The sequence below is a fragment of the Sminthopsis crassicaudata genome, chromosome 6 (genome assembly GCF_048593235.1).
Source record: "Sminthopsis crassicaudata isolate SCR6 chromosome 6, ASM4859323v1, whole genome shotgun sequence".
Taxonomy (NCBI): domain Eukaryota; kingdom Metazoa; phylum Chordata; class Mammalia; order Dasyuromorphia; family Dasyuridae; genus Sminthopsis; species Sminthopsis crassicaudata.
Window position 1 is genome coordinate 86,065,159 of NC_133622.1, and position 72,089 is coordinate 86,137,247.

The following is a 72,089-nucleotide window of genomic DNA, read 5'->3' on the forward strand; positions in this document are numbered from 1 at the left end:
TTCATGGTGGAAAATCAAGTTTTCTTTCACAATTTGACTTTTATACAAATGTTTTGTATAACTTCACACATAGTTTCTTAATTGTGCATGGGGATAATAAGGAAGAGAACCTAGAACTTAAAAATTTTAAAAACAAATGTAAAAATTGTTTTTTTTTAAATGAACTGGGAAAATATTGAATAAATAAATCAACCAAAAACGAATCAACTAATTGTTAGTCTTTTGAGTAAGATATCTTTTGTCTGATGATCGGTGAGTAATTAGAAATAGTACTGGAGGAAATAAATTATAGCAATTGCCAATCTTAAGAATAATGAAATAAGATAATAGAAGAAAGAGGCTCTTATAAGGAAGGATGACTCACATCTTCTACCAGGAAAGGCAAATAAGAAAGCTCATTATTTATTTATTTATTTATTTACCAGGCATCCAAAGAAAATAAGAAATATAATTCCACAGGGCATTTGGTCATTTCATATGGCAGAGCTCAAATTGAATGTTTTCAAGAAGATCACCAGGTAAACAAATTATTTATAAAATTATTTAATTTCAAAGGATAGATTTGTGGAAGAATTCCACAAGGAACTAAGACCATGCAAATTAAATTAATATATACTTTGATACTCAAGTGTCTTCAGTGCTGGTGAGTGACATTCAATCATCAATTCAGGCATGGAGGAGATATATAATGGAAGATATAAAGAAAAAAGATAACTTGACATAGTAGATAGAGTACTGGATTTGGAGCTAGGAAATTCTGAATTCAAACTCCATTTCTGACACCATATTAGGCTATTACCAGGTCTATGCATTTTATAAGGCAGCATATTATGTGAGTCTAAGGAGGCAGTCAGGATTTTAAGGGGTAAGTTCCCAGTGTCTGAGAAAATAGAATTTGACAAGGGAAATTCCTAGCATATAGCATGAATAGGATTACAAACTTCCACTAGTAATTGGAGAATGCTGATACTATTCTCCCTCCCTCCACACAAAGCTAGGGGATAAAGATTTTCTTATTTCAAGAATGACTTAAGGCTTTGCAAAGGTGATGTGATATTTAGAGTTCTTTTTTTCCTTAAATAAAATGACCCAGCTCAGGGGGCCTTTTGAGTCTCCTCAGACTTAAAGATTTTCTCACACAACTTTGACCAGTATAAGTCAGTGGTCATCTCAGTGGGGTAAAGGGAAACAATGGAAAGTCTTGGCACTCAACATAATGAAAAGAAGAATCAGAACTATATAAACATATATATGCACATGTATCTTTGCTTTTTTATTCCATACTTTATGAACAAGTAAACTTACTCTTTAAAACCTCTGCCCTTGTGCCATTTTGAGCCATATGGGCCTCTGAGTCTAGGACAAATTCCTGACCTCCCTAGCACTGTTGTTGTTTATTCTTCATTTTTGAAAAAAGTCAATGACACTATGAATGAGTGAGGAAAAATTTCACAAATAATCAGACTCATCCTTTCAAAGTTATTGAAGTCCAATGGCAAAACCCAAAGTCAGTATGACTGGTGACAACCCAGAATGCAATGGATAACCTTGATATCTTTGATGTCTTTACCAAGCTTGGCAGAACTTGCTTTAGCTGCCTTCATGGCTGTTGGAACAAATTGTGCCCATCCAGGAGGGACTTTTTCACATGTTTTGGGTGGGAATACCTCTAGCTCATCATTGGGTTTAAAGCTGAGCTGATCTCCCTGCTAGTCCATCCTGGGCATCCCATATCTTCCAGCAAGATAATTAGTAACTATGTAATCCTGCACAGGTCTCAAGATCCCCAAGCCTCTGTTTCTTTACCCCCAAAATGAGGGATTTGGACTAGATGACCTCTGAAGACTCTTTCAGATATACAACTTCATGATTGTAAAAGTAGATTCATTGGGTAATCGGAAAAGCTGGTAGACTATTAGTTTTTGTGGAACTCTGCCTTTTAATCAATGCCTCCTGACCAAAGGATGTTATTACACTGTTATCCATCACTATTTGACATCCTTGCCAAGAGTATCTATCTAATGCTCTACACTAATTCCTGAAACTACAAAAGGATCTAAGGGTCTTTGCATTTTTCTTCTTTTTTGTGTGTGGAAGCTACTTTTGGTGCCCTTCCATTGATGAAGGGATAGGGTTCTTCCAGTTTAAGGAACATCTTTAATGACAGAATGTTCCTGAGGAAGTCAAATCTGCTTGAGATTCATTATCATCAACTTCAGGTAAGTTTCAAATCTAATAGTGTCATTAAATTTATTTTAGATTATTTTATATTAGATTATCTACATCTTAGATTTTTGTCATCTTCTACTTTGTCCTCTTCTTCTTTCTTTTCTGTCATATCACCTTTACTACTTTTTCTCCCCCCCCACCCCCATGTCATTACATAGTCCAGCAGTGATTTTCCATAGTCTCAGAGAAGACCTAAAGTCATTGTATAGTTCGTGTCACGTAGAGGGCTGGAACTCTGGAGAAGTATACTTGAAATAAGATGTTAACTCAGTGGAATTGGTGAGATAATAGTTCTCTAGTTCACATATATACTTAGTAGTCAGCATGGTGATGTAATGGTTCTCTAGTTCACACATAATCAGTATGCTGTAATGGCATAATTACACTAAGATATATAAGGGCTAAGAAGGACTAGAAGATAGACATTTGACCAGTCTCGTGGTGGCTCTCCTGCCTCCTGCACTATAGGGCAGACTGACAGACTGCTGGAGGAGACTGGGCCAGGCAGACTGACTGAGACTGTGGAGCAGACATGATCACACTGGGAGACTGAAGGAGACAATAAAGACTTTGGACTTTATTCCTGACTTTCTCATGGTGATTATTCGGCTGAGACCAAAGCTAGGCCCAAAGGCCCTCCAGAAAGCTAGACCAAACATTACAGTATCATAGCAGGATGGACCATTTGTGTTTCTGGGGACACCCCCCCTGAATTATGAACATATATAACATTACTTTTGCTGAATCTGCTACCATAATTCAAGGGGCAGCAAGAAGAGATACTGGCTTTTCTAGACCAACAAGAATTAATTTTGTAGATATGGATTCAGACCTTTGGAATAGATCAGATGTGTGTCCATCAACTGTATTATGAGAAAAAATATATTTACAGATCCAAAGTATTATTTCTAATTTGCTTCCCAAGTTTGCTTAAAAAGTGATCTTTTGGGGTGCATCTAGGTAGATAGAGCATCAGCCCTGAACTCAAGAAGACCTGAATTCAAATCTGTTCTCAGACACTTAACACTTCCTAGCTTTATGACCCTGGGTAAGTCACTTAACCCCAGCCTCAGGAGGAAAAAGTCATCTTTTTGCCAAATTAAGCATTCATATTGAAGGTTACCTTTGTATAAATTGCAAAATATTGATTAATACTTAATTTTGCTCAAATTACCCTCTAGTTATCCCAGAAGCTTTTGTTAAATAGTGAATCTTCCCCCTACTACTACTAGGATCTTTGAGTTATCAAACATTATGCTTCTAGATTCGTTTGCTTCTGTATGTGGTTGTGTACTTCATTTTTTCCCCCTAGTGGTTAGATCTCTCAAATTTTTAACCAGCAACAGATCTTTTTAATGATTCATTGTTTGAGAACTAGTATTTATATATCCTGCTTCCTTCCCAATTTTAAATTATTACTTGACCTTCTGTTTCTTCATATGAATTATAACATTTTTAGCTTTATAAAATAATTATTTTGTAGTTTGATTAATATGATACTGAATAGGTAAATTAATTTAGATAGTATTGTCATTTTTATTATGTTGGCTTTGCCTACCCATGAATAATTAATAGTTCTCCAATTATTTTGGCCTGTTTTTATTTCTGCAAAGAATGGTTTATAGATAATTATATAGTTCTTGTGTCTCTTAATAGATAAACTCCCAAATATTTTATACTTTCTGTAGTCTGAGTGCAATTTCTCTTTGGATCTTACTGATGGATTTTATTTGTAATATAAGGGGATACTGATGATTTATGTGGATTTGTCTCTTATATTACAACTCTGATGAATTTATTGCTTCAGTTATTTTTTTCTTTGACTCTTTAAGTTTTCTAAATAACATATCATCTGAACAATGTGATTTCTTCCTCACCTCTGCTTTTTCCCAGTTCTGGTCTTCTAACACCAATGCCATCTTAGTTCAGATTTGATCTTGGATTAGACACTCATGCATCACTGAAAAAGGGAGGTTTATTTTTTCAAAGCAATTATATACAACAAGGACACAGTGACACTTAGTCTCTCTCAATCTCCATCTGGAAATTGGTTTGGTCAATATGACATCAGGGAATGGTGACTCTCATAGATTTAGACAACCTAAGTCTGAGAAACTCCAATTACATGAAACTGGACCTTTTAAACCCTCAGGCCAATAGACCATATCAAAGAAGCTAGGGCCAATCAGGTTGTTTGGGGGGAGGTAACTGGGGAGAGAGGGGAGGAAGTCAAACAAGTCAGGGAATTAAGGGATAGTGAATCAAGAAAATACTGGTCTTATCACATCCCAACATTTCTCTTGCCTTATTGCTATAGTCAGTCATACTATACTCAATGCTATTTCTGTGACTATATTATATAGTAAAAGTGACAATAAGTGTCCTTTATTTTTGACTTTATCAGAAAGATCACAAGCTACAATTTCCCCAACTTTAACCCTCTATGAAATCACTTCTCTGTTTCGATTTGTAGACTGCTGAATGAATGAAAGTCATGGAAGCACTTTATATTTATGTTGTCTGATTTTAAATTTGACCCTTTCTTGTTCTTTAATTATTCATTCATTTGACAAACATTTATTAAGCTCCAACTATGGGAAAGACACTGTCTTTTGTGCTGGAGATAAAAAGGCAAAAATAATCTCAAGGAGCTTACGTTCTATAATAATGTTTTAATATATTTATTATGGTAGTGATAATTTGTACCTTCTACTCTTCCCTTCAGCCTTTGACATTACCTCCTTATTCCTCCATCTCAGCAGAAGACCTTATCTACTCTTTCACTAAAAAAGAGGCCGTTTTCATAACTTTTCTTTTTCTCTCATTTCCATCTCTCTCCTCCCATATTCATCACACTCCATTCTTACCTAATTTACCTCAAACTCTAAGGAAGATGCAGCCTTAGAACATTTTCTTACTTGGGCAATGGTAGTTTCACAGGGCCTAGACATTGACAACTGGGAAGATAGCTGGAGAAGTCATATGTTTATGTGTCCTTTCTACTGGTTTCCTTGTATCTTAAAAAAGTTTTATCAATGACTTTTATTTTTGCATTTTATTTCTGTTATTTCAGGAAAGACTCCAACTCTACATGAAACTTAAGTGAACATCTAAATGAAATCTTCCTTGTGACAAAGAAAAATAACTAAGAAAAATTAACCAACACTGAAACCCAATCCGATAGGATATGCAGCATTCTAAAGCAATAGTTATCTTTTTCTCCAAGAAAAAGAAGGAAGTGGATTTTTACTTCCTTTTTTTTTTTTTTTTTTTTTTTTTGGACCAAGATTGGACATTCCAACCACACTGTCTTAGGAAACTTGTTTTATGAATATTAACCAAGATTGGACATTCCAACCATACTGTCTTAGGAAACTTGTTTTATGAATATTAACTAAGATTGGACATTCCAACCATACTGTCTTAGGAAACTTGTTTTATGAATATTATTTTTGTGTCTGTTGATTGGGGTCAGTCTTCTGGTGTTTGGATAGCTCAAGATAAGACCTTTCTGAGACAGCCTAGGGTGGCAACTATGGTATAGCTATTGACTGAGACTCATTCCATAAGGGATTATTGGAGAACCCTAGACATAACAGTCCAAAAGTAACAGCACCTACTGAATATAAATTTTTTTTAAAAAACAATGTTTCTTTTCTGTGAATTTGCATGTCAAAATTCCCAACTAATTCTCTCTTTAATCCCATTTTTATTAGTTCATAGTTAACTTAATTAGAAATAATCAGTAACTTTAGATAAACTTTGAAGGTATTTCTAAGTACTAGCTCGTTTTAAGAGATAGATTATTGATGGATTAACAAATATCAAAGATACAAAGAGGGAAATACCAAATAATTGATTTGATCATATTGAGAGAATGAACATTTTTCTTATTTGTTTATATAGTCTTTATTTCACAAAGTACTTATTATCATTTGGAAAGAATACAAATGCTACTGCTATAAGGACAGGTCAGGTTTTGGGGAAGAAAAATGGGCTAACTGGCAAAAATTGGATCAAATGGCAAATTTTTCAAAGTGGAAAAAGACAACTTTTTATTTAACTGCTTTTCCTCTGCCATGAGTGTTATATTTATTCACTACCTGTCACTCATTACTTTTCTACCCAATCAGTCAGGTAAAGTGAATTTGAAGAGATGCATTTAAAGTTGTCTTTGTACAAGGATCTTAAAGTAGAATAAATATTACAAAAAAATCAAGAGAGCAGAAGAAAAAAATGAATTTCACTTGCTAAAAAGAATGATAAAGAGAGTCTGATTGTGGTCCATCATGGAAAAAATGCTGCTAAAAATACTAGATCTGATTTATTCTGGATAAGGTTTATGGAAATTATGTCAAGTATTACATTTACATATTATTGATAAGTACAAGTGAAGTGCTTTTTGATGTTTGAATTTTATTAGCAGATATGGGATCTGTGGGTAGATCCTGAGAATAATAAACAAAAATGTTTTCAATTAGTTATGTGGTTATAACCCATTCTTGGTATTACCCATGTAGACATGAGAGAGGAAGAGTGGAACTTGTGGGAAAGAAAACAATTTAGCATCAGAGGGCCTAGGTTCAAATTCTAGTACTTGCCTTGGATCTGTGGAATCTATATAACAGTAAGTTATATAACCTTGCTGTTTCTCAGCTTCTTATTTGTCAAATGAGAGGGCTGATCACTCAACTTGAAAATCCCTCTCAATATGAAAATCTATGATTCCATGTATCTAAGATGATAATACTGCAGCTGCTTTGGATTGTGTTTATTAGGCAACAGTTATAAGAATATATCATTTGAGTTTAGTTTTGGAAGAAGCTAGAGATTTTTTTTTTTTTTTTTTTTTTTTTTTTTTTTTTTAATTTTTATTTTATTTTATAATTATAACATTTTTTGAAAGTACATATGCATGGGTAATTTTTTACAACATTATCCCTTGCACTTACTTCTATTCAGATTTTTTCCCTTCCTCCCCCAAACCCCTCCCCCAGATGGCAAGCAGTCTTATATATGTTAAATATATTACAGTATAATTTAGATACAATATATGTGTGTAGAACCGAATTTTTTTGTTGCACAGGAAGAATTGGATTCAGAAGGTAAAAATAACAGTTTACATTCATTTCCCATTGTTCCTTTTCTGGATGTAGCTGGTTCTTTCCATCATTAATCAATTGGAATTGGATTAGCTCTTCTCTATGTTGAAGAAATCCACTTCCATCAGCATACATCCTCGTACAGTATCATTGTTGAAGTGTATAATGATCTTCTGGTTCTGCTCGTTTCACTCAGCATCAGTTGATGTAAGTCTCTCCAAGCCTCTCTATATTTCTCCTGTTGGTCATTTCTTATAGAACAATAATATTCCATAACATTCATATACCATAGTTTACCCAACCATTCTCCAATTGATGGACATCCATTCATCTTCCAGCTTCTAGCCACTATGAAAAGGGCTGCCACAAACATTTTGGCACATACAGGACCCTTTCCCTTCTCTAGTAGTTCCTTGGGGTATAAGCCCAGTAGTATTATGGCTGGGTCAAAGGGTATGCACATTTTGATAACTTTTTGGGCATAATTCCAGATTGCTCTCCAGAATGGTTGGATTCTTTCACAACTCCACCAACAATGCATCAGTGTCCCAGTTTTCCCACAGCCCCTCCAACATTCATCGTTATTTGTTCCTGTCATCTTAGCCAATCTGACAGGTGTGTAATGATACCTCAAAGTTGTCTTAATTTGCATTTCTCTGATCAATAGTGATTTGGAACACTCTTTCATATGAGTGGAAATAGTTTTAATTTCATCATCTGAAAATTGTCTGTTCATATCCTTTGACCATTTATCAATTGGAGAATGGCTTGATTTCTTATAGATTAAAGTCAATTCTCTGTATATTTTGGAGATGAGGCCTTTATCAGAACCTTTAACTGTAAAAATTTTTTCCCAATTTGTTACTTCCCTTCTAATCTTGTTTGCATTAGTTTTGTTTGTGCAGAAACTCTTTAATTTGGTGTAATCAAAATGTTCTATTTTGTGATCAATAATGGTCTCTAGTTCTCCCTTGGACACAAACTCCTTCCTCCTCCACAAGTCTGAGAGGTAAACCATCCCATGTTCCTCCAATTTATTTATGATTTCGTTCTTTATGCCTAAATCTTGGACCCATTTTGATCTAATCTTAGTATGTGGTGTTAAATGTGGGTCCATGCCTAGTTTCTGCCATACTAATTTCCAGTTTTCCCAGCAGTTTTTGTCAAATAATGAATTCTTATCCCAAAATTTGGGATCTTTGGGTTTGTCAAAGATTAGATTGCTATTTTTATTCACTATCTTGTCCTGTGAACCTAACCTATGCCACTGATCAACTAGTCTATTTCTTAGCCAATACCAAATGGTTTTGGTGACTGTTGCTTTATAATATAGCTTTAAATCAGGTACACTTAGACCACCTTCCTCTGACTTTTTTTTCATTAGTTCCCTTGCAATTCTCGACCTTTTATTCTTCCATATGAATTTTGTTGTTATTTTTTCTAGGTCATTAAAATAGTTTCTTGGGAGTCTGATTGGTATAGCACTAAATAAATAGATTAGTTTGGGGAGTATTGTCATCTTTATTATATTCGCTCGGCCTATCCAAGAACATTGAATGTCTTTCCAATTATTTAAATCTGACTTTATTTTTGTGGCAAGTGTTTTGTAATTTTGCTCATATAATTCCTGACTCTCCTTTGGTAGATATATTCCCAAATATTTGATACTATCGACTGTTATTTTGAATGGAATTTCTCTTTGTATCTCTTGCTGTTGGATTGTGTTGGTAATGTATAAAAATCCTGAGGATTTATGTGGATTTATTTTGTATCCTGCGACTTTGCTAAAATTCTGAATTATTTCTAATAGAGAAGCTAGAGATTTTAAGAGGAAAAACTAGGTGGCTCAAAAAGAATACTAGACTAGTGGTATAATCCTGGATAAATCTTTGTTTACCTAATCTATTTTAAAAAGAAAATAGCAAGCCACTCTCAGTATCTTTAGTAAAAAGAGTCCATGGTCCAGGGATCACAAAGAATCTGACATGATTTGCCAACAATAAGGAAGAATTTAAAAGGCAGAGATGATAAAGGGTGTGTTGAGGGCATGTAGGACAGTGAGTGTAATTAGAGTAAAGATTGGAGAATAAAGATTTCATATTTAGGAAACATAAAGTTAACCAAATGAGATAGAATAAAGGGAAATAAGATATAATTATCTTGAAAAAATTAACTAGGGACAGATTATGTAAACAAGTTTTGAATTAGAAGCAATAGGGAGCCCTGGGAATTTCTTGTTCAGAGGAGTGATATATGTTTAAGGAATATTGATTTAGTAGTTATGTGAAAGATGCCTTGGAGAATAGAGATCTTTAAGGCAAGAAAAATTTAGAAGGCTATAGTTATGCCTATTCTAATAGATTTGGCAATTATAAGAGATTAATCTTTTTAGAAAAAAAAACAATTTTAGACAAATAAAGAGGTTGGAAACTATGGAAGAGGGTTTAGAGACATTGAGAGATGAGGAGATAGAGACACCATGTACTGATAGCTTTTCAAAATCTTAAATCAGAAAAGGAGAAATTTAGAATAACTTTTGTGAATGAGAGAATTCAGTGACCTTTATTTATTAATGAGGAGATGGATGTGCTTGCTGATGATGGGAAAAGAATGAGTATATATGGAGAGATTGCCTATTAGAGACAAAAAGGAGTTGTGGGGGGTGTTTGTGTGTGTGTGAATAATCAATTAGAGAAGATGGTATATGACTGGGACAAGGGTAAATGTGGAGGGATTGCCCTTGACCAGCAAAATGGTCACCTTTTTTTATCAGAGACAAGAATGAATTAATAAATTGGAATTTGGGAAATGAGAATGTTTTAATCCATGCAAAACATTTTGTATACAATAATATATGTAGATCTGAATTAGAGAGAAAATGTTAGGGCTAGAGATAGTGATATAATAGTCATCAACTTAGAGGTGATGAGAGCTACAGTTTCTTGTGAGGAATAGGTACCCCATAACACAAACGACATTTTAGGTATCATCATGATCCTAACCTTAGTCTTTTCTTTCATTTTTTCTACCATCTCTTTATTATCCACCTTGTGTTGGAAGAAAAGATTATCTTTAATTTTTTTTCAGATCTTCTCCCACAGGGTTGAAAATTCCAGATGCATTACACATTCAGATCATATATTTTTTCAGATTGAATTCATGGATTTAAAAATAAACATATTTTAAGGCTGTTCACACTTTTGTTTATTTCTTGAAGAATAATAATTTCTTTTAGCTACTGATACTTTATGATTCAGATAGTAAATTTTCAATACACTCATTTTATTCTGTAATCGTAGAACTTTTAATTCTATACAGAAGTGATATACCCTAGTATTTGTCTGCAGAGGACCTTTGGTATTAATAATTTGATCAATGTTTTTAAGCAAGTGTCTTCACAATGCTGTCAAACCTTGAAAACCAAAATTTTATCATGACAAATTATTTTCAAAAGAAAGATTATATTTTAAATAAAATGCATATAATATTTGCTATTAAACCTATCATTTCATTTAATTGCTTCCATTCAAAATTTTCTCCTCTTGGAGAACATTTTTACACCTTTTTGTTCTAACTACTATTCATATTTTCTGATTCTATAGCAGGAAGTTAAAAATGTCTCCTGTGTCACTAAATTAGCTTTAATCATTTTAGGTATAATCAAGTTAAATTCACATGCCCACTCATCACACTCCAACTTTTTGCTTCTTTTGAAGGCTGAAAGATGCATCTGTGCAAAAACAAAATGACCCTCTGCCTCACTCACTGCATTTGAAAAAGACTGTTGCTATTTCTTTATCTTTTCATGCTTTTCATATCTTCTTCCCTGTTCCAAGTTACTATTGTAATTCAGTCTCTCATTACTACTTGAATAAGTTCTATAAACTGTGCAAACCCTTTGAACCAGCAGTGTTGCACTGGACTTAGATTCCAAAGAGATCTAAAGAAGGGGGACCTGTATGTGCAAAAATATTTGTGGCAGCCCTTTTTGTAGTGGCCAGAAACTGGAAAGTGAATGGATGCCCATCAGTTGGAGAATGACTGAATAAATTGTGGTATATGAAGGTTATGGAATATTATTGTTTTGTAAGAAATGACCAGCAGGATGATTTCAGAAAGGCCTGGAGAGACTTACATGAACTGATGCTGAGTGAAATGAGCAGGACCAGGAGATCATTATATACTTTAGCAACAATACTATGTGATGATCAGTTCTGATGGATGTGGCTCTCTTCAACAATGAGAGGATCCAAATCAGTTCCAATTGATCAGTAATGAACAGAACCAGCTACATCCAGCAAAAGAACACTGGGAAATGAGTGTGGGCCACACCATAGCATTTCCACTCTTTCTGTTGTTTGCTTGCATTTTTGTTTTTCTTCCCAAGTTATTTTTACCTTCTTTCTAAATCAGATTTTTCTTGTGTAGCAAAACAACTGTATAAATATGTATATATAAAAAGCATAAAGTTCTATATACTTTCCTCTCATATATTCATGCATCTAATCCCTTCTACCACATCTACACATTGCTATTACACTACTATTTCCAAAACATCTCCAATTATGTTTTGAAATCTAAAATGTTTCCATTTTGCCCAGAAAGTTTAAAATTATTTTCTGGGTACTTAAGGTCCTTCTTTGTTTCTCTCCAACATACAATCCTAGTTCTATTTATTTCCCTATACACATCCTGTGTTTCAGCCAAAATAGCTACTTGTTTTGTTTTACCCTGACTGTGCCTTACAATTTTGGAGTTCCATAACTTTGTTCATACTGTTCCCTCTGTTCCATAGCATCATGGAAAAGTTGATGAATTTGGAGTCAGAGGACCTGGGTTCAAATCCTAACTTATTTAGTTATTTATTTGTTTGTTTTTACTATGTCACCTTGGAGATTTCTTTGTTTGATCTCAGATGATCTATGAGATCTCTTCTGATTCTCATTTCTATGATATTCCTATTCAGGTCCTATTTTCCCTGCCCTGGCACAAATTCTAGCTCTACCTGTTCAATTAATATCCACACAGAATTACAAAATCTGAGGATTGAACTCAATTAAATAACCTCAGAGGCTATCTAATTCAACTCAGGAGGGTATCCCCACTATAACTTACTGTCAACTAGGCCAAAACAGACTTCTAACCTAGGAATGGCTGGAGTGAGCAGAACAGGCTAGAGATAGGAATCAGAACACAAACAGAAGTTTGATTTATATCAAGGTGTGGAAAGCGCTTGCAAGGAGAAGTCCATCCTTCTAAGATGGTGAGCTTTATTAATATGCTGGGGCAAGGCAGTGCTTTGTATACATAAATGGGCAGAACCAGGACACAATCATCCTTGCCTTTCCTCATATATGGACAATGCAAGCATTCTTGAGTCCTACGGGAACAGTCTCCAATTTTATTGTCTCACAGATAGAAACAAAATTCAGGAACAGGACTGCAGTAACGGGTTCAGTTCACATGGCAGTTAAAAGGAACAGGAATTGTGAGCATATCAAAAAAAATGTGACAGATTTTGACTCTCAGGTCCCTGGGAATAGGAGGAGCTAAAATCATAAATCCCTCAGGGAACACCTGGTACTTATTAAAGCAACTAACTCAGCCAGAGGGTGATATCATCTAGAACACAAAGGTTTGTTATCATGCTGAGTTCTAGCTTTCTCCAAAATACTTTGACAAAATACCTAAGAAGTGGTCATTCACCCTGGGTAAGTCATCCATGATCTCTGCTTGCTTCAGCTTCTTCATCTGCAAAATGAGCTAGAAAAGGAAATGGCAAAGTACTCCTAATGGGCTTGCCAAGAAAATTCCAAATGGAAGTGATGTGGGAAACTGGAATATTAATGAACTTTTGATGGATGGAGTTGTGAAATGATCCAATCATTCTGGAGAACAATTTGGAGCTATACCTAATGGGCTATAAAACTATGTATACCCTTCAATCCAGCAGTGTCGCTACGGGATCTGTATCCCAAAAACATCATAAAAGAAAAAGGATCCACACCTACAAATATATTTATAGCAGCCCTTTTTGTAGTGGAAAGGAACTGGAAATTGAGTAGATGTTCCTTATTTGGGGAATGGCTGATTAAGTTGTGGTATATGAATGTAATGTAATATTATTGTTCTATAAGAAATAATGAGCAGGCTTATTTTAGAAAAGCCTGGAAAGGCTTAACATGAACTGGTGCCGAGTGAAATGAGCAAAATCAAGAGAACATTGTACACGGTAACAAGAAGATTATGTGATGATCATCTGGATGGATTTAGGCTTTATTCAACATTGAAGTGAGTCAAAGCAATTCCATTAGACTTGGCATGGAAAGTGCCATCTTCATCCAGAGAGAGGACTGTGGAGACAGAATGGGGATCAAAGCATACTATTTTCACCTTTTTGTTGTTGTTTTTTGTTTACTTGTTTTATTTTTTTCCCAGGGCTTTTTCCTTTCGATCTTATTTTTCTTGTATAGCATGATGGAAATGTGTTTAGAAGTATTGCATATGTTTAGACTATATTGAATTGCTTACTGTCTTGGAGAAGGAGAAACATTTGGAACAAGATTTTGCAAAGGTGAACATTAAAATAGTTGAAAAATATCTGTGCATGTATTTGGAAAATTAAATTTAAAGATTAAAAAAAAGAAAATTCCATTTGGGGTCACTGTGAACCAGACATGACTGAACACTACCATCACTACCACCACCACCACCTGCAAATTGTTAGGAAGTTTTTCCTGCATACCTAAATTTGCCTCTTTGCAAATTCTATTTACTATTTTGAGGTCTTCCCTCGGGGGCCAAATGGAAGTCTAATTTCTCCTCCATATGATAACCTTTTAAAAACTTAATGATGCTTATTATATACCTCCTTGAGTCTTTTCTTTTGCAGGCTATACAGTTCCTCATATAAGATACCCTCAAGATCCTTCACATTCTGGTTACTATCTTTTGGACACTCTCCAGCCTATCAATCTCAACTGTGGCTCCCAGAACTGAACAAAGTATTCTAGATAAAGTCTAGGGCTAAATACAATGGGTCTATTACTGCCATATTCTTGGAATCCATGCCTTTCTTTACTTAGCTGAAGTCTGAATTAGCTTTTCTGGCTGCTCATGTTGAGCTTACTTTACAATCCTCTAAATTTCCCAGAGATTTTTTTTTGGTCAGAAAACTGACGTCTAACTATGTTTTCACTACCTTATGCTTATATTTATTATTTAAATACTGTGGCAAGACTTTTCATTTATTGCTGTTGAATTTCATATCATTTCATTCAGAACAATACTGTAGTCTATGGAGATAATTTTAGGTTCTGATTCTGTTATCCTATATATTTTCTATTCCTGATCATTTCAAGTTATTGTCAAATTTGTTGATCATCAATTCATTTTTTTGTTGCCCAAGACACCTTTATAAATGTTATACAGTACAGGGTTAATTAAGTATTCTGTCACTACCCCATTAGAAATTTTCTGTCAAGTTAATATTGACCCAATTGACCCTGAGTCCAGTCATCCACGAGGGTGATATATTTGCTAAATGCTTAGTACATAGCAGGCATTATATGACCCATAGCTATTTTTGTGATTGTTGTAATTAATTAAGTCTATCTAATTTTATTTTTGTCTATATCTCTCACTTTGCACGAAAAGTGTGAAATAGTTTATCAAAGCTTTAGCTAAAATCTCAGCAAACTATATTCTCTCACCTATAATTACCCTCTAATTTTTCAAACTCATAATCTGTAAGTAATTTGTCCCTTCTTTGAAACCCATAATACTTAAAAAAAACCAACCCACAAAATGAATGAGTCAATTAAAGAGACTTTATGTGCAACTCCTTTTATATTCTGTACATGTACATTTAAAAATATGAGTTTGTCAATGAATTCTTTGTATAAGAATATAGTTTTTAAAAATACTTGTTTTGAATTTATTCCTTATTTGTAATATTTGCAGTTACATATTCAGAAATTAACTTGTTAGATTATATATTCTTGATTTATCTTCATCTTTAAAGTCTCTGATCACTGGAATAACCTATATCTTTTTAAAAATTTTGAACTTTTAAAATCTTTTTTCTGGAAAAGAAACCTTGAGGTTAACTGGGTCATAGTGGTAATAAACTTCAAAGATGGGTTTTGAACATAATTTTTCTGACTCCAAAGCCACTGGTTTATGATTTTAAGGTTATCTTTACTGCCATATCATTTAGGCCATCAAAATATTGGGCCCAGTAGAGTAGTTTCCCTTTTTTTCTCTCCTGTGAATGATGAGATGTCTCTTCTCCTCTCTCTCTTTTCTCTTCTTCTCTTCTCTCTCTCTTCTCTTTTCTCTCTTCTCTTCTCTTCTCTTCTCTTCTCTTCTCTTCTCTTCTCTTCTCTTCTCTTCTCTTCTCTTCTCTTCTCTTCTCTTCTCTTCTCTTCTCTTCTCTTCTCTTCTCTTCTCTTCTCTCTTCTCCTCTCCTCTCTCTCTCTCCTCTCCTCTCCTCTCCTCTCCTCTCCTCTCCTCTCCTCTCCTCTCCTCTCCTCTCCTCTCCTCTCCTCTCCTCTCCTCTCCTCTCCTCTCCTCTCCTCTCCTCTCCTCTCCTCTCCTCTCCTCTCCTCTCCTCTCCTCTTCTCTTCTCTTCTCTTCTCTTCTCTTCTCTTCTCTTCTCTTCTCTTCTCTTCTCTTCTCTTCTCTTCTCTTCTCTTCTCTTCTCTTCTCTTCTCTTCTCTTCTCTTCTCTTCTCTTCTCTTCTCTTCTCTTCTCTTCTCTCTCTCTCTCCTCTCCTCTCCTCTCCTCTTCTCTTCTCTTCTCTTCTCTCTCTCTCTTTCTCTCTCTCTTTCTCTCTCTCTTTCTCTCTCTCTCTCTTTCTCTCTCTCTTTATCTCTTTTTCTCTCTCTCTTTCTCTCTCTCTTCTATATCACCTATATCTACATCTTTCTCTATATTATCTATCTCTGTTCCTACGATCTGTCATACTTACATCTAATACATCTAAGCCTATATTCATATCGTCTCTTTTCTCTCATTCTTTCTCTCATCTATCTACATCATTTAACTGTACACATATCTATGCCTATCCTAATACCTATGTCATCTATCTAGAACTCTACCTGTGTTATCTTTGTCTATATCATCTATGTTTCTTTAGCTTTATCTCTATTCTAGAACTCATTATAGTAGGAGCTCTCTTATGTTATTCTTTCTCTATCTTTTCATTAATAAGACTGAACTTTCTTTCTATGCTGCTTCCATATTCAGATCTGTAGCTTTCTCCATATTGTGGCAACTTTCTTTTTATAAAAATCCCATTCCCAATCTCAAGACCCTACTCCTAAACTAGATAGAGTTCTTCTGAAGAAGGAAGATAATAGCAGCTATCTATTGCAGCACAATGGATGGCAAAGCTAAAACCTAGTCTGGAAGACTCATCTTCCTAAGTTCAAATCTAGCCTCAGACACTTACTAGCTGTGTGATCCTGGAAAAGTTACCAAATGCTGTTTGCCTCAGTTTCTTCAACTGGAAGAAATGAGCTGAAGAAAGAATTGCAAACCACTCCAGTAATCCCTGCTCAGAAAACTCCAAAAGGGGATCCGAAGAGTTGGGCATGAGTGAAAAATGTCTAAACAATAACAAAGTTATCTACTAAGTTGGATGAAATCTTTTCAAGACATGTTAATAATTAAACACCAATATTAATAACAATAGCAAAAAAAGCCCATAATATTTTCTGCTGAAAAGCCTGAGATTCAAAATTCTAACATGTCCCTCAAAATTTTCAGACTTTAGGTTAGAAATGTTAACCATCAATTATCCTAAGGCTTGAAATCCTAGGAAAGTCATTAGAGAAAAGGGAAGACCAGAAGAAATAGTTTATTTCATGTTTTAAAGGAGAAAAAAAGACTAGTGGTAAAACGAACTCCCTGCAGAAACTTCTCTTAAGGAAGATAACAACTTTCTTTAGAAGGCAAGGGATTAAGCCTTTATAAAATACTCACTTTATGCTAAGCATTTTAGTATCTCATTTGTTCCTTACATTAATCTTGAAAGGTAGGTACTATTATTATTCTCATTTTACACTGGGAGAAACTGAGTCAGAAGGCAGGTGAAAGTCACCATAAAAATACAGCTAAGTGTCTGAAGCTGACTTTGAATTTAGATCTGACTCCAGGCTCAGAGCTCATTTACTGTGCCACCTAGTTGCCATAAATCTTTGACCCTAACTTTGACTTACAGACTCACCTAAAACTTTATATAAGATTACTTAGACAGCATGAGACAGAAGTGATATTTGTACCTAAATCAGCCTAGTTCTGAGGCAGGCTTTCTTTTCAGTACTACATGTTTATTTTCTCCTACATTATTTTCTGCTTTGCATAATGGGAGTTCCCATGTCCTGTTTCAGGTACCTGAGTCCTTATGTCATTATTATCAGAGTAGTATATCCATCTTCTGAAATATGTGTATACTGCCTCATTAGCTTATAAAATAGGGAGATCAGTATTACCTTGTCAGTTACCTTAGCTTACAGAGGTAGTGTGTTAGAGTGAGAAAAGCTCTTTTCTCCTCTCTTCCCTTCTTCTTTCTTCTCTTCCTTCCTTCTTTTCTTTCCTCCTTTTTCTTCCTTCCCTCCTTATCTTATTCCTTCCTTCTATCCTTTTTATTTTAATTTAATGATGTTAAGAATGTACTGAAATATTCAACAGCTTTTCTGGTGGTATCATACCCATTTTGGTCCTCAGTTTTCTGATTTATAAAAAAAAAAAATAGAGGCCATTGGATGAGATGGCCTCCAAGGTTACTTCTACCTATAAAGCTATGATTTTATCATTCTATGATAAAGGTTTTCGAATAAAACCTATAGCATGTCAATAACATGTGTTTATTGAAGAGATGACTTACACTGGGAAACTAGATTTTTTCAGTAAATACTGAAATAAAGTGATAGCTGAAAAGGGAATATTATTCACTATTTTACACAAATGGATGCATTTCTCTTGCTTTATGTCTTAATATGGGACAGAAGAAACATCTCATCTAAGTTAGGAAATAGGCGAATCAGAGACAATGACCAAAATTCTATTGATAGTTTCTGAGACAAAAGTTTAAATCTGATTCTTTTTTATTTCTTACCTAAAAAGACAAAGTGTGCTGGTCAATTTTTTTGAACTTGGTAAACTTTTATTAGTGGTTGTCTTACTGACGGTTTCATCTCTTGTTACACTTTGGAGTTAATTATCAGCATGACTGAGCAGGTCGCATTCTCTGATTTACTAAAATAAATCATTTCAGACTAACTAGGGTTTTTTTGATGGAGTAACTAAGTTAATAGATGAAAGGAAATAATTTATCTTGATTTTAGCAAAGGCATTTGATAGAATATCTCTCAGAGAGCTTGTGAGTAAGGTTAGAAATAGCTGTTATGTGTAGGAGAAATAAGTAGCTCATGAGTAGTAACAATTGTAAAATTATACTTTTGGCCAAAATATACCTGTAGAAATCCCCTAGGCTCCAAATCAGGAATTGTTCTATTTAAAGTCTATATTTCTTATTTTAAAATTATATGGAGATAATGTATCTTGAAAATCATGGCATTTCATTGTTTGGAGAATTCATTAGAACTTCTTTCTTATTTCTTGGTAAGTATTGACTAATCAGAGTTTCCAAAATATTTGTGTTGTCATATAATATAATTCTTCACATATTTATTTGTTATTTCATTGACACAGGCATATTTTACAATAGATGAAGTTTAGTGCCAACCTAGATTGAATCATAGTATGTGATCCTTATCTTTTATCTTCCCACAAATTCAGCATTGGATCGTGGACGGGAGGGAAACAAACCACTATGTTAGGGGAATTTCTTTGTTGCTCTCATGGTATTGAAGGTATTGGTTTGAGTTATTCTTATTTTTGTCTCCCACAGTTGGGAGAACTTTGATTCTTTTGTAATTTCTTGATCATATACTGTTACAGTGTTCTTATACTCATAATATGCTTTTATACTACCCTCTGAGAAAATTCATATTTGAGAAAACAAGCTCATTTTTAAGACATTTCCTTGCCAAAGTTTAGCACATGATAAAGATCCAGTGTAGAGTCCAAGTTGAAGAAAGATTGCTACTAATGGTGATAGCTCTCATTGATTGATGGTATTATGCTGGCTATTTAAGTCCAGGAATACTTTAGGACTAGTTGAGTGAGTTCTGTAACAATTCAAATGATTTTGTCAAAACCATCTACTTGGAAAAAACTCGAAAGAATAAAACTGACTATTATTAAGAAATATAAGAATACACACACATACATATATGTATTTAGAACTTTATATGGAGACAGATATGTATGTATGTTTTTATATTATCAATTTTATTCATAATGAGAAATGAAAAAAATTAAGTTTTCATATGTGGATTGTTTGCACTGAATATTACTAAACCTCTCAGTGAAGTATTAATGAAGTGAAGCCTACTGGATGTTGATACAAAGTGAGGCACGTGTATAAAATAGATTTTATTTTCATTGGCTTTAATAATCATATATAACTTTATTGAATACTTCAATTTGGGCTATAATGAATAATCAATTTTATAGGTATTTTTCAATAACTTGTCATTGAGGCTCCTGTCATAATTATTAATGAATAACCCTGTACTGATTAATCCTAGGGCAAATAGTGAGAGATCTAGGGGCAATTTCTTCCTTGGGCAAGCAAGGAGAAAAACAAGGGTGAATTCTGTTTGGGGACTGTAGATCAGGGATCTATCTGTAGCATAATAAAATGCTATATTCCCTTTTCATAGTCAAGAAAAATGCCCACTTTATATACATGTTGATTTATGTAAAAGATATTGTATGAGGATCCAAGGTAGAATCGTTCCCAAATTTGAAACAGTAAGCTACAAGCATCCCCTGGAAATTGGAGAGGTACCCTTTTTGTTGACTGATGCTTTACAGATTACCACTCCCCATTTTGTTATATCTCCTACTTCCACTTCCCAGTAGTGTTTCCTTGAGTGAATCTCTGGGAAACTAAAACAGTGAGGGCAGAGTCAAATCTCTTTTGCTTTCCTTTCTAGACCTGTGGGTTGTCATCAACATATTGGACATTACTCAAATCCCCAGACAGAATGAATTGGGGATCAACTGATTTGGGATCCAGAGTTATATCTCCTGTAGGAAAAAGAAGAAGTGTTGATCAAATGTGTGCATAGAGCCTGGAGGTTAATATAAAAGTTAACTGAGAGAATTATAGGACAGCAGTCTCATTTTTGAATGGTAATTAATGAGAACTCTCTAGAGGATTATCTTGCCTGTGAAACTTAATTTTCCTTTGGCAGCTTATTTCTGTTAAATGAAAAAGATGATGTTGAATGATCTCTAAGGTATCTTTCCATTTGAGATTTATAATTCTAATGTTTCAAGACATTCCCTTTGAACACTGTTTTCATTTATTCACTCCTTCATTGAATACATCCAATCCAATAAACATTCATTAAGTGCCTACTATGTGCCCTGCTTATGTGCTAAATGTTGGTGATACAAATAATAAAGAGTGCCAGCCTCAGGGAATTTACAGTCTAATGGTGAGGCACAAAAGGAGGTAGGAAGGCAAGAGGGGGGTAAAAAAGAGGGCACCTAGTGTGGGATCATCTTGTTCTAAGGAGCTGAAAACAGCCAGAGTAACAGAGTAAATGTGTGCAGAGTTAATTTAATTCTACTTAAGCAATATTTTGGATAAATAAAATGCTAGGTCTTCACCAATACAGAGAAATTATTACATATGTATTCTGATTCTACAAGAGATACTAATTTTGGCATAATACATTTGCAATATATACAAACACAGCTGGAAGTGCAAAAATTTAGTCTTTGGTGGAACCAGATTTTAGTAATATCAATTTTGCATGAAAGATTGTCCAGAAATGGATTTACTCTTTTCTCTTTGTCAAGAGATTTCTGTCCTCATGGAGCTTTTAATCCATCAGAGGGGACTTTAGACATACATAGTTTCATAAGAAAAAGTCAAAATACAGTACATCAAATATAGAAAAATAATTACACATATAGATGGGAGACAAACAGAAGCAAATACATTTCCAAGAGTGGGAGAGGAAAAAAATGATAAAAGGAAGTAACAAAGGAAAAGAGGAAAAAGAAAAGAAAGAAGATGAGGGATAGAAGAAAGCAGATTAAGAAGAATAGGGTTGAAAGCCATGAATATTATACTTTTGAAATATAACATTTAACAAATAGTCAAGGATGGTAAAAGAAGAATTCAGTAGAGATAATGAATTGAGACATGAATTCACTAGCTATGACATAAACCAGTTGTTTAGGAAAACAATAGAACTAATAATTGACATAAGTAAAATACTCATAGTGCCTACTGAGATAAAAAAGGGGAAAAACAGGAAAGCACCTCAGTACTCATGGAAGTGGAAATGAACACTGTGGAGTAGCAGGAGCTGAAGGAAGCATTATTTGCGCATGCAGTAGCAGACAATGAAGCAATCAATCCATTGCAAATAATATGGAAACTTGTGGGCTTGCTAAAATGCCAGCTGGGGCCTATAGATACGACTTACTTTGGAAACTCATAAGCATTTCGCTCATGCAAAATCCAAGCTGTCCTGGATGGAAGCATACTCTGGCTCTTGAAGTAGCAGGACTTCAGTCTTATAAACAGAGCACATTCAGTTACATGTGTTCTATACAGCTTTAAATATTCCTCAGCTCTTAGCACATTTTAATAACATACACACATTAGCACCTAGTTAGCACCTTCATCCTCTCAGACTTATTCAGAAAGTCTATATTTCTTACTTAGTTTGCCACAGAATGGAAATTTCCTTTCCAAGGTGTATTTCCTAACCTAAAGGGAAAATAAAAAAGAGTTTTAACATTTTCATCTTTAATCAATTCCCATGATATTGTCTTTTTCAGAGAGCACCGACATCACTTTCCTTCCCTTTTGGACAACTCTAATTGTCTAGACACATGGTTCAAATGGTAAGTGCATGTTTGCCTAAAAGACTATTTAATGGAGAACTCATGCAAAGCAGTCACTCACATGCAAGGTCACTCAAGGTTTTTCTGAAGAAATCTGAACTAGTTGGAAGAGGCATGAGAGACGCTGGCAAAAGACACCCAGCATGGCATTCCTGCATCAAATAACATACTGTGTTTTATGAACAAGGAAGAATCGCAATAGCTCAAAGAAAATGTGAGATGTGCACATTAGAAACATTCCCCACTCCAAATGTTTTTATGGATTATCTGTGGCCAACTTATAGTAGAGTCATCCAAGCTTATATTGGTCTGATCAGTCACACTGTACTATGACTTCAATATGGAAGTGTCATTTTGTTCCTCTTCAAGAATGAAGAACAATGATCACCTTCTATTCCTTTTTTTAGAACAGTCATATTTCTGTTTTAAGTACATGCCTGGAGCATTTCCAAAGGTCTCTTGGTCATATTCTTCTCTACTTCTAATGCCATTTGTGGCAGATTTTGGATTTGTTGTGACAGTTTGACTTTGTTCTTGAATTTGTCCAAGTTGTCTCATTTCCAGGTCCAGTTTTTTTCATATGTAGTTTTTCTCCCTCCCATGAGAAATAGTGCATTTTCTCATATTCAGTGATAGCTGACTGTTTCAAAACCTGCATGTTTTCCTGTCACAAGAGAAATTAGGATAAAGAAAGTCAGTGTAAAGTCTTTGGGTGTTGAGCTCAGTGTTAGTTTGGCTTCCTGTTAAATACTATTGGCCAATTCTAAATATCCAAAACCCATGATGCCAGACATAGCTTTTTCATCTGCCTTCCTCAGTTTTTTTTTTTCTGCTTTCAAACTCTTTAAAGGGGGATTTTAAAGCAGACCCTTTAAGGCCTTTTAATAAGAGATAATGAGGACAGAAAGTTGTTTTCTGCAAAGGAAAATGCCTTTAATCTTTATCACAATTCCTTTTCTTTCCCTAACTTTCCAAACATTACCAGAAAGCTCTACCTTCATTCACATATTTTAAGTTTTACACTGAAAAATATTCTTCTACTGTTATTGGATATTGATATATATACATCCATAACATTGACAATATCTGATTTACTTTGAATATTAATAGAAATCTGTTTTTTCCCAAGTAGACTTTTCTATGCATCTTATCACTAACTATTCCTTATGACAAAGATCTTCAAGAGAGTGTACCCTACACCTTTATTCATAAGAAAACTAACACTAACATTGCACTGTGCTTCCATCTCTTTCTCATAATTCAATTTACCTAGAAATTCCTTCTTTTTATTCAATAAAATTTTCCACATCTGTTGAAGCTTGTCCTGTAAGAAAAGCAAAGTGTTGTCAAAATCATTTTTAGAACAAAAAGATATTCATAGTTGAGAATTGCTAGCTAATAACAACTTGCAATTATAAAGCACTTTAAGTCTATCAAAGGTTTATATATGGATATTATCCATTGGATCCTGAAAATGACATTGATGGGTCAGCACTATTACTGTTGTAAAAATGCTGATGCATTTTTACAGAAAATGAAATAGAAGATTTGAAAGGCAAAAACAAGAATAAGGAGAGTGAATTTGGTTTTGAAACCATGGATAGTTATGAAGCTTTTAGATTTTTCTTGGACTCTGTAGTTGAGCTGTTTGTCCAGTATAGCAGTGGCCATAAAGAGAATTGAATGAATAGACACCATTTTTCCCTTGGGATTGATCAAGTGAGCAGACACTGTTACTTTGCCCTTGCCATTTCCAAGGGAAGGACATAGTGATTCTTGTGTTTTGAGGTAGGTGAACAAAACTAATAGAAGAGTTTCTGGTCTTCCTCATAGAAGAGCTTCTCTTTTTCCCCACCTTGATCACAGAGGGTCAGGTCCACATGTTCTGCAGTAAATGAGGTCTCAGCATTTTGTCAATAATAGAAAGATTCTGCAGGTTTTTGTTGGAAAACAAATGTTGTTTTGGATGACCTGTATGCACTCTGGGTGGGTTAACGTGACATCAGTTCCCTTCCTGCACTGGAGAAGACATTCTGTGCAAAAGCTATGGCCATTGGTAGTCACTGGGTCAGTGAAGTAATTCAGGCAGATGGAGCAAGTGAGCTCTGCCTTGAGGTTTTCAATTAAGCTTTTGCCATCCATGTTCGTAGGCTGGGAAGAAACAGAGAAAATTTTCTCTTCCTTTTGCCCTCCATTTCATGGTAACCATTTTCTGAAGAAATTTATTTTTACTTCCTCTTAAATACTACTGAAATTCTCTGATTTGGCCAACCTTATTTCTTTATTGAGTAGTTTAGGAACAATTGATCTCATTTCAAAGGCTGAGGACAATCACATTTCTGAATATTTAATACAATAACAAGACAAGGAAAATCCCAACTCATTATCTCTGTGTCTCTTACTTCTCTCTATCCTTCAAAAAACAGACTTTAAATATAGGTTTGTTTTTTTCTCCTCAGACTCTCATTTTTGTCCCTTCTCTAACTTATGATTCATTTACTTGACTGAGATGACTTTTTTTAAGTATATGGAAGGAAAAACCTCCCAAGAGAAGCTTACCTCTGATTCTGTCCTCCAATTTTCCTCTCGAGGATAATAGCTAGTCTATATAAAATAGCTTTCCCTTGAACCAGAAAAAAGTTGTTAGGATGCAATCATTGAGATCTTTTTATATGTCTTCCTTTGGTTAGCCTCTCCCTTTACTCCATCCACAAAATCTGAGAATTCTTTGATGCTTCCCATCTCTGATATAGGATTGAGTTCTTATGTTTTTGCAAAAAAAATGATATTAACATCTAAACACTTTCCTACAGAGTGGTCTTGCTTTTTAATTCATCATGTCTCTGCTGACCTAATGATGTGAAAACAATTCAAGTTTCCTTGTATTCATTATTGACACTATCAATATTGTTTTAAAATATCTTTGATGTCATGGCTCCCTGGAAGGAGGGGAAAGTCTACATGAAGAAATTAATTTAGAAACAAGTTAATAATAAAAGTTTATTTTCCCTCAGTCTCCTAATTTTCCTCATTCATCCATTTCATTTTCTTTGCTTGCACATGTAATATTTAATATGACCTATTTATTAATATGTTGTATAGGTAACATCTTCCCTGATTTAGTGGAATATTTTTGTAGCTCTTACGGTTTGCATAAGGCCTAGCAGTGGCCCTGGATAATCAATTATCCCTCTTTGCCTCAGTTCCTAATCTGTAAAATGAACTGATCAGGAAATTGGAAAGCATTCCATGATCTCTGCCAAACAAACTCCAAATAGGATCAGGGAATGTCATACACAACAGAAATGACTGAACAACCCTGCCACCCAGATAATCTGGTAATTTTTTGGGGGGGGGGTGGGGCAAGGATAGAACGAAAGCTCATGAAACTAGTAGAGTAACAGACAGCTCTTAGTTCTTGGTCAAAGATACAGAAAACACTGGAGTGTGAGGTGGAAATAGAAACAGCTTAGGGTACAAAAACCTAGAGGCAGAATGTTTTAATATCAATTTTTCTATGACTGTGGACTTGGTTCAGATAATCTGGAGCTGAAACTAAAGGTAGTAGCCATTATCTTCTCTTATAATTTTTTTTATTTAATCTCCCAGTGTTCTTTATTTTTTTTTTTTATCTACCTATCATTTATAACTAGGTGCCACAGTGGATAGAATGATGGGCCTGAAGTCAGGAAGACTCCTCTTCCTGAGTTCAAATCTATCTTTAGACTTGAACTAACTAGGTGACCTTCAGCAAGCCACTTAACACTGTTTTCCCCGGTGTTCCTCATTTATAAAATGAGAATAAGAAAGCCATATAGCAAATCAGTCCAGTTTTTGTCCTAGAAAACCTTAAATGGTATCATAAAGAATCATACATATGCATACACACACATATATAAATATATATATATAAATATATATATATATATATATATATATATATATATATATATATATATATAAATATATATGTTCACAGACATTTCTATCTATATACAGATGCATGGATTTACATATGCATTTACACATATGTAAATGTGCATATAAAATAATATTAATATGGCTGACATATAATGGAGATTTCTCTCTTGATTGAATCTTTGACTTTGTCTGAGATCAATGATTTTTAGCTCTAATTTTATTTCTCTTAAATTCTATTCCTAATCCTTGTTGTAGTGTTTGATTTTAGATAACATCAAGACCTTTGAAGAAAAGTACATTGGTTCTGAAGAAGAGCTAACTGATATTAAACAAACTTATGTGGATTTCGAGAGGAATGTGGATCAAATCATGGAGTCTCTATTTTGTGCAGAATACACTGCCAAATCCAGAATCCAGACCATCATGCTACAGACCATTGATTGATTCTGCCCTTTAAAGATTTCCTCACTGAGTCAAAGCAAAAGATGAATGCAAGAAAAAGTTGAATTCAAGAGGAAGTCAAAGAAGCAGAAAAGACCAAAAAGGACCTGAGCCTTGGGGTGGGACCAGGTGATTTAAAAGCACTTATCCAAGGCAGACAAAACAATTCGGAAAAAAAAATGGACAGTTTTCTGGCCCAGCAGGAAGCCAAATATTAGAACTCTTCCAAAAGAAAAAAAAAAGCCAAGAAAGGAAAAATAAATCAAGAAGTTGATGGTTTTGTTTCTTCTTTGGGCGTTTGGTTTAACTGGAACTTATCCACCTTCCTGGATAAAAATTAGTAAAACTTTTATTATTGATGAATATGGTCTCCTCTCCCCAAGATTATCCAGATCAGTGACTGTCTCATGAGTAATTTATTCAACAATTGTCCCAATCCATTTTCACTTGTTGTACATATACTCTTAAAGTGTTTACTGCCAATTCTCTATTGTTTTTATGAAATTTCCCTCCTAGAAGAATTGTTTTCAGGGAACATATGTGTATTTCCACAAGCATGACACAAAAGGAACCCTAAACAAATACTATCATGAAAGGATATAGAGACTTCTCATAGAGCTCACTGGACAGGTAACAATGGTATTAACTACTAAACAACTCACTAGTGAAGATGTTAAATTCTTAAATCAACTAGGGAACAGCTTTGTTCTAAAAACTTCCTTTCCAGGTTTGTTTTCATTTATTTATACTGAACAAGATTTGTTTTATATTTTTCACTATTTGATGCTGGCAAATACTTCAAGAATTTTTTTTTAACCTTCCCTTCGACATCTTGCATACAATAAACAAATATTTCAAAAGAAAAAAAATATTTTACTGGGAGTGGAGGGAAGGATTCTGGTAAGATGCAGAAAATTTCAGACTCTAGCTTTTACCTATGGACACAACAAAATTGCATCTCAGGGAGAACATAGACTGGTGAAAAACAAATAATTTGAGTATACCAGGGATCCTCCTAGGACATCCCCAAAAGCCCCCTGAAAAAAGACCCCAGTACTAGGATTAATTGATGTGAAGTGTAAACACCTCTAAGATAGCTCCCCTGTAATAGTAAGTAGGGAACCTCAGCCCAAACCACAGGAACTTTCATCTCCTAGACAGATTAGGGAGATAACCATCTGATTCCAGGACTATTAAGGATTGCTAGATCCAGCTGTTCTGCTGAGATGCTGCCCTGGGTAAGAAGGAACCAGCACCTGGTGAGTGCAGAAGCACTGGGAGTGGGATGATGCTGGCTATCAGCAGTTGGAAATAAAGTAGACAGCAAAAACCACCACCCCAGCCCAGGATTCAATAGTCTAATATGTCTGAGTCATTAATAAGTTCTTATTTTAGAAAAAAATGAGCAAGCAAAGGAGAAGGAACACAACCATAGAAAGTTACTATGGAAGTAGGAAGATAAAGCATCATCTTCAGAGGAGGACTGTGAAACAAAAACAGCATCTTTTACCACAAAAAGTAATGTTAAATGGCTACTTGCCCAGAAAAGAATTTATAGAAGAACTCAAAAAATATTTCAAATATCAAATGAAACAGATGGATGAAAGACTAAAAAACAAAAAACAAAAACAAAAACAAGAAAAACAAGATTATGAAAGAAAAAGTTAACCAACTAGATAAGGAAATTTAGAATCTTAAAGAAGAAAATAATTCCTTGAAAATTAGAATTGGGCAAGGAGGAAGAACTTTGACACAATAATCAAGAAATAATCAAATAAAATTGTCCTGGAGTGATAGAACATGATGGAAAAGTGAAAATGGAGAATATCTACCAATCAGCACCTTAAAGAGATCCCACATGGAAAACATATATGAATATTATTGCCAAATTTCAAAACCCCCAGGTCAAAGAGAAAATCTTACAAAAAACAAGCAAATAAAAAAAATTCAAATATGCTGGATCTACAATTAAAATTGTATAGAATTTATCAGCAACTACAATAAAAGTGCACATGTCCTAGAATTTTATATATATATAATATATATGTGTGTGTATGTGTGTGTGTGTATGTGTGTGTGTATGTATATATACACACACATTGACAATCAAAATAACAAATCTTGTAGCCAAAATATATATATATATATATACCAAAACTAAAAAAAAGGTCATACAATGAACTTATAGATTTTTTAGGACTTTATGTCAACCAAATCTGAACTCAATAGAAAATTTAACATATAAGAGCCAACATCAAAAATTAATTTCAAGTACTTCAACAAGGACAAATTATTGATTTTTTTCACATGGAAATGTATACCATATATTTAAGGATGTTATCAGTAATTGGATAGCTCAAAAGAAAGACCGGGGCAGAGCTGAATATGAATTGACTCTAAAAAAGAAAAACAGTTTAGGGAAAGGAAAAATGGCAATTGTTCTATATGACTGAGGTGCTGAGGAAAAATGAATACAGAAGCATTAGTAGGAGGAAGAAGTTTGATAGTTCTGAAAACCTACTCATATGGAAAATGGGTTAAATATGGAATAGTACACACACACTAGTATGTGTATATGTACATATGTGGGTATGTGTATATGTGTGTGTGTATGTATGTATGTATGATGATGGCTTTCAGCACTTGGAGGAGGGTGGCAGTCTTAATTTAGGATTCCAGGACAATGGAGAATACTAAAGAACATACACACACACACACACACACACACACACACACACACACACACATACACACACTCACATATACACACTATGAAGGGTATAGCATCCTCCAAGATCAATAAAGAAATAAGGGAGGAGAGAATACAATAAGATAGAATATAGAAAGGTATGTAGATTTATGGCAATGGGCAAAGTGCTTAGATTAAGGGAAAGGGAAAAAAGAAGGGAGGAAAGGGTGGTAAAAGATATGATAGAATGCAAAAGATTAATGGAAATGGAATAAGTTATGTAAATTAATGGGAATGGGATAAAGAGAGAAGAAATGGGTGGTGGAGAAGATAAGGGAGGAATCCAAGAATGGGGAGAGGTTAAGTAATAGCAAGGCAAGTTAAGGACTAGAATTAAATTAGAAGAGTTAACAAAAATAGGAAATAAGGTATCAACAAGGATCAGGAGCAGAATTAATTAGAAAAAAAGTAGGGCAAGTAATCATTGATCTCAAACAAAGTCAAACTGAAAGATTCAATCAAGAGATGAATCTACATTATATGTCAGCCATATTAATATTATTATGCATGTTTACACTTTTGTAAATACATATGCATATGTGTATATTGATATGTATGTGAAGGGCATGAAAGGGGAAAAAAAGAACAAAATAAAAAATGGACAGCAAAGAACAAAAGAATAACCTACAAGGAAGCAAAGAAAAGATGAACATAATTTACTTTTACTATTATATGTACTTTCTTGAAATGGAAATTTATTGTTACATATTTTGAATCCTCCCTAATGTTCTCTTGGGCACAAGACAATGTTTTGTTTTCTTTTTTATTTTCCTTTCTTGTCTTTCTTTTTCTATTTTGTATTTAGTTTTAAATAAATATTGAAAAATAAAGGAAAAAAATAACCATTTTACCACAATCTCTTATCTCTCCTTCTGTTACACTTTCCTATTATCTTGCTTTGAATTTCAAATTTAGTATAATCTTTTCACCAAAACAGTTGTTTTTATAGACCTTTTATTTTCCTTTATTTAGTGGAATTTCTTTGAGGCCTGAAAATATTCATTTAACTTTGTATCTCATGCAGGATCTGGCTGCCTCCTGACTCTAATACATGCTTTTTGCATCCATACTTCATTAGATCCTTCCTTCTGGAGAGCCTGAATCAATTTATGATCCAGAAGGAATTTGTGCTCATATTTGCAAGCATTCTCTTCCAGTTCTGGGAAGAGAAAGAATACAGCCTGAGGCTCACTAAGGCATGGCTGAAGGCTTGTTTCTGGCCCTGAAAAATGGAGGCTGGGTCAAAAGCTATGGTATTCTATTTTTATCTTTAAGAGATAGGGTAGGGTATGGGATATTTGATTTTGCTTAATAACATCAGGGTAGAAACAGGAGTGGGGAGGGTGGGACAGAAGTTGGAAAGCAGGAGTGGAGGAAGCGTTAGAAAATGAAAAAAAGAATGTGGAAGAGGGAGTAAAAAGTGGGGTGGCAAGGGGAAAGATGGAAGGCACAGAAGATGGAGAAAAGGGAACCGAGGAGAGGCCTCTAAAAGAAGGTGGCGGGAGTTGGAAAAACAGGGATGAGGGAGAGGAGTTGTACAATTGAAAGATCACATTTTGAAGCTTCTTCAAGTATATATATAGAGAGAAGCAGTAATGGAAACAGAGACATATTAATCATGAAATGTCCCTTTTATTAATGTAGCTACTATTCAGTTGTATTCAGATGTGCTTCACAAATAAAAATGAAATAGTAAGAAGCACATCTTTCTTTATCATAGAAGGCACTGCCTTTTTACAAGCAATTTTCTGATAGGAGAAATCAATTCAAATTAGTAATGGAGAAGGAAAGAAGACAATAAACATACTAGGCACTAAACATTGTGCTACTAATTTACGAATATTATCTCATTTGAATGTTACAACATTCAAGGTAAGTGCTATTATCCCCATTTTATAGTTTAGGCAATTGAGGCAGTCAGAGATTAAGTAACTTGTTTAGGATTGCACAGCAAGTACTTGTTTTAGGCCAGATTTCAACTCAGATCTTCCTGAATCCAGCAATATCACTCTATGTACTGAATCATCATAATATATTTCTTTCTTAAAGACCCTAAATCAAAATCAATCTGATTTTAATTGGTCACCAATAGGTCCTAGAAAGCCCCCCTTTAGTCATTGTTTGAGTCCTGATTGATTCAGATTGAATGTAAATAACAATCATTTCTGCTTTGCCTAGAAACCCTCCCAGATTCATGCATTCACTCATTCATCTAGATCTTTTTTGGATTAGGTGAAAAAGGAGTTCTTTGCCTCAATGGCAAAGGCAAAATAGCCTTAATTAATGAATGTTGCGTCAGTCAAACTGAAACTTGTTGAAGACCTGAGCTTAAAAGGCCAGGGTCTCCCAGTTTCCAGGGTTATTTCATGAAATCTTGGCCTATAATTGGCCACTGGACCTAGATGGCTCTGGAGGGGAAGGTGAGGCAGGTGACCATGTGCAGCCCTCCATTTCCCTGTCTTTGCATCCCTTCTCTGAGGTCATGGTCCTTTTCCAGAATGAAGGACAAACAACAATCTCATCATAATAAGAAGAGGGAGACTCTGACCTTCTCAAAATAGGTTTGAAGGTAGTATCATGTCATGAGCGTTCATTAGGATTTCCTTTTTATTTCCTAAAGGGCACTGATAACTAATCAGAGCCCAAGTTGGTATTGTGATGAAATGTGATCACATTTGTTCTAATTTGTCTTAATTCCTGGAAGAGTTCAAAAAGGATTTTAAAAATCAAATGAGAGGTAGAGAAAAATTGGGGGAAAAAAACTGTAATTCAAGAAAATTATTAATCCACTTTTGTTTTATGGTTGAGTTTATCCATCCACATTCACAGGTATGATTACTGTGTGTTCCTCTCCATTCTATTCTTCCTCCCATTTATCTTTCCCTCTCTGTCTACTTTCACTTTGTCTCTCTTAACCAGTGTTTTGCTTCTGGCCATCACCTCCCCCAAGCTGCTATTCTTTCTGCCTTTGTGTCTCTCTTCTTATCCTCCTCTCCTCTTACTTCCCTATAGAGTAAAAGATTTCTATAATTAACTAAATATGTTATTCCCTTTTTGAGCCAATTGCAATTAGAATAAGTTTCAAGTGATGTTTATGCCCTTCCCCTCATTCTTTCCCTCCATGTAATAATTTTTTGTATCTCTGCATGTGAGACAATTCACCCTATCCTAATACTTCCTTCCCTCTCCTACTAGGGCAGTCTTCTGTCTGACTCCTTAATTTTGTTCTTTTAGATATTATTTCATCATAGTCAACTTGCAGCTAAAATTTATATTCAACTTATATTTTTTATCTATGTATACTCCTTCTAATTGCTATAGCAGTAACAAGTTATCATCTTTTGTAAGGATATATAACAGTTCAACCTTCTTGAGTCCCTTAGATTTTCTCTTTCCTATATCTTTTTATGTTTCTCTTGAGTCTTGTCTTTGAAAATCACATTTGTCTGCTCTGATCTTTTCATCAGTAATGCTTGTCAGTTCTCTATTTCACTGAATATCCATATCCCCTTCCCCCTGCTCCAAAAAGGATAATGCTCAGTTTTGCTGGGTAGATGATTCTTAGTTGTAATCAAGCCTCCTTTGCCTTCCAAAAGATCATATTTGATACTCTCTCTGATCCTTTAATGTAGGAGCTATTAAATTTTACCTAATTCTGATTTTACTTCCATGATATTTGCATTGTTTATTTCTGGCTGCTTGCAGTATTTTCTCTTAGAAGTGGGAGTTCTGAAATTTAGTTATAATATCCCTGGAAATTTTCATTTTGAGATTTCTTTTTTTTTTAATTTTATTTAGAATTTTTTTCCACAGTATATATGCATGAGTAATTTTTTTTTAATAATATTATCCCTTGTATTCATTTTTCCAAATTATCCCCTCCCTCCCTCCACTCCCTCCCCCCAATGACAGGCAATCCCATATATTTTACATGTGTTACAATATAACCTAGATACTATATATGTGTGTAAATACCATTTTCTTGTTGCACATTAAGTTTTAGATTCCGAAGGTATAAGTAACCTGGGTAGATAGACAGTAGTGCTAACAATTTACATTCACTTCCCAGTGTTCCTTCTCTGGGTGTAGTTATTTCTGTCCATCATTGATCAACTGGAAGTGAGTTGAATCTTCTTTATGTTGAAGATATCCACTTCCATCAGAATACATCTTCATATAGCATTGTTGTTGAAGTGTACAGCGATCTTCTGGTTCTGTTCATTTCACTCAGCATCAGTTGATGTAAGTCTCTCCAAGCCTCTCTGTATTCCTCCTGCTGGTCATTTCTTACAGAGCAATAGTATTCCATAACCTTCATATACCACAATTTACCCAACCATTCTCCAATTGATGGACATCATTCATCTTCCAGTTTCTAGCTACAACAAAAAGAGCTGCCACAAATATTTTGGCACATATATGTCTCTTTCCACTCCGCAGTATTTCTTTGGGATATAAGCCCAGTAGTAGTACTGCTGGATCAAAGGGTATGCACAGTTTGATAACTTTTTGGGCATAGTTCCAAATTGCTCTCCAGAATGGTTGGATTCTTTCACAACTCCACCAACAATGTATCAGTGTCCCAGTTTTCCCACATCCCCTCCAACATTCATCATTATTTGTTCCTGTCATCTTAGCCAATCTGACAGGTATGTAGTGGTATCTCAGAGTTGTCTTAATTTGCATTTCTCTGAGCAGTTGTGAGTGGATATAGTTTCAATTTAATCATCTGAGAATTGTCTGTTCATATCCTTTGATCATTTATCAATTGGAGAATGGTTTGATTTCTTATAAATTAGGGTCAATTCTCTATATATTTTGGAAATAAGACCTTTGTCAGAACTTTTAACTGTAAAAATATTTTCCCAATTTGTTACTTCCCTTCTAATCTTGTTTGCATTAGTATTGTTTGTACAGAAACTTTTTAGTTTGATGTAATCAAAATCTTCTATTTTGTGATCAATAATGATCTCTAGTTCTCCTCTGGTCATAAATTCCTTCCTCCTCCACAGGTCTGAGAGGTAGACTATTTTCTGTTTCTCTAATCTATTTATTATCTCATTCTTTATGCCTAAATCATGGACCCATTTTGATCTTATCTTGGTATATGGTGTTAAGTGTGGATCCATATCTAATTTCTGCCATACTAATTTCCAGTTTTCCCAACAGTTTTTTCCAAATAATGAATTTTTATCCCTAATGTTGGTATCTTTGGGTTTGTCAAAGACTAGATTGCTATAGATGTACCCTTTTTTGTCCTTTGTATCTAATCTGTTCCACTGATCGACCAGTCTATTTCTTAGCCAATACCAAATGGTTTTGGTGGCTGCTATATAATATAGCTTTAGATCAGGTACACCTAGACCACCTTCCTCTGACTTTTTTTTCAGTAGTTCCCTTGCAATTCTCGACCTTTTATTCTTCCATATGAATTTTGTTGTTATTTTTTCTAGGTCATTAAAATAGTTTCTTGGGAGTCTGAGTGGTATAGCACTAAATAAATAGATTAGTTTGGGGAGTATTGTCATCTTTATTATATTCGCTTGACCTATCCAAGAGCACTGAATGTCTTTCCAATTATTTAAATCTGACTATTTTTTTGGCAAGTGTTTTGTAATTTTTCTCATATAATTCCTGACTATTCTTTGGTAGATGGATTCCCAAATACTTTATACTCTCAACATTTGTTTGGAATGGAATTTCTCTTTGTATCTCTTGCTGTTGCATTTTGTTGGTGATATATAAAAATGCTGAGGATTTATGTGGATTTATTTTGTTTCCTGCCACTTTGCTAAAATTCTGAATTATTTCTAATAGCTTTTTACCAGAGCCTTTGGGGATCTCTAACTCTACCATCATGTCATCTGCAAAGAGTGATAGTTTAATTTCCTCATTTCCTACTCTAATTCCTTGAATCTCTTTCTCGGCTCTTATTGCCGAGGCTAGCGTTTCTAGTACTATATTGAATAGTAATGGTGATAGTGGGCAACCTTGTTTCACTCCTGATCTTACTGGGAAAGGTTGCAGTTTATTTCTATTGCATATCATGCTTACTGACGGTCTTAAATATATGCTCCTGATTATTCTAAGGAATAGTCCATTTATTCCTATACTCTCAAGCGTTTTTAGTAGGAATGGATGTTGGATTTTATCAAATGCTTTTTCTGCATCTATTGAGATGATCATATGGTTTTTATTAATTTGATTATTAATATGGTCAATTATACTAATAGTTTTCCTAATATTAAACCAGCCCTGCATTCCTGGTATAAATCCTACTTGATCATAGGGTATTATCCTGGGGATGATTTTCTGAAGTCTTTTTGCTAATATCTTATTTAAGATTTTAGCATCAATATTCATTAAGGAAATTGGTCTATAATTTTTTTTTCTCAGTTTTCGATCGACCTGGTTTAGGTATCAGTACCATGTCTGTGTCATAAAAGGAATTTGGTAGGACTCCTTTATCCCCTATTTTTTCAAATAGTTTATATAATATTGGGGCTAATTGTTCTTTAAATGTTTGGTAGAATTCACATGTAAATCCATCTGGTCCTGGGGATTTTTCTTGGGGAGTTGATTAATAGCTTGTTCTATTTCTTTTTCTGAAATGGGACTATTTAAGCAATTTGTCTCCTCCTCTGTTAATCTAGGAAGCCTATATTTTTGGAGGAAGTCATCCATTTCACTTAAGTTATCAAATTTATTGGCATAAAGTTGGGCAAAGTAACTCATTATTTCTCTAATTTCCTCTTCATTGGTGGAAAGATCCCCCTTTTCATTTGTAAGACTAACAATTTGATTTTCCTCTTTCCTTTTTCTGATCAGATTTACCAAAGGTTTATCTATTTTATTGGCTTTTTCATAAAAAATCAACTCTCGTTTTGAGATTTCTTTTGAGAAGTGATTGATAGATTCTTTTAATTTTGATTTTACCCTTTGATTCTAAGATGTCCAGTTAGGTTTGTTTTTTTTTTTTCTGATAATTTCTTGAAAGATGATTATCAGATTTTTTTTTTAATCACAGCTTTTGTATGGTCCGATATTTCTTAAATTATCTCTCCTAGATCTATTATCCAGGTCAATTGTTTCTCCAATGATATATTTCATATTTTTTCTTATTCATTCTTTTGATTTTGTTTGCTTTGATGTCTCATGGAGTCATTTGTTTCCATTAACCAATTTTAATTTTGAAGGAATTGTTTTCTTCAGTTAGTTTTTGTACCTTCCTTTCCACTTGAATAATCTTCTTCTGTGTGCTTCCTTTACCAAGATTGGTATGAACTTGATGTCGGTTAAGATTCCTTTCTGATTCCCATCCCCCATGAATTCCAATAGGAGATAGCGGGCTCTCCCAGCCCCCATCGGATCTGAGCCAACTTGGGCTGCCCTAGCCCCCATTCTAATGATCTGCTCAGGTTTCCCAACCCCCATCCCAAGCACAAACAGTTCCTTATCTCAAAACTCATTGAATTTTATTCAAATTCTAACCCTGGCTGAAGCCCAAGCCAGATGCCAACAGGGGATTTCACCCACGAGCCCTTTCAGATTACCAAAAGCCCCCTATTATAAAAGGGGGAAACTGGAATCCTCTCTTTGCAGAAGTCCCAAACATGGCATCCTTATGCTGGCCATGTCAAGGATTTCTTCCCACCCGTGCCAGCTCTGGCCCTGGTGTCTTTCTACTTTTCAACCTTACTTCCAAACCCCACAATAAACCTCTTTATCAATCTAGTTTTTCAGGTCTGTAAATTCCTTTACAGGGGACTCTGCACCGATGCTACACCTCATTTAACTCTGTATCCTTGTGTCCAATCCAAAGGGGTTGCAGGGGAGTTCTATTTGACTCTCTGTACCCCAAACCTGCCACTAGACCTCAATTAACCCTAATTTCATTTAGATAGATACTCCTTATCTAATTCTCATCAAGCTGAAGTAAAGTGAGCTGAGCCAAATCATCATCCACAATAAAAACAATATTGTGTGGTGATCAATTGTGAAGGATTTAGCTATTTTCAGCAAAATGAAGAAACAAAATAATTTTAAAGGACTTATGCTGAAAAGTACTATCTACCTCCAGATGGAACCAAAGGAGTCTGTAGATTTTTAAACTTCTTTTTTGGTTTCTGTTTACTTTTGCACCATGACTAAAATAGAAATATGCTTTGTATGACTGCAAATACATAAGCTATAGCAAAATAGTTACCTTTTCAAAAAATGAGAGAAAACTTGAAATTCAAAGGAAAAAAGGAGCAAAATTTAGCACTCAAAAATGATAGAAAATATATTTTAAAAATTCTTTTTACATGTAATTGAGAAAAATAAAAAAAATTCTCGAGAGTTACATGTAATTGAGAATTAATTGCATATAATTGAGAATTGATTACATGTAATTGAGAAAAAAAGAAAAGAAACAACACTGAAGGATTAACATAATATATATGCATATGTATATGTGTATATATGTGTATAGAGATTAATACAAATAGGAGCCTATTTTAGAAATGTATAGTGTTAGTATATGATATCCATTTCTATTTGATATGAGAAAATATTATGTTTCCCTTCATAGATTGGTTTTGTAGAGTATTCCTGGTGATATTTATTAGTTGTTTCAGTGAGGTGAGACACATAGGGTTTTGATACAAAATGAGATACATTAGAATTATCAAATATAAAAAGTTGGCCTTTATTATAATTGATTTTGATAATACAGAATTTTATTAACAATTGCAACACGAGTTTAAAAGAATAGAAAATCATTTTCAAAGTCATTTCCACTCACTTGTCATTGAGAGGTTCCCATAGTAATTAGCATCAGTGAGAGTCCTATACTAATTACTCTTGGGGCAGATAATGAGTGATCCAGGAATAGGGTCTTCAATATGACTGGAAAGACAGAAGTAAGGGCGAATCGGCCCTTCAAAAACTGTGGTTGGGGAACAATAGATAAATAAGATTTCTTTTGTGACATTATAAAATGTTACATGTCCTTCTTCATAGTCAAGAAAGATGCCCAACTTCTCTATTGGCTCACTCACAATATCATCGTCCTCTAAGCCCCACACGAGGGAATTCTTCCCAAATCTGAAGCCTTCTAGGGCAATTATATCATCAGTTGATATGGAGAGGTTTCCCCTTCTACTAAATGGATCTTGACAGATACCCACTTCCCATTTTATATTATGGTCTAACTCCACTTCCCAGTAATGTTTGCCTGAAGTAAAGGTTTGGGCTCCCAATGCACCAAAATCATTATCGTCAGGGATACCACACTTGAGATGTTTCAAATCTTCAGACAAAGTGAGATGAGGACCGACTGTTTCAGGATCCATTGTTATATCTCCTAGAGAAAGGGGGAAGAAGGGATAATTAGATTTGGTTTGCAGACCTTGGACATTAAAACAAAAACAAAAACATTTTCTTTTGAATCGTGGACAATCTCACGCTAAGGGATTCTAATCAAAATCTATATGGGATTATATAAGAACTCTCAAGGGGATTGATTTGCCTCTAACATATATATATATATATATATATATATGTATATGTGGTCAATCATCTTAGTTTTCCAGTGGTTCAGTTTCCTGATATGTAAACTGAAGGTAGGATTCAAGCAAAAGAAACTTTAGGACCCTTCCAGTTTTAAATCCAACATTCTGTGTTTGAAAACATTTATTCATTATTTAAGAATTTAATATTAAACACTATATTTAATAATTAAGACTGCAGTATTAAACACAATGGTCAAGCAGAACATTAGGCATTAGAAAATAGATGGTATATCTTTGAATGAGGTACTATATTGGCATGATAATTTATAGTGTATACTAATACAGGTAGGGAGTATAAGGCTGAATGCCTTTGGTGGAAATAACATTTTTGTTTTACAAAGACAAGGAAAAGGAAGTATTCATTTTCAATTCTTCCATAGATCCCTTTCCTCAGGAATCTTTCCTTAGGAAAGAAGCAACTTGAGACCTATATAGATACATAATAAAGATAGTGAGAAATGCAGCACACTAAGCACCTAAAAATAGTTACATATTTGGATGGGAGAAGAGATGAAGGGAAGAATATGCCCAAGAAAAGAGGTACATATGAAAAGATTAAGAAAAGAAGGAAGGAAAAGGGTAATAGAGGGAAGAAGATAAGATAGAGAAAGGGAGGAGAAGAGAAAAGGAGGTCTGGGATCAGGAAGCCCCATATATGTGAAGATCTGGATAACTATTTGAAAACTCTTGAAGCAGAATTAGAGACAAATGGTTTGAAAATGATGACAAGGAAAGAAGGCATGTTGGAAGGCAAAAGTTTGTTAAAGTGTTTAGAAGTATAAGAAATGATGAAAGGGGAAGAGACTTTAGAGAGTAGAATAATTTGATGGCATCTGAATAAAATTAAAGGTTTGTCAGTAATTCTAGGAATGATGAATTGGAACAGAGACAGATTAGAGCATCAAGAACTTCAAGGAATACATTATAGCAGTTCTATTGCTATGCCAATATATCATTGAGGAATGGGGTGTCACTGAAGGGTAATATTCCTCACTGAAATACTTGGGAGAAACATGCTACCTGACCATTCTAGAGTTGAAATGTCATTCTATTACTCCATTCCCAAATCCTTTGAAATAAATGTCTTCCTTAACCTGTCACCTCTTCCATCTCTCTCTTCTTTTAGAGAAGATGGAGTCTTCTTCCTGCTTGGAGTTTTATCTCCTACCATTTTCTTTATCAAACAATGTGTTTCCTATGACACTGGAAGGAAATCCTGCTTTTTTTTTTTTTTTAGGAATATTAAACTTTACTCTTCTAGTCCTATAAATCTCTTCTTTTGCTTAATCTTTAGGGAGAAAAAACCCTCATGAGTGAGCAATTTTGGTTAATCCCAAATTCCTTGTACAACCTCAGAAGTGGATATAGAACATCTGAGAGAACTCAGGAACCTCAAGTTGATTTCTTTTTAGAAATGTTCACAAGCTACCAAAAAAGGAAACTAAGGCAAGGGAAAAGGGACTGAGTACTGAAGAATTCTCAGTATAAAGAACCTCCTTTCCCACCAGACTGAAAGGCAAAATTTTTGAAGAAGAAATGGATCTGCAAAAGGAAATACCCAAGCTTCATCCTTCCTAGATAACAAATCATCACAAAGAGTAGTATGTATGACATTGAAAATCTTCGTAGAATTAGGAGAAATCTTAAAAGCCATTCTACAAAAGATGAAATGGTGACATAAGCTGATCAAACGAGAAAAAAATATAAGTCAACAATAATAGTTAAATGAATAGACAATCACTTTTAACTAGACAAATGAATCTTGAACCGCTGAAGGATAACCTTATATCTATCAATGGGCAAACATAATAAAAATCAGACTAATTTAAGGTTAGTGGTGAAGTAAGATATTAGGCCAATGAATTCACTGCTTGCAAAGGTGTGAAATGGTCTGGTTAATTAGGAAAATAGTTGTAATAATGAATGAAATGAGTAGGATCCTTCATGTTGTTGAGATGCCAAATTGGAAAACTGAAAAACCCTTAATAGTCATATAAAGATAGCTCAATGGAGCAGTGGATAGAGTAGCATATTAAAGCACCAGTTATGGAATCAGGATGACCTAGGTGAAAATTTGACTTCAAATCTTTACTAGCCATGTGACCCTGGGCAAGTCACTTAAACTAATCTGCCTTAGTTTCCTCCAGTTGATCTGGAGAAGAAAATGGCAAGTGCTCCATTCATTTTGCCAAAATACTAGGATCATAAAGTGAAAGATACAACTGAAATGACTGAAGAAGTCAAATGAAAATAACAATGATTTATATAGAACAGCAGAGACTGAGGGAAAGGTCATTTGTGCATGCTTGTACACAGTGAGAAAATCCTTTGCAAACAATATGGGAACTCCTAGGGATTTCTCAAATGTTAATTTGGACAGATATGGAAGACTTACTGAAGTAGCTCATGAGCATTTTTCTAAAGCCAGTGATGCGATACTTGGTCCAGATTTCGGGACCAGTCTCCGGATCTGGTTCTTGAAGTAACTCCTCAACCCTACAAATAAGAAACATTTGATTACATTTGTTCTACATAGAGCTCTATTATGTTTCAGCAAAGTAAACCCCAATTAACCATTTTAAAGAATCAGATTCCTTCCTATATTCTGTATTTTTTAACTTAGTTGACCATTGAACAGAAACTTACCCGGCCATTGAGCTTTTCATACCCTGAGGGGAGAAAATTTAAAAAAAGAGAGAGATTTAGTGTTCTGTTCTTTAGTCTATTGTTATAATGTCATCTTTCTCAGAGTCCCGACACACCTCCCCACAGATTTGTCATGTGCTTGGAACATTTCTCATGGACATTACCATATTTTAATGATTTAAATCTGTGCCACATTGAACTAGCCTTTGCTTGTTTTCTGGTTGCTCTCATGCTTCTGCCTTCCTCTTATAAATGGAGAAATGACTCCCTTTCAAGAGAAGTGCCACACTACCCTGCTCTTCTCTCTCTCTACTGCACTAAAAATGTTTCTGATAGACTCAAACTTTTACCTACCTTCAATGATAAAAGAGCAAATGAGTTAGTTGGAAAAGGTTTTGGGGTCTGGGAGACTGAGTGAGAAATGTAGGTTTTGAAATCAAAGGGGCATGGCTTCATCTTCACAAAAATGAAATTTTAATAGAGCCTAGAAGCTCAAATTGAGTGTTGTTTCCAGAAGATTTTTGGTAATGAAGTATTAACTGGCCAAACACTGATGTGTGAAAGCCCAAATCTAAGAAGTCATCAGCCTTCACCTAAACTAGAAAGGTAATGGGCTGGCTATTTATTGGGATAAAAATAAAATCCTAGAGTTAGCAAAGATCCTGGAGGTCATCTAAGTCAAGCCAAGTCTAATATATGAAGAGTGATTATAGAACATTATGAAAATTGTCAGTCAGCCTTCTTTGTGAGACTTTCCATGGCAGAGAAATCACCACATAATTTGACAACATTATTTTGGACAACACCTATGTAGAGTGATAATATAACTTCATAAAGACCTTGGACATCAAGAAATTAAAACACAAGCTTAGACATTGCTTTTGATGTTCTCTTCGTGTAATCCTAGACATGGCTCTTAAGTGCTCATTGTCTCTACATGAGAGAGATTATAAAATTTCTAACTTCATTCAAAGGATCACAGTGCCTCACAAATAAGATACGTCAGTCATGTTGGAAAACTCAAAAGCACAAAATTACTTAGAGCAATTATCTGATTATGATTGTTTTTTATACAAACCATTTGTTCTGGTTCTGCCCCCTAGTATTTAGAAGAACAAATCTAATGCTCCAGTGATAAAGTCAAATACTTGACCTGACATGTTGCCTCATTCCTAATACTTCAATTTATAAACTGATACTCTCTCCCATTCAGAACATTTTCTTCATGTCCCCAAATTTTGCACCATGAAGGGAAATCATGCCTCTGGATGAATAATTCTCAAAAAATTTAAGCCTCTTCTCTGGAAATCTCCCAAGCCTAGTGGAATCTCTTTTCAGCTTTGCCATCTAGAGTTTATAGTTCCTCAGTTCCTTGGAAATATAGCTTATGTTAGCTACTCTCTGTTTTGTTTTTTTTTTTTTCTTTTTTTTTTTCCACTCATTTCTCCTCCAACTGCTTTGCTTTTCTCCTTCAAATTAATATGTATGAAGTTTTCTTTTTCTTTTTAATCTACATTTCCAATAGGGTTAGCTTGGCTTAGATGACCTTTGAGATCTTTTTTAACTCTAGGATTCTATTTTTTTCCCAATAAATAACCATCCCACTACCCTTCCAGTGGGGGATAGGTGAGGGCTGATGACTTCTTAGCTTCTTTAGGTTTTGGCATGACAATGCTTGGCCAGTTAATGCTTTATTACCAAAAGACTCTGGAAGCAAAATTTGGTTTGAGCTTCTGAGATCTATTAAAATTTCACATTTGTGAAGATGAGGCCATACCCCCTTGATATCTTTTCAAATAAATTTTTTGTTGCTTGTCACTTTGGATTGTTTAATTCTCTTTATAGTTACAGAATCTAGTATAGTGCCATTCTATAAGCATTCTAGAAATGCTTCATTGTTGATCTAAAATTAAATTTGTTCATTGCCAAATGTCATGCTTTACTATAAGGAATTATAGAACTGCTAACCATTTTTTCTGAAAGAGGTTGTTAAGGACAATCTATTTGACCTCTTTTCATGAAGGAAATGTGTTACACTATAGAGATAAGGAGTTAAAAGCAAGTTCAACCAATAACAAATTTAACATGAGACAAATATGAGATAGATATTGGAAATTATAACAAACTTTGGCTTTAAAGTGTCTTATCCTTTAAGAATCCCTGTGCTATTCTGATTACTAAAAATTTATATCCAGCCAAACTCATAAGAAAAGAAAAATACATTTGGAGAATCAAGTGGAAAGCCTGAACTGACCCATTCTATGCCAATTGGTCCTGATATCTTTTTCTTAGTGTTCTGTATGTGACTAGACAGGTAACTTTTGTTCATCATTTCTAAAGAAATAGAATATATCTTTTTTACCCACCTACCTGGATCAATTCCACTGGGGCCTTGACCATATTCTCCTTGATGTTTAAAATCTTTCTTTGTATAAGCTTCATTTGTTGTAAAATTTTGGCCTTTTTCTGCTGATTTTTTGCCTCCTTATCTCTGGTTTCCTTCTTCAATAATTGTAGGTGTAATCTTTTTTCATTCTCTAAGAACTCGTGTACTTCCTTGTATTCATCTTTAATTGATTGTTCTAAAACACAAATATGCTCCTGTCCCAAGAAAAGATAGGATAAAGAAATAAAAAGTCCACGATAGAAGAGGTGAATGGCAAACATTTGTGCTGTCTTTTGAAAACTATTGGATATTTGAAGAAGATCCATAAACTCTGGTGCCAGGCTCTCCTTTTTTACTACTAGGCCCACATCTTCCATTTCAGGACTTTTAAGATACATTGTTTCTTGAAAGTCCTTTTCTTAGGGATTAGTTAACAATGGAAATGATAGAAAAAAATATTACATAAGGGAAAAGTTTTCCCCTCAAAATACCCATATACTTTCTAAACCTTGTTTCTTCATACCTATATTTTCTTAGATCACATGAAAACCAAAGGTATTCTACTGGCATTGGATATCAGATTATTCATTTGTGAATGAGGCAATACATTTTATTCTGAGATCATGAATATGAATCTGATCCTTTGCTAAAACATGATTCTCCTTTTCTTCAGAAAAAATTTGCTAAAGCATGATTTGCCTTTTCTTCAGAAAAACAGATAGAAACTGACCTCATAAGAGTTCATTATCCTTATCGTTTTCTCCAGTCTACTTTTAATTTCCTCTTGTTTCCTCCTTAATCTATTCTTATGCTCCTGGAGGATGGCCTGCAAGAAAAGCAGAGTTGTGTCAAAACTATTTTCTTTAGACTAAGGAGATCCCCACATTTGAAAATGGTCAGCATAATAACTCACTTATATAGCATTTTAACTCTATCAGATCTGCTGTGGATTATCCATTGAATCCTGAGAAAAACTGTGAGATCTTGGCATTATTAGGATTTTCAGAATTTTATACATGATAAAAATGAAACAGAAGGATGTAGACTAATTTAGAAATTTGACAATAGAATGTGAATTTGGTTTTGAAGCCACAGATAGATGTGGGGCCTTTAGATTTCCCTTGGGCCCTATAAATTGAGTTGTGTACCCAACATGGCTGTGTTAGCCACAAATGAGCCACCCTTCTTATGACCACAAAAAGAGTTGAATGAGGCCATATCATTTCTCCCTTGGGATAGCTCAATAGTGAGGGGACACTCTTACCTTGTACTTGTCAATTGCCCTGTCCACAAGAATCATTTGATGATCCTTGTGCTCTGAGGCTAATGAGCAAGACTCACAGATGACTTTCTGGTCTTCCTCACAGAAAAGTATCTCCTTTTCCCCATGTTGATCACAGGTGGTCAGGTTCTCCATGCTCTGCAGCAAACGATGTCTGCGCCTTTTGCGACTAGTGGACAGTTGCTGCAGGTCCCTGTCGGGTATCAAACTGCTGATTTGGATGAGTTGTCTGCATTCTGGGCAGGTTAACGTGGCATCAACTCCCTCCATGCACTGGAGAAGACACTCTATACAGAAGCTATGACCACATTTGGCAGTCACTGGGTCAGTGAAGTAGTCTAGGCAGATGGAACAAGAGGGCCCTGCCTTGAAGTTTTCAATTAAGTCTTTGGCAGCCATGTTCCTAGGTATAAGGAGAAAGAGTCAGTGAAAACTTTGACCGGGTCATTTCTCTGCTATCCGAGGCATCTGAAAATTTTTGTACAGATTGTGTGGCAGGGAGGAAGCAAGAGAGGGCTTGTAACAGAGGTGGATCCATATCTATCACATATCTTAAACAGGTCCATCCTGCCTGTCTTCAGCTAGAACTAGGGAATCTAAGAATCCTGGGAATCAGAGAATGGGCTAAGGCAGAAGCCACTAAACCTTTCTTACAGATGGGCCTCATCCCTAGTCACCCTGAAATAGCTAAAGAGCATAGGCCATTTTGTCTCTAAAGCAGCTGAGGCCCCCAAGGGCTAAACCTGAACTCTTTTCTCCAAGGAAACTAAATGCTAGGGATTCTCTTTACTATTTCTTCTTACTTTTTCTATATCCTATCCTATATTTCAATCTTACCGTCTTTTGAAGAAAATGTCATAACTTTCTCTTAAATATTACTGAAAATCTCTAGTTTGGTCAGACTTCTGAATTTTTTTGAGTAGTTTTGGAATAAGTGATTTTGTTTCAAAGGCTCAGGGCAATCATATTTCTGATAATTTAATATGACAAGAAGAGAAGAAAAATCCCAATCATTGTCTCCATCCAACTAACATCCCCCTCAGTGCAAACTTTAAACTCAAATACTTTTTTCTCCAGTCTCTCATTTTTCTCTCTTTACCTGAACTGAGATGGAATCTTAAAAAAAAAAAAAAAAAAGTATGGAGAAATAAAATGTTTTTCCAAGAGAAGCTTACCTCTGATTCTGTCCTTTAAGACTCCTCTCAGGATAATGTTCGCTGTTTCCCTGGTGCTTTGGCAGCAAAAACTGAAATAATGAATTTTAAAGGTTATTTTATACGTGTTCCTTTGATTAGCTCCTCCCACTCTTTCCTCTACCTACAAAAGGTGAGAACTCTCTTTTTTATAGTGTTTCTGCTTTTAAACTGAGTTCTCTCCTTTGTCCTTTAGGGTAGTAATGAGGCACAATTCAAGACTCTTTCTCTAGGAACATGGATACTAAAAGCTTAATTGAAAACTTCAAGGGAGAGCTCACTTGCTAGTGTCCACATTTAGGAGTGAGAGTTGTCTTGTTCCTCAAGTGTAAGCAAAATTTATCTGATTCCTTCCTTCTGAAACATTTCTCTCAGGACAGATAAAGCTAAAATCTTTCTCTCTAGCGTCTTTTATCAAAAATTTTTAGAATTACCTTTTAAATATCTTATTTTATCTATTCTTTCTTTTACTGTGTCCAGAAAAGGTGAGAACTTTTGTGTAAAGATGATATTCCCTATTTCTGGCACAGGGCTGAGTTCTTACCTTTTTTTCCCCCACATTGGCTACAACTGTTTAATAGCATTTAAATCTTGGCTCTTGAGGGGAGGGATATCTTGCCCCTCATTTTATCAAAGCAGTAGTCACTAAGATTATTGTTTATGAAAATTGTCTTAAAATTTTTTTTAATTTTTTTGTACTTAGTGGATTATTTTTTCTGATTACATGTCAAGATAGTTTTAAATATTTATTTTTTCTTTCTTTTAAGCTTTTTTTTAATGTGCATGTTCATACATGGACCAATAATTATAATATATGTGTACTCAGTCAACAATATGCTAGAAATTTTGTACATTTGTTTTTAGAATTTTGAGTTCCAGATTTTCTCCCTTCCTCCCCAGTCCCACCCCTCCTTAAGAAGGCATATGTGGAGTAATGCAAAACATTTTCATAAAAGACATATTGTGAAAGAAAACATAGATCCCTCCCCCAAAAAACAAACTAAAAAAAAGAGTATTCTTTAATTTGTATTTAGATATAATCAGCTTTTTTTTTTTTCTCTAGGTATGGATACTATTTTTCATTATAAATCCTTCAGAATAGTTAGGGATCATTGCATTGCTAAGAACAGCAAACTTATTCACAGTTGATCATCCCAAAACATTGCTATTACAATGCATGAAGTACATTTCACTTTGCTTGAGTATGTGGAGGACTTTCCAGGTTTTTGTGAGAACATTCTGCTCATCATTCTCTTTACTATTGCCCCTTATGTTCTCTTCTTCCTACTCTATACTTCAGGACCACCATCTTCTCTTAAATATTACTGAAAATTTCTGGTTTGGTCAAACATGACTTTTTTGAATAGTTTGGGAATAACTGATATAATTTCAAAGACTCAGGACAATCATATTTTCTGGTTAATATGGTAAGAAGGCAAGAAAAAAATCTGTGACTAGAACTATAATATCCCACCATAATCACATATCACAATTTATTCATCCATTCCTCAGTTGATAGACAGGTCCTCAATTTCTCATTCTTTGACCTGAGAAAAGAATTGCTATACATATTTTAGTACATATAGGTCATCTTCCTTTCTTTTTTTAAAATTTCTTTTGAGAGTCATGCCTAGTAGTAGTATTGTTACACCACAGGATATGTGTAAAGGGTGGAACTCTGGAGAAGTAAACTTGAAAGACGGTGTTAACTCAGTGGAATTGATGAGATGATGGTTCTCTAGTTCACATATATACTTAGTACTTAGTCTGGTGATGTAATGGTTCTGTAGTTCACGCATATTCAGTATACTGTAATGATATAATTACAACAGGGTATTTAAAATGGGGACAAAGTGGGAGGGATGGGAGAGAAAGGGAGGGAAGGAGAGGGAAGGGGAGGGGAACAAGAGACTGTCAGATGACTGTCAGACTGCTGGAGGAGATTGTGTTAAACTGAGTTTGGGTCAGACTACAACAGACACAGACTATGGAAGGAGACTATAAAGGAGACAATAAAGACTTTGGACTCTATTCCTGTGGTGACTATTCACTTGAAATCAAGATCTGTCCAGAGGACCTCCAGGCTAGCCCAAATATTACATACAGATATATATGATTTTATAGCTTTTGGGGCATTTTTTGTATGTTTTGATTATCAATTGGGGAAGGCTCTTATAATTTTTCTTTTAAAAATATTTATTTAAAAAAGAATAGAAGAAAAAGTAGATAAAACAAAACAACAGAACAGAGCATTGTCATGTGCCCAGCAGAACTTTCCAGTTTTCAAAAAAGATATAATAGAAGAAATTATATTCATGGGTGTCTGTCCATCTTTTCTTTGCTTCTTTTTAGGTTTTTGTTGTTGTTGTTGTTCTCTGTTTATTCTTTCCCTCCTTTCATCCCTTCTTACTTCCTTCAAGCAGGCTATATTTAATTGTACACAGACACACACACACACATATACACACAAGTACATACATACATCTATATACACACACAAATACATGCATTCACACTCATCTGCAGACTCCCCCCCCCATATATGTATATCTATTTTATATACACCCATGTATAGGTAACATATAATACCTATATATACTCACACATTTACTTATATGTAAATATGTATCTAAAACAATATTAGACTGACTGATATAAAAATGTAGATTTCTCACTTGATTGGATCTTTAATTTTGACTTTGAGATCAGCGATTACTAGAACTAATTTTATTTTTATTAAATTCTACTCCTGATCCTTTTTGCAGTGTTTGTGTATATCTCTTCTTTCCTATGACTGCTAACCTTTCTGCTTTTATTTATCTTGTCTTGCTATTACTTAACCTCTCCCCACCCACGGACCCCTTCCTTGTCTTCTTCCCTCACCCTTTGATTTCTCTTCCTCCTACCCTTCACCCTTTATTTCTTTATAGATTTTGGAAGGTGCTATACCTTTCATGGTATATACGTACTATTGCCTATTTAACCCATTTCCAATGTAAGTAGTTTATCAGAACTAGGAGCCCTCTTTTCCCCTCTAATGCCTCTGCATCTATTCTTCCTCTATAACTCATTTGTGTAAATCTTTCTTTTGAGTTACCCAATTACTGATGCCAATATTAAACATATGTCATACATTACCACATAAAAAACACAAAAAATATGTCCATGTCAAGTTACTTGAAATTAATCTTGGATTAATTTTTACATATTAAATTTTGTCTTGAGTTCAGGTTTTGTTGAAAGTCCAGAAATCTTCAAGTTTGTTGAATGTCCACTTTTTAAATATTATGGATATTTTATGTTTATGGATATTATTTTGATTATGGATAATTTTGTTTGATATTATGTTTTTGGCCACAGGTCTAATTCTTTTGATTGCTGATATATATATATATATATATATATATATATATATATATATGATTTCAGGACTTGCAGTCTTTTATAGTGGCTGCTGAGAAGTCTTGTATAATTCTAACTATAGCTCCAGAATATTTGAATTGTTTTTTTCTTATTTCTTGCAAAATTTTTTCTTTGATCTGGGGTTTTCCAAAATTTGGCAATAAAATTACTATGTGTTTTTGACAAAGGATCTCTTTGAGGTGGATTTTTTTCTTTCTACTTTCCCCTGTTCACTGTAGAATATTTTAAAAAAATTATTTCTTGCATTATTGTGTCAAGATTCTTTTTTTGGTTACAGCTTTCAGGTAGTCCCATTATTCTTATAGTTTCTCTTTTTGATCTGTTCTCTAGATCTGTTGTTTTTCTTATAAGATGTTTCCCATTCTGCTATATTTTTTTATTTTTTTATATTGCTTTGTTATTTCTTGATCCATTGTACTTCACTGGCTTCCCAATTCTAATTTTCAGAGTTATTTTCATCCTTAAGATTCTGTATCTCTTTGGTTAACTTTCCCCTTCCCTCCCACATAATTTTCTTGTTTTTCTTGTATAGCTTTTATTTATTTATAAAGTTTTTCTTAAATGTCTCTCATTTAATTTTAAAATTCTTTTTTTGAGTTCTTCTGGAAATTCTCTTAGGGTAGGGAGCCATTTAACATTATTCTTTGCAATAAAAGATGTTTTTTTCCCTTTTTTTTTTTTTTTTTTAAACTTCACTATCCTCCCCTGAAGAACTTCTCCATAGTAAGCTTCAATAGTTGGGTTCTTTCTTCTTTGCTAGTTCAGTTTTTTTTTTTTTTTTCATGAGAAGAATTAGTGTAAGCTTCTGTAATCATGAAGGGTGGGCAGGATGGTGCCTGAGCCTTCACTTCAGTTCTCCCCTCTGACTTGGAATGCCAAACTAAGAGCTTCCCCCCTCCTGCAAGTGCCTGCAAGACTTACCAGCATCCCTGCTCCTGTCTCTGTGCTCACTTGTTCCCTCTTCACCAAGGCCTTGCAGGACAGCTGAGCCTGTTATTCCTGATTAGCCAAGGTTCCTTCATTCTTCCCAGACTCAGAGCTCCAGATTCCACAAACACTAGGGAAGGTGAAAGTTTCTATGGTTCCCATGGATTAATCCCAGCCCAGGGTCTTTCTTTGGATCTTCTTGGGTTGTGCCTGCAGGATCCCTGTTCTATACAAAGTCTTCCTGATTTTTCACCGACCTATTTTTGCTTCAAGTCACAGATGTACTCTATTTGCCGAGGAACTCCAGAGAGCTTGAGATTTACCAACCTACTCCACCACCTTCCCAGAACTTCCCTGTTTTTTAATAAATTTGACTCAATTCCCTATATGTTTGAAAAATGAGTCCTTTACCAGAGAAACTTAAAATTTCTTTCCTATTGCTATTGTTAATTGTATTTCCTCCCTGTTTATTCTGCCCTCACTTTCATTTCTCCCTTCCCTTCTTTCATTCTATTATGAAATCTTTTCTTGAGTCTTTTATATGGGATAGTTTACCCCATTCTACATTTCTCTTTCCCTTTCTCCCAGTATATTTCTCTCTCATCCTTTAATTTTATTTTTTACATCTAATTCCTTCACATAAAACTCACACAGCCTGTGGCCCCCCTCTCTTCTCCTCCTCTTTCTCTCTCCTTCTCCCTTTTTCTCTCCCCCTCAACTGCCCTAATGATTAGAAAATTCTTATAGAGTTACAAGTATCATTTTCTCATGTAAGAATATAAAGCATTGGATCTTATTAAGTACCTTATTGTGGTGGTGGGATGAGGACGCTCTGGGTTCTTCCTTTTCCCCTTCTCCTTCACCCTCTCCTTTCCCTTCTTCTTCTTCTTCCTGTGTCCTTCCTCTTTTTCCTGATTTCTCCCTTATGCTTCTCTTGAATCTTGTATTTTAAAGAGAAGTGTTCTATTCAACTCTGGTCTTTTCATCGTGAATCCTTAAAAGTCCTCTTGAAAACCCACCTTTTTTCCCTTAAGGATTATACTCAGTTTTGCTGGGCAGGTGATTCTTGGTAGTAATCCTAGCTCTACTGCTCTCTGGATTATCATATTGCAAGCTCTCTGATCCTTTATTATAGAATTTGCTAAATCTTGTGTTATCTTGATTGTGACTCCATTACACTTGAATTGTTTCTTTCTGGATTATTTTCTCCTTTACTCTTTGACCTATTTGGCTATAATGTTCCTGAAAATTTTGATTTTGAGATCTTTTTCAGGAAATGACTGGTGAATTTTTTCAATTTGTAATTTACCTTCTGATCCTAGAACATCAGGACAGGTTTCATTGATAATTTCTTGAAAGATGATGTATCTTTCAAGATCACATTGATCTTGTTCCTTTTTAGATTCTGGTTTTAAGGTAGGCCTATTTTCCAGGTCAGTTTTTTTTTAAAGAAATATTTCATATATTTTAAAAAATTTATCATTCTTTTGGTTTTATTTTGTTTTATTTTATTTTTTTGGATTGTTCACAAAGTCAGTAGCTTCCATTTGCTCAGCTCTAATTTTCAGGAAATTATTTTCCTTAGTGAGCTTTTGTAACTTCTTTCCCATTTGACCAATTTTCCTTTTAAGATATTCTTCTCCTCATTAGCTTTTTGTATTTCCTTTTGCTTCATTCTCAATTCTATACCCAACTTTTCTTCTAGCTTTCTTACTTGATCTTCAAAATTACTTTTCAGTTCTTCCATGGCTGGACACTAATTCTTATTTTTCTTGGAGGCTTTGGATGTAGGAGCTTTAATTTTGTTATCTTTTTTTGAGTGTGTGTTCTAATCTTCCTTGTCACCATAGTAACTTTATGTGGTCAGAATCTTTTTAGTTGTTTAATTTTCTCAGCTTATTACTTAACTTTTAATTCTTTGTTAAAGTGAGGCTCTCTTTCCAAGGTGGAAGGTGTACTGTCCTAAGTTTCAGGGGTTTTGTGAGGCTGTTTTCAGAAATTCTTCTAGGATCTTCTGCCCTAGAACTGTGAGGAGTATCCCCTGACTTTGTAAATTGCCTCTGTCTTGAGAATTGTTCCACTTTGCGTTTTCTGTGTTCTGATGCTCTAAAATTTGTCAAAAATTATCCATATATATACTTTGAAAATAAAATCTTTAATTTAAAAAATAAAAAAAATAAATTTACCAAATTAAAAAAAAATCAAATCAAATCAAATCAGTGAGCTCATCATTTCTCTAAGCACAGTAGGATTCCATCCCAATCTCATGCCACAACTTGTTTAACTATTCCCCAACTGATGGGCTTCCCTGCAATTTTCAGTTTCTTTCTGCCACAAGAAGAGTTACTATGAGTATTTTAGAATATATAGGTTCTTTTCCTTTTCCCCTAAGCATCTGTAATTATCTTTGGAAGAAGAATTAGTAATGGTTTTTTATGTAAAAGGATATAAATAGTTCAATAACTTTATAGCCATGATTTTAGATTTTACTCCAAAATGTTTGGATCAATCCATACTTCTACCAATAATGATTTTTTCCACATCCTTTATAATATTTGTCATGTTTTTCTTTAATCACATTAGCCAATCTGATTGGTATAAAATGACAATTCAAATTTTAAAATTGTATTTGTTTATATTTATAATGAAAAATATTATGCACCTTGAGATAAAGAACAAATGAAATCTAAATGCAGATTTATGCATAGATTTTGTTTTTACTTTTGTACTTTCTGTTTCTCTATTAATGGTCATAAAATGGATAAGATGGAAACATGTTCTGCAGATGTATTATCAAAGTGGTTGTCTTCTCAAAAGGTAATTTCAAACTCAAAGGAGAAGGGAGAGAATTCAGAATGCAAACATTTTAGGAAATGGATGTTTAAAATTGTTTTAATATATTATTGAGAAAAATAAGGAAAAAACTATTCTTAAAAAAAAAGGAAATATCCTGGAGAATGATGAATGATAAGAATATAGACACCTATATGTTATTATATACAGAGAATTATGTTTTATATGTGTATTGAGACAAAATTCTGAAAGAGTTTTTAGGTAATTAGAAATCGATTTATTAATAAGGCTACCAGATAATCAATATAATAAAGTCTTTCTTGTAACCAAAGAATGACTTTCATCCCTCTTCACCCAGAGTCAGCAAAATATTTTAATACCTTTGGGAAAAAAATATGTCTATCTAACAGTTAATTAGAGAATGAATATTATAATGTGGACTTCTTTTTAATAGGTGAAGAAACCTGTCTTTGACCTGTCAGTTCTCTGATTATTTTCCTCTTAATAATCTATACAAAAGATTCTATTCTCCATCTATTTAACTAGAATAATAGTGGGGTTACAATAACAATTCCATCTAAATAAGATGATCTAGGCTTGATGACTTTTGGGGAGCAAGTTCAGCAATGTCCTTGAAGAAATAGCTTTGAATGAGAAGGCAAAAAGAGGCTCTTTTGCTTATTGGTTATTAACTGTCTAGAACTTATTGATTCTAAATTAATGGCTCTAAATTGGTTACTAATTAATAAAAAAATATATTTTTCTGATTCCTCTATTTGAATCTAATGAGATATAATCTCAAGGAATTATTAACTAATATGACAAATATTTCATCAAAAATGGGAAATAATATGAGGGGAACAATAAAAAGAATAATCAATACACTGACATAAGCCATTCATGGTAGTCCCCTTTGGTAAAGCAGACCTTATAAATAAAAGGAACATTGGGGAAAAGTGAATAGTAGAAATTTAAATTGCCCATTTCATCTGTCCATCATATCTTAAGACTCAGAACAGCTGTGTGGTTCTCTGATTCTCTAGAGATTTTCTCTTCTTAGGAATTGTGGTATGGGCAGGATTTCAGAGCAACTTCTAGCAGTTCAGGTCATTTGCAGAGATCCACTTTGTTCTTGTTAAAGTCTTCAAAAAATAAATCTAAATACAATTTTAAATTTGATCTGCTAATAACCAGGTCAAATAGTGAGAATTAGCTCAAATTTTGTAGTTCTGCTAATAAAAACATCAAAATGGGAAACTTTTAGACCAAATACCATATTTTTAGGTTAGCTAATTATCATGTTGATATATGAGTTGATATGCAACTCATATACAAACCAAAAAAAAATCAGAAAACTTCAAACCAAATTTTCTACTTGGCACTGTTCATTCTCCCATTAAAAAGATGGAATTCTGTTGAGGAGCTAAGAATAGAACACTTCCCTGGGTCCTCAACCCCCCACATCTCCCTCTACCACTAAGAATAAGTGTCTAGTTGTGTCCTCCATTTAAGAAGTTCATTTTATACATGCTGATTAAGTTACTATCTGGTAAAGTACCTGCAAAATATTTTTTAAAAAAAGTGTTAACTTTCACAAAGCTTATCCTCCCACAGCAATGCCTTGGTTTCCTTTATGAAACCATAAACCTTACAGAAACTTTTGGGTCATGTATGCCTGTGTGTGTGTGTGTGTGTGTATACATATTCATATATATATATATATATATATATATATATATATATATATATATATCCCTGAGATGCCCAGGGAATGAATTCTGGATTTCTCAGATGATACCCCAATAATTTTGGGAGCATAAATCATCTCAATTTGTCTCAGTAGCATGCTCAAGGAGACCCCCTGTTACTCAGAAAGCTGTGGTATCTAGCCAGGTAGAATTAACAATTTATTTTTTAACTTAAGTAAGACTGAGTGGAGAATAGATTCTTTTGTATAGCTTGCTAGGAGGCAGAATGATCTGGGAGTGCTGACATGATAAAAGTCAAGTCCCTAGCTTGGGGATTTGAAAAAATCTCAGAAAATCATATATTACAATATCAGAAAAAAATCTCATCTCATAAAGTTAATTATTTCATTAACTGTTAACCAAAAGGAATTAATTTTACCTAACATGGACACTCCTTTTGCCAAAGGTATTTAAACATTCATCAAATTCTGGAGTCTTTGGTTGTGAAAGAGGTCACTGACCTCAATTTATTATTTGCTAGCCTAATTGATAAATTTATTATTCATCATTCAGAAATTCTTTTTCTTGAATATTTCATCCCTACCCCTTCCTTTCTCTCTCTTTTCCCCTCTATTTGTATGTATATATATACACACGTGTGTATATATAATTATATGTGCGTGTGTGTGTATATTATTCTCTCTTAGATATAGTGTTTGTATGCAATTTCCAATTCCATTTGATATAGGAAAATATTAAGGTTCTGTATGGATTGGCTTTGTAGAGTTCTGTTAAAGCTCTGAAGTTTTAGTGAGATGAGGCATACTGGGTTTTGATATAAAATGAAACATACTGGTATTTTCATACCAATTATAAACAAGATGAACTTTATTTGCATTGGTTTTCTATTATCTCTGGACAGTTCTCTTTGATAATTTCCTGTAAAATAGAATCTAGGCTCTTTTTTTGGTCATAGTTTTCTGGAAGTCCAATAATCCGCAGATTATCTCTCCTAGATCTATTTTCCAGGTCTATAGATTTTCCCAGTAAGTATTTGACGTTGTTCTCCAGCTTCTCATTTTTTTTTGTTTTGTTTGACTGATTCTTGGGTTCTCTGTGAATCATTCATTTCTATTTGTTCCATCCTGACTTTTAAGGAGTTATTTTCTTCTTTCACAGTTTTTAGTTCTTTTTGTAAATGCTCAATTTCGTTTTTAAATGAATTATTTTGCTCTATTGAATTTTTTTCCATTTCCCTAATTTTTTTTTTTTGAGAATTATTTTCTTTTTCCAATTCAGAAATTCTATTTTCTTGAGACTTTTTTATCTTTTCCAATTCAGAAATCCTACTTTCCTGTGTTTTTTTAACCTTTTCTAATTCACTAATTTTGTTTCCCTGCATCTCCTGTGAATTCTTTATTTTTTCCAACTCCGATTTCAGGACGTTGTTATTCTCTATCATAGCTTCCCTTTCCTTTCCCCATTTTTCTTCGATCTCCCTCAATTTCTTAAGAGCTTCTTCTAGGAGAGAGTTATGTGATGGGGGGCAGGAATCGTTCCCCTTTAGGTTGTTATCTTCTGAATCTTTGCTGTTAACTTCCTCGGGGTTGGGTACCTGCTCTTTCTCTGTATAGAAGGAATCTATAGTTTTTCTAGCTTTTTTGCTCATACTTAAAAAATGTTTTGGGGTCTGTCCCTGGGGTAGGAAATTATTTACTTCTTTACCAGCTTCCTCCCAGACCGGATGGATGCAGTGGCCCCCGCGCCCGCGCTAAGAGAGAGCTCTGGGAGAGAGTTCCCCACCCCCTCCCTGGAAGCGCCTCAGAGGTGATTAGCACTGCTGTGCTTCGAGGGCGTAGAATAGTGAAGACAGCAAGAAGCCCAGCCTATGTGTCCGGGTGGGGAGTGGACGTCTGCAGCAGGTGACGTGAGAAGCCCCTGTGCTCAAACTGGAAGTGTCTGCCAGAAACCGCGGTCCCTAGTTCAAAGGTTCCGCTTCTCTGGGACTTCCTGGAGCTGAGTTCCACTCCCTCCAGCTAAGCTAGGCCGTGTGTGTTGCCTTGGGCCGTATCCACCCACTTGTCAATCTCTTAACTATTCTCAGGAGGTAGCTGAGGCCACACCCCCTGGTGCCGAGATCTGTGCCTGAGTCACCCCCAGGGTGGGGGGGGGGGGAAATCTAATCTGAGTTTTAAAATATTTTGGCTTTCTCTTCTGAACTGCTAAATAATTAGCAGAGAAGAGCTAACAGCCTGTGCCAGATTCCTTTACCTCAGTGGCTTCTCTGATCCCAGAGCCCCTCCCAGCGCAATGGGCGCAGTGTGCCCCTACCCCACCGTCTGTGCTGGCCTCTCTTCTTCCTCCCCTGTGAACTGACCTTTCCTGTTGAAACTCCAGATTCTCTTCAGCTGGTAAGTCGTGCTTCCCGTCCTTGTGGTATCTATCAGTCCTGAGCTAATTCTGAGACTTAATTTATCTAATTGGTTGTGAGGGAGTGAGGACGTTCACTGAGTCGTGTGTTTCTTCTCCGCCATCTTGGCTCCACCCCCTATTTGCATTGGTTTTGATAGCAATATATAAATATTGACCATTTCAACATGAGTTCAAATAAATAGAAAATAATTTTTAGTGCCATTTCCAATCACTTGTCACTGATATGTTCCCATAGTAATTGGTATCATTAATAGCCCTCTACTAAATATACTGCTGAAGCAGATAATGAGTGATGCAGGAGTTCCTTCTTCCTTGTGATTAGAAAGAGAGAAGTAAGGGCAAAGATGGCTTGGAAAGATTGCGTTTGGGGCATTATAAAAAGGTATTCTTCTGTGATATTATAAAATGCTCTATGTCTCTTTTCACAATCAAGAAAAATGCCCACCTTATTTACTGGTTTACTCACATAACAATCTTTTTGTGATTTACAGAAAAAGAAATCATTTCCAGATTTGAAGCCTTCTAGGGAATATATATCTTCAGGTAATATGGATAAGTTCCCCTTTCTGTTAAGTGAATCTTGACAGATGCTCACTTCCCAGTCTGTATTATCTCCCAATTCCACGTCCCAATAGTGTTGATCTGAGGTAAAGGTTTGGGCCCCCAGTACACTAAAAACATCAACAAATTCTTCTTCATTGTCAGAGAGATGCTGAGAGACGCTTCCAAACTTGACATGCTTCAAATCTTCAGACAGAATGAGAAAAGGATTGGCTGTTTCAGAATCCAGAGTTATATCCCCTAGAAAAAAGGGAGTGGGATGGGGAGATAATTAGCCTTGGGTTGTAGACCTTGGAAGTTAAAACAAAAACAAAATGATTTTCCTATTTTTGGATAACTTCACACCTTGAGATTCTAGTAATAATTTATTTGGGATTATATAAAAAATGGAGAAAATTGTCCTGCCTCTGAAACTGAGCAACTTAGTTTTCTAGTAGCACAATTTCCTTGTAAGTAAAATGAAGGTGGAATTCAAGCAGATAAACTTTAGGATCATTTGAGATTTTAATTCAATAGCCTATGTTTGAAAATATTCATTGAACACATAATAATGTATTATTACAGATTTACTACGGTCAAATAGAATACCAGACCTTGGAAGATGGTAAATGCCTGGAGGAGGTATTACAATGGAATAATAGTTTATAGTACACATTAACACAGGTAGAGAGTATAAATATTCAGTCTTTGATGGAAACAGCACTTTTGCACAAAGACTTTTTAAAAAGACTAGCCAAAGGAGGGATTCACTTTTTAATTCTTCCATAGATTCCTTTCTTCGCGCATTTTATAATTTATCTGAAGGGCTTTGAGACTTATCTAGATACATAAACAAGATGGTATAAAGTGCTGCAAACTAAAGATGTAAAACTATTTACAGATTTGGATGGCAAGAGAGAGGAAAGGAAGAACATGTTCAAGAAGGGAGGGAGAGACAAAGGAATGAAGAATGGAAGGAATAAAAATAGACACAATAGATGGTGAAAGAGGAAAGATGAGATAAAGAAAGGAAAGAGAGAAGAAAAAGAGAAGGCAGGTGGGTTAGTTGGGACATTTAGGAAGACATTAGAGCAGTTCCATCCCTATGTCAAGTTGAGGGACAGATTATTGTTGAAGGGTGATGGGGCATTTTGGACTAAACCAAGACTCACCCTGCTTGACCAGTATGGAAGCAATAGTATATTACTCATTGAAATGTTGGAAATATATTTCCAATTCATTATAGAGTTGAAATGTCATTCTTTTTCTCCATATCAGCATTCATTAAAAGTTCTTCTTTCCATCCCTTTAGTTTTAGAGGAAGGTGGGGTCTTCTTTCTTGATTTGGATTTCACCTCCTACTATTTTCTTTATTGGCTAATATGTTTCCCATGCCTCTGGAAATAAATCCTGCTTTTTCTCAGGAATATTCTGTTTCAATCATCTATGTCTACAGATTTCTTCTCCTGCCCCCTAAACTTGAGGGAATAAAAAAGACCCATAACCTCAGGCGTGACTGATTTTGGCTAATTCCAGCTTCCATGTACAGCCTCAGACTGGAAATAAAACATCAAAGAAAACTCAGCTTGAAATGGTCTATTTAGGAATGTACCTGAGTTTATGAATGAAATAAGTAGAATCATTAAGGCTTGTTGAGATAGCAAACTGGGAAAACACTTCAGTGGCAGAATTTAGAGTATCAGATCTGAAATCAAGAAGACCTGTCTGCAAATTTGGCCATAGATATTTATTAGCTGTGACTCTGAGAAAGTCATTTATGCCTGTTTGTCTCAATTTCTTCAGCTACAATAAGAGCTGGAAAAGAAGATGGCAAACCACTGCATTTGTTTTGCTAAGAAAATATAAAACAGGATCATAGCTATGGATACAGTTGAAACAACTGAACAAGTCATATGAAAGTAAAAATGATCTACCTACTCTAATCCCTTCAATTTCTTTTTCTTCTCTTATTGCCAAAGCTAACATTTCTAAAACAATATTGAATAGTAATGGTGATAGTGGGCAACCTCTGAATTTATTGGGAAGGCTTCCAGTTGTCTTCACTATATATGATGTTTGCTGATGGGTTTAGATAAATTCTACTTATCATTTTAAGGAAAACTCCATTTATTGCTATGCTCTTTAGTGTTCTTAATAGGAATGGGCATTGTATTTTGTCAAATACTTTTTCTGTATCTATTGATATACTCCTACGATTTCTGCTAGTTTGGTTATTGATATAGTTAATCAGTTTTCCTGATATTGAACCAGCCCTGAATTCATGATATAAATCCTATTTGATCATAGTGTATTATCCTGATGATGAGCTACTGTAAGTTCTTTGCTAATATTTTACTTAAGATATTCTCCCAAATATTAACTCTTAATGCAGTTGGATTTTTCCATGTGAATAGTTATACCCAAATAATACAGTGTTTATGAATTATATTAAATAAATGCTGCAATATTCCAGGTTTTTAAAATACTAGAACAATATCATTCACAAGATGAATCAGTACGGAGTATCATTATTTGAAGGGAACTTCCTTCGTTTGAGACTTCATTTTTTAAAATTTCATTTTTAATTCATGAAATAAATTTAAAAATTGTTTTATATAGTAAAATAAGAATTATTGTACATAAAACTGAAAATCATATCAAATTTACTTTCCCTTAAAATATATAATGAAGTTATAATATAAATTTCTTTTTTCTCTTTTTTTCTTTCCTCCCACCTTTGATCTAGTGATGACAGCCATTAGACATATATGTGTGCATGTATCTATATGGTCTTCTGTGTGTATATGTGTGTGTGTTTTTTGCAAGACAATTGGGGCTAAGGGACTTTCCCAGCATCATACAGATAGTAAATATTAAGTATCTGAGGCTAGATTTCAACCCAGCTCCCCTGTGCCATTTAGCTGTCCCTAGTATGTGTATATATATATATACATATACAGGTACGTATTTATTTATGTATTTCCAATATTTGTCCTAAATATATGTACATAAGCATATATGTATGTATACATGTATGTGTATATATACATACACACACATACATTCTATACCTCCATTTATCATTTCTATCTCTGGAGGCAGACAGTATTTTTCTTCTTATATCCTAGTTAATTTGAGTATTTATAATTGTCAAAATGACTATACAATGTTCTCTTAGTTCTGCTCATTTTACTTATTATTTCATGGGAGCTTTTCCATTTGTTATACTATTAGTGAGCTCATTATTTCTCACAGTATGGCAAAATTTCAGTACAATCTTATATGATAACTTGGAGAGGACTGCAGATATTGGGAACTCTGAGAAAAGTATACTTGAAGCAAAGATACGTACAACAAGGTGTTAACTCAGTGGAATTGATGAGATAATTGTTCTCTAGTTCACATATACTTAATATTTAGTATGGTGATGTAATGGTTCTCTAGTTCACACATATTTAAGGGCAGAGAGAACCAGGGACACAGTCAGTCAGTCAGAGTGAATAGACTGTGAAGGAGACAATAAACACTTTAGACTCTTTTCTTCACCATCCTAGTGGTGACTATTCTTCTGAGAACCAAGACCCATCTGGAGGACCTCCAGAAAGCTAGCCTGGACATTTCAATAACTCATCCGGCCATTTCCCAGTTGATGGAAATTCCTGCAATATTTAGGTTCTTGATAACACCAAGACAGCTGCTATAGATATTTCAGAACATGAGGTTTTCCTTTCCCCCAATTATCTTTGGAAATAAACCTTGACGAGTCAAAAAGTATAGGCAGTTTAATAATTCTTTTGGCAAAATTCCAGATTACTATCCAAAATGGTTGGACTAATTCACAATTCCATTGATAGTGAATTACTGTTCCATTTTTTCCCACATTCTCTCCAACATTTATCACTTTCTCTTTCAATCATTTTAGCCAATCTGATAGGTATATAATGATATGTCAAAGTTTTTTAATTTGCATTTTTATAGTCAATAATGATTTAGAGTTTTTAAAAAATATGATCATTTTTTTAAATCATCAGAAAACTACCTGCTCATATCCTTGATTATAAATTGGACAATAAATGATATTCTTATTGATTTTACAAAGTTTTTTTTTTATATTTGAGATGAGACCTTATCTAAGAAACTGCCTCTAAATATATTATCCAATTTTCTATTTTCCTTCTCTTCTTGACTACATTTGTTTTATTTATACAAAACTTCTTAAAGTTAATGTAATTTAAATTATCCATTTTATACATCGCATTGCTTTCTATTTCTTATATTCACATTTTCCTTGGCTATAAATCTAAGTGGTATGTTCCACATTCTTCAAATTTTCTTGTAATATCTTTCTATGTATCTAGAACATATACCCATTTTGATCTTATCTTGGTAAATGGTATAAAATATTGTTCTGTGTCCAATTTCTTCATTACTTTCCAGTTTTTCTTTTCTTTTTTTTTTTATTTTTTAATTTTTTTTATTATATATATATATATATATATTTTATAATATTATCCCTTGTATTCATTTTTCCAAATTACCCCCCCTCCCTCTATTACCTCCCCCCGACGACAGGCAATACCATACATTTTACATGTGTTACAATATAGTCTAGGTACAATACATGTGTGCGAATATCATTTTCTTGTTGCACAATAAACATTAGAATCCGAAGGTATATGCAACCTGGGCAGACAGATATTAGTGCTAACAATTTTCATTCCCCTCCCAGTGTTTCTTCTCTGGGTGTAGCTACCTCTGTCCATCATTGATCAACTGGAAGTGAGTTGGATCTTCTTTATGTTGAAGATTTCCACTTCCATCAGAATACATCCTCATACAGTATTGTTGTTGAAGTGTACAGTGATCTTCTGGTTCTGCTCATTTCACTCAGCATCAGTTGATTTAAGTCTCTCCAGGCCTCTCTATATTCCTCCTGCTGGTCATTTCTTACCGAGCAATAATATTCCATAACCTTCATATACCACAATTTACCCAACCATTCTCCAACTGATGGACATCCATTCATCTTCCAGTTTCTAGCTACAACTAAAAGAGCTGCCACAAACATTTTGGCACATATATGTCTCTTTCCGCTCTTTAGTATTTCTTTGGGATATAATCCCAGTAGTAGCGCTGCTGGGTCAAAGGGTATGCACAGTTTGATAACTTTTTGGGCATAATTCCAGATTGCTCTCCAGAATGGCTGGATTCTTTCGCAACTCCACCAGCAATGTATTAGTGTCCCAATTTCCCCACATCCCCTCCAACATTCATCATTATTTGTTCCTGTCATCTTAGCCAATCTGACAGGTGTGTAGTGGTATCTCAGAGTTGTCTTAATTTGCATTTCTCTGATCAGTAGTGATTTGGAACACTCTTTCATGTGAGTGGATATAGTTTCAATTTCTTCCTCTGAGAATTGTCTGTTCATATCCTTTGACCATTTATCAATTGGAGAATGGTTCGGTTTCTTATAAATTATGGTCAGTTCTCTATATATTTTGGAAATGAGACCTTTGTCAGAACCTTTGTTTCTAAAAATATTTTCCCAATTTGTTACTTCCCTTCTAATCTTGTTTGCATTAGTATTATTTGTACAGAAACTTTTTAGTTTGATGTAATCAAAATCTTCTATTTTGTGATCAATAATGATCTCTAGTTCTCCTCTGGTCATAAATTCCTTCCTCCTCCACAAGTCTGAGAGGTAGATTATCCTCTGTTCCTCTAATCTATTTATTATCTCCCTCTTTATGCCTAAATCATGGACCCATTTTGATCTTATCTTGGTATATGGTGTTAAGTGTGGATACATATCTAATTTCTGCCATACTAATTTCCAGTTTTCCCAACAGTTTTTTCCGAATAATGAATTTTTATCCCTAATGTTGGAATCTTTGGGTTTGTCAAAGATTAGATTGCTATAGATGTACCCTTTTTTGTCCTTTGTATCTAATCTGTTCCACTGATCTACCGGTCTATTTCGTAGCCAATACCAAATGGTTTTGGTGACTGCTGCTATATAATATAGCTTTAGATCAGGTACACTTAGACCACCTTCCTCTGAGTTTTTTTTCATTAGTTCCCTTGCAATTCTTGACCTTTTATTCTTCCATATGAATTTTGTTGTTATTTTTTCTAGGTCATTAAAATAGTTTCTTGGGAGTCTGATTGGTATAGCACTAAATAAATAGATTAGTTTGGGGAGTATTGTCATCTTTATTATATTCGCTCGGCCTATCCAAGAGCACTGAATGTCTTTCCAATTATTTAAATCTGATTTTATTTTTGTGGCAAGTGTTTTGTAATTTTTCTCATATAATTCCTGACTTTTCTTTGGTAGATGGATTCCCAAATATTTTATACTCTCAACATTTGTTTGGAATGGAATTTCTCTTTGTATCTCTTGCTGTTGCATTTTGTTAGTGATATATAAAAATGCCGAGGATTTATGTGGATTTATTTTGTATCCTGCCACTTTGCTGAAATTTTGAATTATTTCTAGTAGCTTTTTAGCAGAGTCTTTGGGGTTCTCTAAGTATACCATCATGTCATCTGCAAAGAGTGATAGTTTGATTTCCTCATTTCCTACTCTAATTCCTTGAATCTCTTTCTCGGCTCTTATTGCCGAGGCTAGCGTTTCTAGTACTATATTGAATAGTAATGGTGATAGTGGGCAACCTTGTTTCACTCCTGATCTTACTGGGAAAGGTTGCAGTTTATTTCTATTACATATCATGCTTACTGACGGTCTTAAATATATACTCCTGATTATTCTAAGGAATAATCCATTTATTCCTATACTCTCAAGAGTTTTTAGTAGGAATGGATGTTGGATTTTGTCAAATGCTTTTTCTGCATCTATTGAGATGATCATATGGTTCTTATTAATTTGATTATTAATATGGTCAATTATATTAATAGTTTTCCTAATATTAAACCAGCCCTGCATTCCTGGAATAAATCCTACTTGATCATAGTGTATTATCTTGGAGATGATTTTCTGAAGTCTTTTTGCTAATATCTTATTTAAGATTTTAGCATCAATATTCATTAAGGAGATTGGTCTATAATTTTCTTTCTCAGTTTTCGATCTACCAGGTTTAGGTATCAGTACCATGTCTGTGTCATAAAAGGAGTTTGGTAGGACTCCTTCATCCCCTATTTTTTCAAATAATTTATATAACATTGGGGCTAATTGTTCTTTAAATGTTTGGTAGAATTCACATGTGAATCCATCTGGCCCTGGGGATTTTTTCCTGGGGAGTTGATTAATAGCTTGTTCTATTTCTTTTTCTGAAATGGGACTATTTAAGCAATTTATCTCCTCCTCTGTTAATCTAGGGAGCCTATATTTTTGGAGAAAGTCATCCATTTCACTTAAGTTATCAAATTTATTGGCATAAAGTTGGGCGAAGTAACTCCTTATTATTTCTCTAATTTCCTCTTCATTGGTGGAAAGATCCCCCTTTTCATTTGTAAGACTATCAATTTGATTTTCCTCTTTCTTTTTTTTGATCAAATTTACCAAAGGTTTATCTATTTTATTGGCTTTTTCATAAAACCAACTCTTGGTTTTATTTATTAATTCAATAGTTTTTTTACTTTCAATTTTATTGATTTCTCCTTTTAATTTTTGTATTTCGAGTTTAATTTTTGGTTGGGGGTTTATAATTTGGTCTTTTTCTAGCCTTTTAAGTTGTAAGCCCAATTCGTTAATCTTCTCTTTCTCAATTTTCTTCAAATAAGCCTCTAAAGATATAAAATTTCCCCTTATTACTGCTTTAGCTGCATCCCAAAGATTTTGATATGATGTCTCATCATTATCATTATCTTGGGTGAAATTGTTAATTGTTTCTATAATTTGCTCTTTCACCCAGTCATTCTTTAAGATGAGATTATTCAGTTTCCAATTACTTTTTGGTCTATTTACCCCTAACTTTTTACTGAATGTAGCTTTTATTGCATTGTGATCTGAGAAGAAGGCATTTATTATTTCTGCCTTCCTACATTTAATTTTGAGATCTTTATGTCCTAATATATGGTCAATTTTTGTATAGGATCCATGAACTGCTGAGAAGAAAGTATATTCCTTCCTATTGTCATTCAGTTTTCTCCAAAGGTCTATCATACCTAGTTTTTCTAATGTTCTATTTACTTTTTTAATTTCTTTCTTGTTTGTTTTGTGGTTTGATTTGTCTAAATCTGAGAGTGCAAGGTTGAGATCTCCCACTATTATAGTTTTACTGTCTATTTCTTCTTGCAGTTCTCTTAACTTTTCCTTTAGAAAGTTAGATGCTATACCACTTGGTGCATATATGTTTAGTATTGATATGGCTTCATTATTTATGCTACCTTTCAGCAGGATATAGTTTCCTTCCTTATCTTTTTTAACGAGATCTACTTCTGCTTTTGCTTGATCTGAGATAAGGATAGCTACCCCTGCTTTTTTGGCTTTACCTGAAGCATAATAGGCTCTGTTCCAACCTTTTACCTTTACTCTGTATGTATCTCCCTGCTTTAAGTGTGTTTCCTGTAGGCAACATATTGTAGGGTTCTGCTTTTTGATCCAATCTGCTATCTGTCTCCGTTTGATGGGATCGTTCATCCCATTTACATTTACAGTTAAAATTTCTAATTCTGTATTCCTGCCATCGTATTATCCCCAGATTATACTTTTTTCCCTTGACCCCCCTGATCCCCCTCCCCGATATTTAATTTACAGACCCCCCTTGTGACGCGCAACCTCCCTCTTTTTTTTTTTTTTTTTTTTTTTTTAGGATCCCTCCCCCCTCCCTCCAAGTCCCTTCACTTATTCTCCTTTTCCTTTCCCCTTTTCCTCTCCCCCCTTTTAATGAGGTGAGAGAAAATTCTCTGAAAAACAAATATGTTAATTATTTACTCTTTGAGCCTCTTCTGATGAGAGTAAGATTCACACAATGATTCTCCCCCTCACTAAGTTCCCTCAGATATGGTGTATTTTCTATGTCTCTTCCTGGGATGTAGTTTCCCTCTTTTTATCACTCCTTCCCCTTTTTCTGAACCGACCTCCTTCCCTTTACTACACCCCCCTTTTTTTCTTTTATATCAGTAAAATCAAATTATCCTTGAGTATTTTTTATATACCCACAACAGAGTTACAGTTCTCAAGGGTTCTGTGTACCTTTTTCTGTTTCTCTTCAGTCTTGTGGATGTAGATCAAATTTTTTGTTTAAGTCTGGTTTTTTTCTTAGAAACATATAGAATTCCTCTGTTTCATTGAATGACCATCTTCTTCCATGGAAAAAGATGCTAAACTTAGCTGGGTAGTTCATTCTTGGTTGCAGTCCTTGATCTTTTGCCTTTCGGAATATCAGGTTCCAGGCCCTTCTATCTTTTAATGTGGAGGCAGCCAGATCTTGGGTGACCCTTATTGTGGCACCTTGGTATTTAAATTGTTTTTTTCTAGCTGCTTGCAGGATTTTCTCCTTTGTGTGGTAATTCTGCAGCTTAGCCACAATATTCCGTGGTGTTCTTTTTTTAGGGTCTATTTCAGAAGGAGTTCGATGAATTCTTTCCACATCTACTTTCCCTTCTGTTTCTATTATCTCTGGACAGTTCTCTTTGATAATTTCCTGTAAAATAGAATCTAGGCTCTTTTTTTGGTCATAGTTTTCTGGAAGTCCAATAATCCGCAGATTATCTCTCCTAGATCTATTTTCCAGGTCTATAGATTTTCCCAGTAAGTATTTGACGTTGTTCTCCAGCTTCTCATTTTTTTTGTTTTGTTTGACTGATTCTTGGGTTCTCTGTGAATCATTCATTTCTATTTGTTCCATCCTGACTTTTAAGGAGTTATTTTCTTCTTTCACAGTTTTTAGTTCTTTTTGTAAATGCCCAATTTCGTTTTTAAATGAATTATTTTGCTCTATTGAATTTTTTTCCATTTCCCTAATTTTTTTTTTTTGAGAATTATTTTCTTTTTCCAATTCAGAAATTCTATTTTCTTGAGACTTTTTTATCTTTTCCAATTCAGAAATCCTACTTTCCTGTGTTTTTTTAACCTTTTCTAATTCACTAATTTTGTTTCCCTGCATCTCCTGTGAATTCTTTATTTTTTCCAACTCAATTTCAGGACATTGTTATTCTCTATCATAACTTCTCTTTCCTTTCCCCATTTTTCTTCGATCTCCCTCAATTTTTTAAGAGCTTCTTCTAGGAGAGAGTTATGTGATGGGGGGCAGGAATCGTTCCCCTTTAGGTTGTTGTCTGTTGATTCTCTGCTGTCAACTTCCTCGGGGTTGGATACCCGGTCTTTCTCTGTATAGAAGGAATTTATGGTTTTTCTGGGCTTCTTACTCATACTTAAAAAAATCTTTTGGGGTCTGTCCCTGGGGTAGGAAATTATTTACTTCTTTACCAGCTTCCTCCCAGACCGGATGGATGCAGCGGCTCCTGCGCCTGAGCTAAGATAGAGCTCTGGGAGAGAGTTCCCCACCCCCTCCCTGGAAGTGCCTCAGAGGTGATTAGCACTGCTGTGCCCGAGGGCGTAGAATAGTGAAGACAGCAAGAAGCCCAGCCTATGTGTCCGGGTGGGGAGTGGATGTCTGCAGCAGGTGACGTGAGAAGCCCCTGCGCTCAAACTGGAAGTGTCTGCCAGAAACCGCGGTCCCTAGTTCAAAGGTTCCGCTTCTCTGGGACTTCCTGGAGCTGAGTTCCACTCCCTCCAGCTAAGCTAGGCAGTGTGTGTTGCCTTGGGCCGTATCCACCCACTTGTCAGTCTCTTAACTATTCTCAGGAGGTAGCTGAGGCCACACCCCCTGGTGCCGATTCTCTGCTGAGTCACCCCCGGGTTGGGGAAAATCTAATCTGAGCTTTAAAATATTTTGGCTTTCTCTTGTGAACTGCTAAATAATTAGCAGAGAAGAGCTAACAGCCTGTGCCAGATTCCTTTACCTCAGTGGCTTCTCTGATCCCAGAGCCCCTCCCAGCGCAATGGGCGCAGTGTGCCCCTACCCCACCGTCTGTGCTGGCCTCTCTTCTTCCTCCCCTGTGAACTGACTTTTCCTGCTGAAACTCCAGATTCTCTTCAGCTGGTAAGTCGTGCTTCCAGTCCTTGTGGTATCTATCAGTCCTGAGCTAATTCTGAGACTTAATTTATCTAATTGGTTGTGAGGGAGTGAGGACGTTCACTGAGTCGTGTGTTTCCTCTCCGCCATCTTGGCTCCGCCCCTTTCCAGTTTTTCTAATATTTTTAACCAAATAATGAATGCTTAAGTCTTTACCCTTGTGAAATACAAGATCACTATATTTATTTGCTATAAATTATGTGCCTATTTTGCTTCATTGATATATTTTTCTATTTCTTAGTGAATATTACAAATTTTTAATAATTACTTCCTTGTAACATAGTTTAAAATCCAGCACAGCTAAATCTCCTTTCTTTATATATATTTTTTTCATTACTTCATTTGATATTCTTGATATTTTTGTTGTTCTAAATGAATTTTTTAATTCAGTAAAATAAAATTTTGGTAATATACTTGGGATGGCATTGAATAGATAGTTTTGGTAAAAATATTTTTTAATATTATTATTATTATTATTATTATATTAGCCCTCCTTATTCAGAAACAATTGATATTTATCTAAGTATTTAAATCTGATTTTATTTGTATAAAAAGATTTTTAAAAATTATTCATAGAGTTCCTATTTTGTCTTTTAGAATATTTTGAGGGGCATCAATTCAGGGGAAAATCCATTTATACTAATATTTTCAGGGTTTATTTTTTAAGTAGAAATAAGTGTTGTGTTTTATTTTATTTTCATTTTTTATCAATAGTATTTTATTTTTCCAAATACACATAACAATAATTTTCAAAATTCATCTTTGTAAGACTTTGTGTTCCAAATTTTCTCTCCGTCACTCATTATTTCTCCCCTCCCAAGACTACAAACAATCTGATATAGCATGTGCAATCCTTTTAAACATGTTTCCATATTTATCAAGCTGTTCAAGAAATCAAAAGGGATCAAAAAAAGCAGAGAAAAAAAGCATGAGGGGAAAAAAAGGAAAACAAAAACACAAGAGGTGAAAATAGTTATGCTTTGATCCACATTTAGTCTTCCATATGTCTCTCTCTGGATGTGGCTGGCAGGTCTATTGGAATTGTTTTGGATCACCACATTCCTGAGAAGAACCAAGTGAATGATTTAATAAGATACCAAGAATCAGTTAAATAAAATAAGAAATAGAAGAAAATGTAAAATACCTCATTGGAAAAACAACCTATCTAGAAAATAGATTCAGGAGAGATAATCCAAAAATAATCATTGGACTAGCTGAAAGCCATGATCAAAAAAAAAATTTTTTTCTAAACAACATCTTTCAAGAAACTATCAAGGAAAATTTTTTTATATCCTAGATCCAGAGGGTAAAATAGTCATCAAAAGAATACACCAATCATTTTCACTTCATGAAAGAGACTCCAAAATAAAAACTGCAAGGAATAATATAGCTAACTTCCAGAATTATCAGATCAAGGAAAAAATACTGCAGCCAGAACCAATTCAAATATCAAGGAGCCACAATAAGGATTAGTCAGGACCTAGAAGCTTCTATATAAAAGGATGAGAGGCCCTGCAATATGATCTTCTGAAAGGTAAAGAAATTTGAACTTCAATTAAGAATTAACTACCCAGCAAAATTACCCATTATCTTTCAGGAGAAGTGATGGAAATTCATCGAAATAGGGTATTTTTAAACATTCTGATAAAAAGACCAGCATTAAACAAAAAAATTGATATTCAAATATGACTCAAGAGAAGCATAAAAAGATAAACAGGAAAGGGAAAAAAAAAGTTTTTTAAAGGTTAAACTGTTTAGATCCCTACATTGAAAGATCATAATTATAAATCTTGAGAATTGTATCTTTGTCAGGACAATTAGAAGGCAGAGAATGTGGGTATAAATTGACTTTAATGTGATCATACCAAAAAGAAACTGAGGAGTGGAAAAAAGATTGTATTGGGAGAAGAGGAAAGGTAGGTAAAGGCACAAAAAACCTACTACAGCAGAGGGAAAGAAGAAAGGGAAATGAGAATTGTTTGAACTTTAATCTCATTGGATTTGGCTTCTCACTCCAAGATCTGTATTCTTTCCATTATACTATACTGTTTAATACCTAGGCTAGTGCTATACAAATGACTATTTCCCATTTATTTGCTAGTCCCTAAAATTTTGGAAAAAAACACGATAAACAGAGCAGCTGAACCTCTAAGCCTTCATTCATTTATTCATTCATCACAGAGCATTTATGTGAATTTCTATTGTGTGGATTATGGAATGTGAATGGGGAAGTGTTATCTCTCATTAAAACATCTGGCACATGGAAAAAAAGTAGAGTGCTCAGGCACTGTGTACACCATTCAGTAACCCAGCTCCTAGTCCTAGCTCTTCCACATATTGCCTGAATTACTTGATCCCAGGATTTCAAGTCTCTTGTTTGTTTTTTGGGGGGGAGCGGCAAGGGGAAATGGAGGGAAAGGAGATTGGGGGTATGGTAGAGAAGGAGGGATATGTTTAAAGAGATAATTGGTTTAGATGGTCTCTCTTTTCTTTCAAGTTCTATGCCTCTTTGAAAACCAGATAACTGATAACGCACTGACAAATATAATCTGATGAAATCCTGAAAATTCCTGAAAATCCTATTAATATTCATTTCTTCATTTGCTATTCCAATGGCTATTATTTAAGTCTTGTTTTGCATTTGAATCTTCGGAAGGATGAGACAGAAATGGGC

General features: G+C 34.6%; 1 protein-coding gene and 1 long non-coding RNA gene across 3 annotated transcripts; both read right to left on the reverse strand.

Moving 5' to 3' along the window:
• Positions 1 to 21,088: 21,088 nt before the first annotated feature.
• Positions 21,089 to 36,726, reverse strand: LOC141546533 (uncharacterized). Its single transcript, XR_012483322.1, has 3 exons — positions 36,671 to 36,726; positions 23,604 to 23,658; positions 21,089 to 22,998 (listed from the first exon to the last, which is right to left on the reverse strand). It is a non-coding gene; the product is annotated as an uncharacterized LOC141546533 (long non-coding RNA).
• A 1,384-nt stretch (positions 36,727 to 38,110) lies between these two features.
• LOC141547964 (putative E3 ubiquitin-protein ligase TRIML1) lies at positions 38,111 to 51,873 on the reverse strand. 2 transcript variants are annotated; one of them, XM_074276682.1, is made up of 8 exons: positions 51,661 to 51,873; positions 46,489 to 46,559; positions 45,296 to 45,716; positions 44,762 to 44,857; positions 44,016 to 44,246; positions 41,646 to 41,668; positions 41,395 to 41,495; positions 38,111 to 38,791 (listed from the first exon to the last, which is right to left on the reverse strand). In XM_074276682.1, exons 3-8 carry the CDS (start codon positions 45,710 to 45,712, stop codon positions 38,280 to 38,282), a joined length of 1,380 nt encoding a protein of 459 aa, XP_074132783.1. In that variant the 5' UTR covers positions 45,713 to 45,716; positions 46,489 to 46,559; positions 51,661 to 51,873; the 3' UTR covers positions 38,111 to 38,279. The 2 variants fall into 2 exon arrangements, with proteins under 2 accessions (XP_074132783.1, XP_074132784.1); XM_074276683.1 differs by lacking the exon at positions 41,646 to 41,668 and having other exon boundaries at positions 44,008 to 44,246.
• Between the last annotated feature and the right edge of the window lie 20,216 nt (positions 51,874 to 72,089).

Excerpts from the sequence above, each read along its gene's own strand:
- LOC141547964 (XM_074276682.1), bottom strand. The coding sequence starts at position 45,712 with ATGGCTGCCAAAGACTTAATTGAAAACTTCAAGGCAGGGCCCTCTTGT. Across the intron at positions 41,669-44,015 it reads CCCCAGTGGAATTGATCCAG|GGTATGAAAAGCTCAATGGC; the intron begins GTAGGTGGGTAA and ends TTCTCCCCTCAG. Across the intron at positions 38,792-41,394 it reads AATGCTCATGAGCTACTTCA|GAGATATAACAATGGATCCT; the intron begins GTAAGTCTTCCA and ends CCCTTTCTCTAG.